This window comes from Setaria viridis, chromosome 9 (assembly GCF_005286985.2).
Source record: "Setaria viridis chromosome 9, Setaria_viridis_v4.0, whole genome shotgun sequence".
Classification (NCBI taxonomy): Eukaryota; Viridiplantae; Streptophyta; class Magnoliopsida; order Poales; family Poaceae; genus Setaria; species Setaria viridis.
In genome coordinates this window covers 46284954-46348919 of record NC_048271.2, presented here as the reverse complement: position 1 = coordinate 46348919, position 63966 = coordinate 46284954, and the positions used below count along the sequence as shown (strand labels likewise).

The following is a 63966-nucleotide window of genomic DNA, read 5'->3' as shown; positions in this document are numbered from 1 at the left end:
GCGGGTCCGCCGCTGCCCCCCTCCGCCTCCGCCCGCCTCAAGTCCTTCGAATCCAGCGTCGGGCTCAGCCGCAAGGCCTTCCGCCTCGGCAAGTTCGTGCAGTCCCTCAACGCCCTCCGCGCACACCCGCACCCGCCCCCGGCCCTCGCGGTCCTCGCCTGCGGCGGCGAGGGCGTCTACTACTTCGTCGAGCAGTTCGTCTGGCTCGCCAAGGCGGGGCTCCTGCCCGCGCACCTCCTCCCGCGCCTCCAGCTCCTCAGCGCCTGGGCCGAGCTGCTGGGCTACGTCGGCTCCATAGCGATTAAGCTGGAGGAGGTGGCCAAGATCGAATCGTCCATCAAGGAGCGCCTCGCCGAGGGCTGCGGGGAGGAGAGCGAGGCCGTGAGGACGATGCGGGGTAAGCTGCTGCTGAAGCGGATGTCGGTGGTGCAGGACGTGGCGGACGCGGTCATGGCGCTCGGAGATGTCACTGATGGGAAGGGTTGGCTCGGGAGCTCCACGCTGATGGCATCGGCAGGCCTGCTCTCGGCGTTGATCAGCACGCACAAGAACTGGAAATCTTGTTGAAGCATATGAAGGTATATATTTTATAGATAGCTCATCATATGATGAAAAATAAGCTCTGATCGGACATCTGAGCAACAACTAAGGACTGCTTCCGGAAATCTGGATGCTCCCAAAACTGATACTGGTGCTCTGCCCTCTGGGGCATGAATGATTCATTCCGGTACATCTGGTTGGACCTCAAAATTTCAGGGTTTTCAGCCATCGTGATCATTCAATTTTAGGCTTACGCTTCTTATGTGTGTATCTGCTGTGTATGATCGATTTCAGATAAGATGACCTTGTTTTTTTTCCATCTATCTTACTTTTAGCTGTATATAGTTCCCAAATCAGAACCATTGAGGTTGAGGAGCAGCTGCGCTGCTGAAACCTTGAGCTTTCTGTCAGGGAACAGATCTCCATGTCAAATTAACTTGCAGCACCAAGATTTATGTTTGCTCTCAAGATATCGAGTTAGTCATTATAATCAGCCTTTCATGCACAAAAGTAAAAAAAAAATGCACACATCAAAGACATGCATATACTTTCCCAGTCTGTTTTCTGTCTAGTTTTGTGTTAATAATACCAAAGCCTAAAGCAACAGTGGCCAATTTGGATGCCAACACTCTGGAGCTAATGTGATAAAGGCCTGAAACATCATGAAACAGAATGCTCATGTCTCCAACTCCCCAAGCATAAGTGAGGTATAAAAGGGATGAAGGAATACTGAATACTAAAGCTACGGCATAAACTTGACAATACCAGGAGGTCCAAAGTACATGAAAATGTCATTTAGTTATTGGCTCTTATTTTGCAGGCTGGATACAAATTAGATTTCATTTTTATGCTCGATCGTGCTTGCCAAATTCAATCAACCTGGAAAGATAGGTGAGTATCTGCATTTCTATATCTCAGAGCAAAATAGGACTTCTGAAGCTGTCTAATTGCAATGAATCAATGCACTGTCAAAAATTTTCATTACCTCTTGCACCGGACCTGTCTTTCATATTGCTAAAGAGGAAAGGTGCAAGTGATAGATGTGAATAGCTGAATAGCTCTCTTCTTATATTCATTAGCCATTGATTCATGTAATGCCATAAACTATGGTGGTGTCATCAAATTTTACCTGAATATATGTTTCATGCAGCCATGGTTGGCTGGCTAGCAATAGCGTTACATGAGAACCTAATATTATCATTCACTGTGAAATTTGCTCAATTTGACTTTTCTGTTAAGATGATCTGTTGATACTTGATAGGGACTTAAGTTGCTATGGTATTAACTAGGGGACTGTAAGTGCTTCAAGGTTCTGCTGTACGGTAACAAGGTTTACCATGTTAACTTTTCGAAAAAAAAAAGGTTTACCATGATTAGTAAGACAATGCTGCCGCCACGTTTCATAAGTCAGATTAGCGTGTTTCGTTTCCAGCAAGCTGTCTAAGTTCAGCTTAAGGCTATTCTTGGTATACTGTTACATTTTTGGGTGTGATTTGCATTAACATATTGCTTAAGACTTAATGCAAACCAAATAACTCACTTTTTATTAGAACACCAAACCAAATAATTAATAAATGAGACAAAAACAGGATGACTGCAATAGATTAAATTAGCAATGAACGTATTACTATTCTTGTTGAATTTGATTTGCGTTTACTATTTTCCAATTAAGACAGGGATATTTTTTATATATCTGCTTATAATGATGAGACTGTAGGGGAATTAATTTCTCCCATTATAACTTCGTTGTTCTACCGATTTAAACATGTCCATCACTCCAGCTGCATAAGTTTGAAAACTTAATAGTACTTTGTATTTACTGTTTGCCAGATGACACATGAATTATTTATGTGCTGCTTACATGGATGAGAATTAGGAGGATTAATTTGCCTGTGCTGTTGTACCTATTGAAACATGCCCAGCTGCATACATTTGACTAGTCGTGACTGCAGTTATATGTCCCGGTCACAAGTTGGATTACAGTTGGGGTTGAGATTATGAGCTGTTGTATCAGTTTTAACTAGAAAAGGAGCTTATTTATTCCTCACAAATACCATTCTTAAATATAAATGGAATGTATTGGTTCCTCTTAAAGTGTCGTGAAAACAAAATAATTTTTTATTTAATTGATGTAACCTCCCTTCCTTTTTTGAGAAAAGACTGCTTCTTGCCTTGGATCAGGTGTTGCAGCTCACATATGCTATTCTATTTCTATGACCAAACATGCCCATTTTGTGGTACTGGTAAATCAAACACATCTATGTTTGTACCATTCCTCTTTTTTTTGGACTGCTACCACATTCTTGGAGCCTCCCAAACTATCTCTGAACCTTTTAAACTGATGTCACATCGGCCCCAAGAAGTCGATCCGAGCCTCACATGCTCTGTTGAACTGTCATAACTACTCAGAACTCAGGGAAGGCGTATGCTATCATAAACCTGTTATCTGCAGCTCACATGGCGGCGGCGACAAGGCTATCATTGTTTTGTTTTTCAGACCTGGATCTGGTTGAGACTTGAGAGATCAAGAATTAAAGTTTACTCCCTGTCACGTCGAATATTTAGATACTAATTACGAGTATTAAATATAGGTTAATTACAAAACCAATTGCATAAGTGAAGGCTACGAGACAAATCTATTAAATATAGTTAATTACAAAACCAATTGTATAAATGGAGGCTAATTCGCGAGACAAATCTATTAATCTTAAAATTAGTCCATGATGTGACCATGTGGTGCTATAGTAAATATATGCTAATCATGGATTAATTAGGCTTGATAGATTCGTCTCGTCAATTAGCCACGGTTTATGCAATTAGTTTTATAATTAGTTCATGTTTAGTCCTTCTAATCGGTATCAAATATTTGATATGATCCGAATTGGTCTATGGATCCAAACAAGATCATGTACTGGAACACAAGGCTATGCTTTCATGGCTATCAGACCACCAGTTTCCTTTCGTTGGGTTAAAGCTCGGAGAACACAGGAAAGCTGCTCGGCTCGGGCCCGTGCTGTCCATTTCCAGCACGAGCGGCCGACTGGCCGACCCCCTGAAAAGAGTATAAACCCGGGTGCCGTCGGACAGCCAGCGGGCCACCGTGAGGAGATGGCAAATTCTCCTTTCCCTTCCCTCCACATCACACTTCCCTCGAGTCACGGACACGTAAGGCACCACTCCACCAGGGCACGCCACTGGGCCGACCGACCGGCTCAGCCGCGCGGCCACGCCTCGGCCGAACCCACGCACCCAGCCGCGGCCGCATCGGAATCGCCCGGTGGCCAAAGCGATGCGAGAAACGGCAGGGAATGGAATACCGCGGCGCGGCGGGCGGCGAGTCCATATCCCAAACGGTCCAGTCCAACCCAACGGCCAGCCACTCCCCCACCCGGCCACCCCACCGCGGTGACCGCACCGCACCCACCCCCCTCGCTACGCGTTTCGTCTCGTGAGCAGAAAGAGAGAGAGAGAGAGGGAGGGAGGGAGGGAGGGAGAGGGCGAGGCGATAAAACCACCGCGTCCGCACCGCACCCCCCCCACCCGCCCGTACGCGAACGCGGCGACGATGCTTCTCCCCAACCCCTCGTAGCCTCCACCCCACGGCCCCCATCCGCGGCCTCCCCTCCCGTTCCCCCCTTCCGTTTCCCTTCCTCCCGCTTCGCTTCCCGATTCAGCTCGCAACGCCGCCGCCTTCGCTGACCTCGCGCGGGCGCGGGCCGATTCAAGCCCGCCGCTACAGGGATTTCGGGAGAATTTTGGGGCTAGCGGGGGTGTGAACAGAGCCCGCGGCTCCGCCTTTTGTCGTCCACTGTTTCGCGTCAATTCTCGCTCGAAAAGGCAAGTTCCTGCTGATTTGGGCGGAATTCGCCGAGTCCCGGGTCGGGATCCGTCGATTTGGGTTCGGCTCGGGGGCGATTGAGTTCTGATTTCCCGGATTTGGTGTGCAGGCATGGGGACGGGGGAGGGGCCGCCGCCGGCGAGGCGAGAAATCAGCGCTAGGCGGCGGCGGTGGCTAGACGGGGACTACGACGACGACGAGGAGTATGTGCTGGAGGAGGAGGAAGAGGATTATGCGGAGGAGCTCTCCGCCTCGAGCGCCGGGGAGGAGGGGGAGGGTTCTGACGCGGAATACCAGCAGGACGAAGAGGAAGAGGAGGAGGAGATCGAGACGCCGCGGCCGAAGCGACCGGTAAAGGGCAGCGACCGCGGGCGGAAGGGGAAAGTGGATCCGGCTGCTGCGCGATCTCGGCGCCGGAAGTACGAGGAGGACGAGGACTACGAGGAGGAGGTCGAGGAAGATGAGGAAGTGGAGGAGTACCGCGATGAGCTGGAGGAGGTCGAGGAGGAGGAGGAGGCGCCGCCGCGGCCGAAGAGCCTTGCGAAATGTGGTGGCCGTAGCCGAAATGTGAAGCCACCTACTGCGGCGAATCGATCTCATCAGCGAAGGCACTTGGACGACGAGGATATGGACTTTGACCCTGAGTTGGATGACGAGGAGGATGAGTTAGATGAGGACATCGATTTCGATCCTGAAGCGGACGACGACGATGAGGATGAGTACCAAGATGAGGAGGAAGAGGAACTGTCTGCTATCCGTGCCAGAAAGGTTACTGTTAAGAATCTGGCGAAGCAAAAGTCTGTTTCAAAGCGGCGAACGCTGAAGAAGAAGAAGAAAAATAAGGGATCTAAGGCTTCTGGGAAGAAGTCAGCTTCAGCTAAAGCGAAGAAGTCTGCTCCTGTTAGACGGCGTAGAAAGCGTTCAATGATTGACGAATATGAGGAGGATGAGGATGAGGATGAGGATGATGATGACTTCATTGTGGAGGATGAACGCCCCAGGAAGAAGGCCAGGAAAAGGAATGGGAGGGAGGCAGAGTTGGACGCTGAAGTATCACCTGTTGAGGAAGAGACATGGCCAAACCTTGAGTCAGACACATCAGACTTTGAGTTTGCAACATCTGACGAGGAACATAACAATGTTGAGACACCGGTAGTTGAGCAGATTACCGTCAAAAAGGGGAGGAAGAAGAGGATATCTGGATCTGAGTCGTCTTCTGATTCTGAATTCGTTGTATCAGATAAGGAATTGGAGGATTTGAGGGAGACTGAGCTTCCAAAGCCTGTGCCAATAATGCTCCCTGCATCGATGAGAAGGATTTGTATTACAAGGCATGGAGAAGGCAAGGGTAAGGAGAAACAGGAACAAGAGGAGGCTGGGAAGCCAATATGCGGGATCTGCCTCTCGGAGGAACAGAGAGCTACTGTGCAGGGCGTCCTCAATTGTTGCTCACACTACTTTTGCTTCGGGTGCATCATGGAATGGTCTAGAGTTGAGTCAAGGTGCCCATTGTGTAAGCAGCGGTTCACTACAATCACCAAGTCGTCAAAGGTGGATCTTGGTCTTGGAGTGAGGAAAGCTGTAATCAAGGTCGAAGAGCGTGACCAGGTAAGGTTTTGTTTTGTTTCGGTTGTTACATGATTTCAGATATGACAACTTTTCTTACTTAATATTCTTACCCTTTTAGATGGAACGCCAATTCAAAACAGAATTCATGAATATGTTTACTGCCTTTTGGGTTAGAGGTTTCATTCATTCTTTATAAGACTGTAACCTATTATTTCATTGTTAACTTGCATGTCCATGATGTATCTGTTCGCCAGTAATCCAGTGCTATGTAAAAGAGATAAGTGTGACTAACAAAAAAGCAGGGTTAGGAGTAGGCAACAGTTTGAAGGTTTTTAGGAAGGTTTAATTATTAAAGGAGATGGATTTAGGGGCAAAGATGACCTCAGATACCGATTTAGACTCACTTTAATAGACTCATGCATGTATGGCCATTAGCCTTCCTTGTTCCTAATTTGTTAATTTTCTGGGTACTTCATTTCATAATTTGATAATTTTTTGTAAGCCTTCCTTGTTCCTACCCAATCATGTTGTTCACTGGGAAAATTCTATTCATGTCCTGTTTGGGCTTGCATCTTCATATTATGCATCAACAATAACAGCAAAAGCTGCTGTGCCAAGCAAGTTGGGTCAACTGGAGTTGAAACCCAACAATGGCCATATGAACCATAACAGATAGTAAGTTTAAAGAAGTGATATAGTAACAGTAGTAACAAAACCTGATTATTAACTCACAATTTTCTACCTTCCATGCACTTTTGTCTTGTATTAATTCATATAGACATAAGCACACTGTCACTAAAATGGATTTCATCACTGTTGCACTTATAATAAAGTTTTTTAAGAAAAAGATACTCGAACCTAGGAGGAACTAGGTCAAATGTACATTAAACTCGAGCTGAAGAACATATAACGTTCAAACTTCTGTTTTTCTATTTTAAGTTTGTAACACCTTGAGTTCTAACTTGTCATCTGTTGTCAGTTGGTAATTCTGACAATTCTCGAATATTGTAAGTTTGTTTGAGTGTTATATGCTCATCTTCTTGCTTATCGCACAGGTTTATCAGCCCACTGAAGAGGAAATAAGGCGTTGGTTAGATCCATATGAGAATGTCGTGTGTATAGAGTGCAATCAAGGTGGCGATGATAGTCTCATGCTACTATGCGACATTTGTGATTCCTCAGCGCATACTTATTGTGTTGGCTTGGGAAGGGAAGTGCCTGAAGGAAATTGGTACTGTGGAGGATGTAGACTTGGTGATGAGGGACCGTCCTATACCGGAATTCAGCGCACCGTGGCTTATGAAAGACAAAATTACAGAAATCATGTTGATAGTAGTTCTGTTAGTTTTGGCACAGCTGCACCTAGTGGCACATTGGAAAGGCCGCCATCAATCAACCCTCGCCGATCTTTTCAAGGGATTGATCTAAATCTATCCCCAAGAGAGTTTCCTGGGGAAACTCATCCTGCTGAATCACAAGTTTCAACTGATAGTGTATCAACTCCCACTGGTAGGCGTGCAACTCTTTCAGGAAGGCGTCAAATACATCGATATATTCGGATTTTGCTAACTAGACCAAGGCCACCGAGTAGACAAGACGCATACCATAATATTGCACAGCACAGTGGTGGTGTACCAAGAACTGAACCAAACCGTCGTAACTTCCCGTCTTCATCAGAAGAAAACACATCACACAGTATGCCTGATGGCATTCAGAACCATCACAATGGCCTTCCATTTGTTCAAGCTCACAACAATTTTGCTCCATGCATGTCCCTCGATGGTGATGAAGGTGTCAAGAGCAACCTCAGGAACATATAATACAAGCCCCCTTGTTAGGTAAAGTATTTTTTCCCAGAAAATTGTGCTATTTATACAAGTGATATCTTCGTTTGAAGTCCAGAGAAATTAGCCTTAACTGTAAAATATGGCGCACTGTTTAGGACTGTGTTTATTTTAGTCTTTGTAAAGTCTTTTACTCGAACTAACACATACTGTTGTTTCAGAATGCCATTCTACCGTGTGAAGCTTACTAAGGGAGCAACATGTGCCATTTTTATTGGCTTGTGGAATTGAACATAGCAAGCGTATGCCTGTTGCGTCACCTTAACACCCTCCCAGAATTTACACCCATGCTCCCATTTTAGCGATGCAGGCATTTCTCATTGGAAATGGCTGGTCGATGTGGTCCGGCTCGTTGTGGGAGATGTGGTCAATGACATAACATACATGCTTTTTCTCGGGGCCCTTTGTTTAAGTTTAGGCTTTTTTGTTGTTATTGCCATTCTCAATTCATTCGGTCATTAAACACAACATCGAAAGATCACACAGCAACAAAGGCTGGATAGCTTCATATTTATACACTGTAACATTCTGGGGACACCATTTTCATTAGGCTGATCATTCTTTCTCTGTCGAGACGTTCTTTTAAGAAAGGTTGCTAGCTGTTCCCAGCCTCCCTCTTCCGTACTAATCATGTACGTGGTGGTAAGCATTATCCAAAACTTTGACACTTCCAGGTACTAGCTTTCTGTTCTGTCAGTGCTGGTTTATTTTGGCTCATATTCTTCTTTCTGGAGGGCATGGTGCATCAACCGAGAAAAGTCGTTAACAATCTTAATCTGAATTCGACTTTTCCTTTTGAGTATCTTGTTGTCAAGCGTCAGTGAACGTACTGCGCATTTTTCGTGTGTTTTTCATAGTCTCAACTCGCAAGTTTGAATTCTCCCGTCATTTGACATCAGAGCATCTGTATTCACTCATGGAGACCTTCAGCCTCTCCCTTAGGTCGATTTTTCCCCCCTCGTGCACGCCAGTCTTGCTTTCCTGAACGTAGTATGCTGTATTGCTGTATGCCCCTATGTGCGCTTGTGGAGTTGTGGTTAGTTTGTCAGGCTGTATGAATAGCTTCATGGCCCAAATATTGTTGAAGCAGAAGCAGCTGGAATAGGTCTATAACCTGAACTGTTCTCAGTAAGGATGGTCCTCGGCTATGCTTGGTTCCTGCTAGACTGTCTGGTCCCAAACTCCCGATAGCTAGTGTTTTAAGGCATGGTGTTGTGTCTCGTGGATCTGCAGAGCCCTTCACGGCTACTGCCACATCAGGACGTCAGGTGCATGCTGAATGCTTAAAGGCCTTGCCTGATTGTTCCTCTTCGTCCGGGCTGCGATCTCTGCTGTCGATTCTTGCCGGTTTGAGCATGCCTGTCGCCCCTACAGGCTCCAGCTCTTTTGCTCCCGGCTGGCGAACCGGATGACGTGGACCTGGGACCCGCTTGACAGTTAGCGCTGAAATTTCACGTAGACTACAGCGACTGCACTTAATTTGACCTCGGCCATGTGCTAGGTCAGAGATGTGCTCGTTTCTTGTCAGTATTGGCACAGCTAATAATGCGCTCAGCTGAATAAATCAGAGTTGCTTGGCGAATGGCTCATAGAGTCATAGTTATGTGGTGGCAAGCTTCGGAGGATTCGTAATACAAACACGTTCAAAACCCGTATGTCAAACAGCGGGTACGGTAGAACGGGCGGCTACAACCCTGGGAGGTCCCCGTCCTCGTGCTGCCACACTTTCCACGGCGGGGAAGTTCAGAAATGAGCCCACATGCTGGAAGGCCATTATCATTTCATTTGCGTGCTTATCAGAAGGTCGCACGGCAGGGCGCGCACATGTAAACACTAAGACAACGTGTGAACTCTGCGAGGACGGAACGGAATCAGCCAGGTCACAGCCACAGCCACACAAGGGTCGCACATGGAAAGGAGGAACGAGGAAGGATCCCCTCCTTTCCCTGATCTAGTACTGATGCCACCCCCTTATTAACTGGTGATTGAGTGTCTCGAGGACCCCGAGCCGGTGGATTAGGTGATGATCGCCGATCTGGCTCCTGATGGTCAAAGTGGAAACCTGGTCCAACAAGCCAATCATCCAGATTCCAGGGCCCTGATGCAGTTTCGATACTTTGGCACTATGTGTATACCAGTTTATCAACTCCTTTCCTTTTTTTTCTTTTTTAGAGAGGAGTTATCATCAACTTACTATAACGTGTATAATGTACGTAGCGCTGATGTTGTGGTTGTTGGGAGCATAAAATCGTACTAGTGTAATTTGGTGGCACTAAACGGTGAAGAGTTGTATAGCTTTGCCATTGAGCATCACCTTCTTGCATTGTGCCTTTCGGGCTTCGGGGCATGCTTGGAGCACGGGAACCTCATTGAAATTATATTTTTTTCCAAATCTATTACTATCATTTTTTTTTGAAAATTCTAGTACTATCAATTCAATCGTGTAGGATTCAGGAAGGAAAATTCCCATTCAAAACATGACCTTTCTTGTGCTGTGAACCGAAAGGCAAGGAAAAAGCCACACCACAAAGGTGCATCCAGCTAGGCATAGGCGACTATTCACTATTGTTTGACTGCTGAATAGATAGCTGTACCCCCGTACTTTGCTCACCTCACCTCACCTCTGGTGCCAGACATACGCAAAGCTGCAGAAAGTGCCACGCCAGGGTCACGTCCCGTCTTACTCTGCCTAGAGGAGAGCAAAGAATACAATGCGTTGCGACTTGCGAGGACAGAGAACACCAACGCCTTCCCGTGACGTGGTTACTCGTAACGACCCGGCTAATTCCATCACCGTAATGCACCGTCACCGTGCAAAAGGAGGGGGGAGAAGCAAAGATTTTGTACTGGCAATAACCGCTGATGCGTGGCATGATGCATGATGCTGAGGTGATAAATCAATGGCCGCCGATGCAGCTTCCCATCACTGCTGAAGTGCTGATGCTATTGCCGTCTCCAGGCTAGCTGACCGATGAACTGCTTCCGGCTTGCTCTGTGGAAGTGGAAGCACATCGGAAAATGCCTTCGGGGTGTTTGGATCTTTAGTCGGGACTAAAATTTATATCACATCGAATATTCGGATGCTAATTAGGAGGACTGAGCATGAGCTAATTATAAAACTAATTACATAGATGGAGGCTAATTCGCGAGACGAATCTATTAAGCCTAATTAATCCATCATTAGCACATATTTACTGTAGCATCACATTATCAAATCATGGAGTAATTAGGCTTAATAGATTCGTCTCGCAAATTAGCCTCCACCTATGCAATTAATTTTATAGTTAGTCTATATTTAATAGACCTAATTAGTATCTAAACATTCGATATGATAGAAATTTTAGGAAACAAACACCCCTTCGTCTTGGTGCTCCCTCGGCGGCGTTGAATTTCCTGAGCGATCCATGGTCGGCAGGACCGGTGCTCCTCCTGCTTTCCTGTAGCCTCGTAGGCTTTATAGAGTGGGACAATGCTTTTTCCGGGGCTACGCTACGCTGGGTGGAGGCCGAGTCCGTTAGCCTCAAACTTTGCTCGTTCTGTACTCTGTTGGTTTCGGTGATCACTGCGCTCGGAAAGAGTCGTCATGTGGGTTTCGCTCTTGATGGAGCGACGCCGCGACGGAGTGCACTCGTTTGGTAGGTTTGGTCCATCGAAATAGCAAGTTCGGTGGCACAATTGTTCCGTTGAGACATGCCACTTGCGAATGCGAAGCCTTGGCATGTTGAAAGTCTAGCTTGTGGCTTGCAGCCTTGCAGGCTTGGTGCGTTCAGCTCATAAGTTGGAGCAAAGACCGAAAGGGCCTCACGTATGTTGCCGAAGAAGTGCTTTTCACGTGCCTTGGCTGCTTCTATCATCACTATATGTCTCTAGTTGGCATGGGAACGCGGGACACACGTAAACCCATCTTGCAACGTACTCCCTCCATTCCAAATTATAGACTGTTTAGATAAGGTTGTTTAGATATAAAGTATATATCTAAATGCATAACAAAGTCTATGAATCTCAAAAAATCAAAATAACCTATAATTTGGGACGAAGGGAGTAAAATTTACCATATACTCATAGTATAACATGTCAAGTGATTGTACCTGTTAGCGCTAAAGATCGGCCGATGATCCTCAGCGTCGGATACACGACCCGGGAGAATCTGCTTAACTCCTGTTCGGGTTATCGCCCTGGTGCGGTTCGCGCGGCGTGCCAGTCAATCTGACCTGTTGATTGACAAGGAAATAAGAGTATTAAATTCCAAGGGTTTCGATCGGCTAGAGTTCCGATTTATCTTCAACAGCGTGTCGGCGAATCGACCGATTTACTGTAGAGGTAACCAGCTATAAAACAGCCGATACCGCGTAGTGATTGTAAAGAAAAGCTACTAGAGCAAACTGAACAACGCTAGGAAAACAACACTTGGGACAGATCTAATCGGTTGTATGATAATCAAAGGAAGAAAGCAATAAAAGCCGACAGTTCGTATCTCAAGCTGGATAACTAGTGATAAAAACTAAAATAACAGGTAGAACCTACGATTCTAGTTGATATCGATAACTGGTGAATAAATCTAAACGAAACAACAGTGATGCGCCCAAAGTTAAAGCTTAGATATTACTCGATAAGCGGAACTTACACAATCGGCCGGAGATCGTGTCGATGCAGCCCTGCCAATCCGTACGAACTCGTGAAAGAAAAAGGTATGTTGGCGAAGTCGCCGACTTGAAAGTAAAGTACGAAGAAAAAATAGATTGGTTGTATTGATTGACTTTGTTTTTACAAATCTCCAGAGGCAGCTATTTATAGCATGTTACAACTGATTTCCTAACCAACTAGATTCTATCTCTAATTTTAAATGATAACAAATATTTACAAACACAACTCGTATCGGAGTTGGTTATCATATCCCCACGGGCCAATCTCTTTCTTCAGCTATCTTTTTCTATGGCCCACCTTAGGCCCATACTGGCCAAGCCGCTCCAGCTTCCAATCGGCCGACATTCACCGACCCTTTTTGGCAATCGGCCGAAACACTGTTACTTCAATCGGCCGATTCCCAACTGTAGCTTTTAGCTTGCCGCATCGGCCAGTCTTTTTCTTCCTTGACGCCGATTCAAAACACGTGTCAAAATCCGGCGTCAACAGTACCGTAATTGTAATATCATGACTTTAGAGTTGTAATTAACGGTTTCTTCTAAACCGTCTCATTTTTTACTCCACGACTAAAAGGTGAGACAATTACTATTTATTCATCATACATAGTGAATACTTGATCACGGGACATTTGAGCCGTTTTGAATAAAGTCATGGTTGAACACCTCTATATGACTTCATCTGTCTTACTAATTTTAAGGGACAAATACAATACTAGATGGGGCCAAAGCACCCCTTTCGGGCCTCCTGTGCAAATGTGATTTGGTGACGACAGGTCCGTATGTAATTTGCTTAATTGCTTTGTTACGTAAACATGAGAGGTGTCTACTTAAGTGTTTACATAATTGACAATAATGTCCAACGTACAAACTTTTTACAGACGGAAAATTGTCAAATACCATCTCTATATCTTGTTTGAAGTTTGAGGTTCTTCTCATAAGCCGTTTTATTGCAAAAGCTCACACTCTACTCTATTTTGTTGTAAAAATCACATAGTGGGCAAACGTCTAATCGGTTCTGTTCATTCCAAGGTACCGAGTTAAGCTTTATTCAAATGCTTGGATTAGGATTTTTCGTTAAGATGTATTATTTTTTTTTGCAAAGATCATAGCTTCTGTGTGACAACCGTTTAAGCTCCATCAACGATTCTTTCTGGTGTAATCTTCAAAATGTGTATAGGACTAATTTCTTGGAAGTGTACAGTTTCGATAAAGACTATTCTGGCTGCTCCAAATTGATGAAAATATACGGAGTCGAGTTAGCATGTGCACACTATGGTTTTTTCAACATAATATGGGTGGACATTTGCAATAAATAGTTTACAAGGAAATTATTGAACCCGAAGTGCGGAAGTGGCATACGAGGTGGTTTTTTAACAAGGTTGCTAATTGAGAACAGTTTTTTAACACTAAGAGAGTGAAAACGTGTCTCTCGACCTTTCCCCTTGCTACGATACAAGAGGGCGAAAGTGAGGCGACTCACCGTTCGGCGCCGCTTTTGCCGGCTCTCCATCACATCTGCCAGCCTTTTTGGAGTCGCCGCGTCGGAGGTGACGGAGAGCTGGGGATCTGATGACTAGTGTATATATATTCATGCTTTCGCTAGGACCTTGTTTAGCCCTTGTTTAGTTCACCCCCAACTCCCAACTTTAGCACTATGCAAAAAGAAGATTCCTCATCACATCAAACTTGCGGTACATGCATAGAGTACTAAATGTAGATAAAATTAAAAACTAATTGCACAGTTTTGTTGTACTTTGCGAGACGAATCTTTTGAGCCTAATTAGTCAATATTTGGACAATAATTCACAAATACAAACGAAACGCTACAGTGTGCTACAGTGCTGTAACAGTAATTTGACACCTCCAAACTTTGGTAACTAAACAAGGCCCCCAACTCCCAACTTTGATACTATGCAAAAAGAAGATTTCCCATCACATTAAACTTGCGGTACATGCATGGAGTACTAAATGTAGACGAAATTAAAAACTAATTGCACAGTTTTGTTGTACTTTGCGAGACTCTTTTGAGCCTAATTAGTCAATGTTTGGATAATAATTCACAAATACAAACGAAATGCTACAGTATACTACAGTGCTGTAATAGTAATTTGTCACCTCCAAACTTTGGCAAGGCTTAGGATTAGTTTCCCCTTCGAAGTCGGTGCTGGATCGGGGCTTTTGTCTCCTAAGCTTCGGGTCTGATGAGCGCTTGGATGGCTCCTACTCCCGCGGCTGCATGGTGTGCAGCTTTGGCGTCGTAGTGGGTGAGAGCTCCTCCAACATCGCTGCGAAGACAGAGTGAGTTTACTTCCCCATACTTGTTTGCGAAAGGTTGAAGGTCTTAATCCTGTTTGGTTCCTTTAAGTCCTGGACTAAAGTTTAGTCTCCTACCTGTTTAAATTCAGGAATTAAAATCTATTAATGCAGATGAACAAAGATGATATTATCTCTAATCAATGCACATGGGAGGGTTCGGGACGGGCGGGAATGGGTAATAAATGAGGGGCAGGAGTGTTTTCCAGTACTTTTAGTCTACTTTTAGTCTACTTTAATCCACCCCACTTGGACTAGAGGACTAAAGGGTTTAGTCCACATTTTAGTCCACATGTTTAGCACTTTAAGGACTAAAAGGGGCCAATATGGATGGACTAAAGTTTAATCCATAGTAACCAAACAACGCCTTATCGGTAATGGGGGACTGCTTTTCTGGTTGTCGATTCTTTCACCGACGCGCGGCGGATCGGAGCTACTCTTCTGCTTCCTGGCGTTGGGTGGCCGATGCTGGGGTTGTTTGGATACTCGGATCTAAACTTTAGTTCTTGTCACATCCGATGTTTCACACTAGGAGTATTAAATATAGTCTAATGATAAAACTAATTGCATAAATAAGGGCTAATTCACGAGATGAATCTTTAAGCCTAACTAGTCCATGATTAGCCCATGTGATGCTACAGTAAACGTGTGCTAATTATGAATTAATTAGGCTTAATAGATTCGTCTCGCGAATTAGCCCTCATTTATGTAATTAGTTTTATAATTAGTTTACGTTTAATCTTTAATCTTTCTAATTTGTATCAAACATTTGACGTGCTCCGAGTAAAAAACTAAAAATTAGTTTATATGGATCAAACAACCGATAGATGCGTCCTGACGTCCGGGCGCTAGCTCATGCGGCAATTCCAAGGCTTCGAGTCCTCCTGCATCATGGGGGAAGACGGAGCTTTCCTGGTGCCGGTGTGCGCCGTTAGCGGTCGGGATCGAGGATGACGGTGTGAAGCTACTGGAAGCTGGGGTTGTGTTTTGTAATTTTAAGTTTCTTCAACGTTTTGCAGTCCCACCCTAATCCAGTGATTAGGATAGTTTCTACTCCCTGGATAGTAGGATCAACTCCAAAATTGCAGAGATCAAGGAGTAATAATTACTGCGTGCTTCGTGTAACGTTGCTTCGTTCCCATCTCGGAATAATTGCATGAAACGTTGCTCCGTCCCTCGCCGTTAGACCGAGTCGCGCGCATTTTCTTCCGAGCCCGTGGTCTTTCCAGCTTCCATGCATGTAGCCGCGCGCATTTTTTCTTCCAGTCTTCACGCCTGCATGCAGATGCAAATCTTACCCGCGCGGCCCGCTAATTTTTTCGGCATGCATCTACGCCCGTGTTAATTTTTTAGCTGCTGGCGCTTAACTAATATGGCGCGTATGAAAAATATTTTGGCAAGTGGTGCCACTAATGGCTCATTTGTGCTCCTATAAATAGGCAATGCTTATGCACGGCTGACAGCACATTCCTTTCTGTAATCTTCCTTCTTTGTTTGAACACCATGTCTGGTTTAGATTTGAACGAGCCTATCAACTGGGATGAGATTGAGAAATTTGAGGGAGACGTACATGATTTGAGCTATGATTATGTTTGGGACTCCGGCAACGGAGGTAATCACTGAGAGTTTTCTTTTTCTATATATTTTCATTGTACGAGCTGTGTACTTAATGGCAATGATACAGCTGACGACAACGATGGCCAAGATGAAGGTGACCACAACACAGTTGATGGCGACGATGAAGCAGTCTATGGAGACGTCATGGTTGAACCTGAAGCGGGCAGCGGTGCACACATCTTGTAGCAAGTTGAAGGGGAATCCGTGCAGCAAGTTGAAGAAGCAGATGTCGTGCCTCAAGCAGACGCCGGAGATGAAGCTGATGCTGTGGCATTCGACTTAGGTACTCCATCGCAAACCATGTTCTATTTTTCAAATGAGTCGAAGCTTTCTGCATGCAAACCTTGAATGAACAGTCCCATGCAAACCATGTTTTTTTTCTTCTTTATGTAGGCACTCCTGCCAATATCAAGAGGAGGCGGTACTACCCTCGTGATATAAAAAGAATCATGTGTGCGATGTGCTTAGAAAGATCAGCTCCAGGCATGATGAAGGAGGGAGTGACGAAATCTGTTGCTAGTGATATGGGGGTGTCGTTAAGAGTTGTCCAGCGTGTATAGCTAGATGCAAAAACTGGTGGTGGAATTTCAACTTTTGATCCCAATAAGAAAAAAATTGTGACGGTAAAAAACTTCCATTTAACCCAGATGTCATCAAAGATGTGCTACTTAGACAGCGTCATACTATCCGTGACCTAGCCAGTGCCTTGCATATGTCAAGGAGCACATTGCATAGGCGTCTAAAAGAAGGAAAGTTTAGGTGCCATACAAATGCCATAAAGTTCACTTTAACTGAACAAAGTATGAAGGAACATGTGCAATTTTTCACACAAATGCTTGACAGCCATAGAATACCAGATGACCCAACATTCAAATCTTTGTACAATGTCATTTACATAGATGAGAAATGGTTTTATAGGACAAAGAAAACTAAATTTAGTACTTTGGTGCCGGGCGAACAGATCCCTCGAAGAGCCGTGAAGAGCAAAAATTTCATTGAGAAGGTGATGTTTCTCGGTGTGACAGCCCGCTCGGGTTTGAGAATGGTGTATGCACATTTGATGGTAAAATAGGAATTTTTCCCTTCACTAAATGGGAGCCGGCCAAGAAAAGAAGTCCCAATAGGCTGAGAGGTATGAAATTTAATTTTGTTTACTTAGGAGCAACTACCAGTACGTAGTACTGGTATAGCAACTCTACTAATCTTAGTTACTCTACTTGCATGGTTGAATATAGGAACCTTGGAGCTCAAGGCCGTGACATCGGTCATGAGGGAAACTATCCGTAAGTTTCTGATCGAAAAGGTCTTGCCTGCCATCAAAGAAAAATGGCTTGCTGAAGAACGAGGGCGCCCAATATTCATTCAACAAGAAAACGCGAAGACGCATATTGCAGTTGATGACCTGGATTTTTGCCGTGTTGCACAAGAAGATGGGTGGGATATAAGGTTGATGTGTGAGCCACCTAATTCTCCAGATCTTAATGTTTTGGATCTAGATTTTTTTACAGCCTTGCAGGCATTGTTTGAAAAATCATCTCTGTCAAACATCCAAGAAATTGAGGCTAATGTGATTAAAGCCTGTCTAGAACATCCGGTGGATGGACATGTCAAATCATGTGTTCCTTACACTACAAGCATGGATGAGGGAGATAATGCTTGCAAAATGAGGGCAACATTATGCAATTCTGCATTTGAAGAAGGGAACACTGGAGAGAATTGGTCAACTTTCAGTAAGGCTGCAAGTAGATAAGGAAATTTATGAAGATGCAGTGCATTTCATCACTGCATAGCTTACAGAATGTCCCTTTTTGTTTGATCTTCAACAAACTAAATTGCATGTAACCAATTATATCATGTGACCATTTAGATCATTCATGCAATTCAGGAAAACTAGGAAACCAAATTTTGTACATCATAGGACAGACGATTGCAAGGCCTTCTCATTTTTCCCTTTCTTTTTCTCTATCGGTAGCAACAGCTGCAGCAACGCTAGCTTCTTCCTCGACGTCCTCAAATGTTTCCGGAACACAGATGTCGCCGGCCAGTGAATCAGGGACGTACCAAATGCTATCAAAGTCGGCGCCATGATCGACATCGGTCTTGATCGCGAGTGGACGACCTCCAGATTCATCGTTGGCTTGCTACTGGATGGAGACGACATCTTCATAATTTTCCTTCGCCAGCTGCCGCGCGCGGATGGCACGGACACAAAACGCTCAAGCGCGGCAGAACTCTAGCTGCGCTTGCCGTTGCATGCATCGGGCGCGCATGCATCGGGCACTCACGACCTGCTGCTTCGCCGCCCGTCCTTGAGTCTTCTCCGGCGCGATTTCTTCCATCACCACCACATGCAAGGAAAGTGCGAGAGAGAGGTGAGGTGGTAGCCATGATAGATGCTTGCAAGGAAAGTACTACTCGGGGTGCATATGTACTCGGTTGACAGCCTGGCCGCAAGAGTAATGTCCCTATTCCAACGGAAGGCGAGTGCTACAATACGTCCAGCAATTAATCTGCACGCAGAGTGACGGTGCATGCGGAGCCTTAGGAAGTGTTTGGTTACTTGAATGACGTGGAACATGTATAGAATGGTTCACCTAGATAGGATGATCCTAAATGATATGATACAAGTTGGATGTTGGGTTGTCTGAATGGGATGGTAAATGGTTTTATTTGGTTGCTTGAATAGAATGATACAGGACGGTACAAGATCATGTTTGGTTGCCTGAATGAATCAGGGTTAGGTGTTGGAGGGGAGGCAGGTGGTGAAAAAATTCGCGCACCTTGGTCCTAGATGGGTTCGTTCGTTGGATTTTACTACACGAGATGATTTAGGATTGCATAAGAATATTCTTGGAATCTGGATGAGTCTATCCTGCACCGTTCGGTTCAATTCGATCAACCAAACGTGCTGACCGTTTCAGATTCAGCACAGACTCACATAAGTACCGGTTCATACAACGAACCAAACATTACCTTAGAGTCCAGCGCCTAGTATCCTGAGACAGTTCATAAAAGTGGTTACGCCTACTATCCTGAGACGGAGGGAGTATAACATTAAATAGCATGCCATGCAAGTAAAAGAGTGATGTTGCATGAGAGTTAATGGAGGGAGAGAAGGAAACTATTTCTCATGCAAGAAATCATGTCTACACACAAACCAAAAAATAGGGAAGGGGGATTGGAGAGGAAAGGAGAGAGAAGAGAGGAGATTGGTTGATATTTATTTGAAGAAATCATTTATTACCAATATAGTTTTATATCTAATATCTATATAACATGGTATGTATAGAAACTATGTGGTAAACTATGGCCCTGTTTGGAAGCAAGGTGCTAAAATTTAGCCTTGGACTAAATTTTAGCACCATCAAATGGGGTGCTAAACTTTAGCCCTGCAGGGTGTTTGGGAAGGAGGCTAAATTTTAGCACATGTGTTGACAAAAGACAGATTTGCTCCTGCTCTCTCTCTCTCTCCTTCACCCCTTCTCTTCCTGCTTGCATTCTCGACGGGCGGCGATGCCCTCACCGTCAGCATCTTCTCCACGGGCGGATCCTCCATCGCGGGCGGGGCCGGCGCGGGGCTGGGCGCGGGGGCGGGCGGGGCCGGCCGGAGGTCGCGGCGGCGGCGTCGAGGCGGAGGCGGCGGGCGAGGTGGAGGCGGTCGGGGCCGGTGGAGGCGAGGCGAGGCTGCGGGGGCGGTGGGGGCCGGCCGGCGGCGGCGCCGGTGGCGGCGAGGCGCCGGCGGTGGGCGAGGTGGAGGCGGCTGGGCGGAATCGAGCGGCGGCGGTGGCGGGATCGGGTGGAGAGAGAGACTGAGGGGAGGAGAGAGAGGGGAGGGGGGTAGGGGGGAAAGTGGTCCGACGGGACCACTTTTTAGTCCATTTTAGCTACCCCCAAGTGACTAAATGATTAGTGGGGGGCTAAAGTTTAGCCCACAAGATTTAGCCCACCTGTTTGGGAAGCTTGGGGGTTAAAATGGACTAAAGTGGGGGTGCTAAACTTTAGCACCCTCTCCCAAACACCCCCTCTATCTAATGTCTACAGTAGAACTACGTGGTATGTGGTGATGTCTTGGGTTCGAACATCATTTTAGGACCGATGGCAGTAAAAGCACCGCAGCCCTTAAAGCCATCAAAGCTTAATTAAACGGGGTTTGTTAATTAAAGCACAAAATCGGAACTCGCCCGCACCGCAAGTCACCAGACACTGCTACATCAACAGCGCCCAAGAAAAATCAAAACGGAAAAAACGGGCAGCGGCGTTCCCCTCTCTCTCTCTCTCCCCCCACCCGCAAGCGTCACGCCGCGACGAGACTCCCACGCAGTCTGCCCCGCGTCGTCTCGTCTCGCTCTCGCCTCGCGATGGCCGCCGCCGACTACGACCGCGCGTACCGCCCCTACGCGGCCCCGGCCCCCGCCCCCGCCCCCGCCGGCGAGTACGACCGCCCCTACCGCAACGAGGTCGTGCCCTACGGCGACCGCCGCCTCGACATCGTCGTCAAGCCGCCCGCCAGGTCGCCGCCGCCGCCGCTGCCGGCGTCCACCAGGAGCGGCGGCGGGGGCGGAGGGGTTGGGGGTTCGGCGTGGTGCTTCAGCGACCCGGAGATGAAGAGGCGGCGGCGGGTGGCGAGCTACAAGGCCTACTCGGTGGAGGGCAAGGTCAAGGCGTCGCTCCGCAGGGGGTTCCGCTGGATCAAGGCCAAGTGCTCCGAGCTCATCCATGGCTGGTACGGATCGCGCCTTCCTCTTCTTTTCCCTTTTCCCCGCTTCTCGGGTACTCCGCTCTCCTTCTCGATATTTTCAGACATGAAACGGCCTTTCTTTGGGTCCGAATCACGGGAGCTGTCCTTCAGTTGGGCAATGGATTCCGCTCAACAAGTTCAGTTCTTACAGAAAGTTTCAATCCTTCCTTTTCACTGTTTGTATGGAGTATTGGTACGATTCATTGCCATTGTCCTTGTGCCTCTCCTCATCATACATCGTTGCTTCCAAAAGTGGTTAGAGAACTCACTAGTACATAGGACAGATCTCTAGCAAATCACGAGCTCGTAAGCAAAATATGTCATCCTTTTTCCCTCCGTTTTAAGCAACCACATAGTGCTAGTTCATTCATCTGATGAAGTGATGATCTATGATTTCCTTTTCTCTCCTCTAATTTCACATTTGTTATTCTTCTTTTCCAGAGCCCGGGATCTCGTTGTAATTCTATTGGGATGGTGGAAAGATGCTGCAACAAAGTGCAAGGGGATGGGTGTTGGCCTGGGTGTATTTTGCTAATTCGCTCCCAAATGCGGAAGAAGATTTGTTCGTGAGATTGTGTAGGGAACTCATTCATGCTGCCCCTGGTTAAAAGTGGTTATAGGAAAGAATTCAAATGAGCTCTCCTGAGACTGCTTGTTACTGCCTGCTAATTAGCCCCCTAATTTGTTCAAAAATGTTTGAAGACCTGAATCCTGAAAAAGGAAATCCTCTGCATGACATGATACTAGTACAGTAGACCAGTATTACTACCTCTCTAATAATTCTTCCCTCATGCTCATGTGCAATTTGGTGGCTAGTCAAGAAAATACAGATCAGCGTGCTACAGCTGTTGCTTCCTTTCTTCCTGATAGGCAAATCCCAAGGACAGTAGCTGCTCTTGCAAATTGCCCAGCCGGCCTTTCATGCATTTATGTGGATGAGGAAAGGTCCAGTTTTTTTTTTTCAGCACCCTATGATAGAAACATGATCACCTGGATCATGGGAGGAAAAGAGACCCCGCATTGGCTTTCTTTTCCGTGGTCTGAATGGAAAAGACCCACCTATTACTGGTGCTTAGTTTCAGTCGTAGGCTGGGTAATCATGCGGACTCCAGCACAAGTGGACATGTTGCATATTCTTCGGTAAACTTGTTTGCTATTTCTGTCTTAACTCCCAGAGGTTGACAAATGACACTCGATCATGTTACCCCTGCGTGTCACCGTCGTGTTTGGAAGTTTAAAAAGTTCTCCAGCTAAATTTAGCTACCTGACGTGTTTAATCCAGTGTACCTGCCGAGACAACTTTGTGATATCACCTCATCTGAAGTCAGTGGAGTGCACACGCAAGGAACACTCTGCCGCAGTGCCGCACCCGCACCACGGCCTCCCACATGATTTCAGCAACACAGGTGGTGTTCCTGGCCGCGCGGGTCGGTGCATCATGAGGCGGCGAAAATTCAGCGTCCGGCCACGGTGGGCAGGCCTCAAACCCGCGTCCGCGCACGTCTGGAGTGAGCTGTCCGCCGCGGGACCTGGAGGCCGAGGTTCTCTCGGCGTTTTCCCGGGGTCGTGCCGTGACGCTGCCTGCTAGAAACCAGGTCAGGACCCAGCCGGAGATACGATGACTCTGTATACCGCAGCCGGTGCAGCAGCATGTGCCACACCCTCGTCGTCGCCTGCTCGCCTTGGCAGGACGGTTAGCAGGTTTCGGCCGACGGGCTCGGTTACAAACCCTCAGTTTTTCTGGGACATGGAAATTGATGATTGTACTCATATTTACTGCTATTGGTGCCTATGGGAAGATTTTATCTTTCCCGGATGAAGCTCACGAACTGTTGCCTGCGGAGGCCATATTATTCCGACGCACCTGACCTGATCTACTAAAAACGTACAAGTTTGCATTTGCATGCGTCCATCAAATTGGAGAAATTATGTTTTTTTAGACCAATTGGAGAAATTATGTTTTTTTAAGGGTACAACAAGGACGCACACAACCAACGCACTACACACTCATACTACACGCTCGTACACGTATGCGCATCCATACACACGCTTATAGAAGAGATTGGGAGGCCTAAACCTGCGGTGCACGAGAAACAACAGTACCACTTACGCGTACGCGTGTGTGTCTCCTAGCGAACTCAGGACTAATCCTAAGCGCAACTGGAGAAAAAACCTCGGTGAAGCACTTAGATCCGATTTCAGGGATCCAACCCGGGTGGGCTGGGCGAACACCCTCGCCAGCAGCCACCCAAGCTATATGCTCGGTTTTCAATTGGAGAAATTATGTGTTAAGGCACGTTTGGGACTGCTATGCTCCAACACCCGTGAAGGAATATTGGTCCAACATAGGCCCATGCAGGGATTCTCATCAAAAGAGAGCCACGACAGCCCCCAAAAAAGCCCAAGTGGAAGTGGAACAAAACAGATCGGCCTGTTTGCAGAAACTGTTCCAAAACGCCTGATTGCTTCATTCGGCCCACTCGTTCATCGTCGTCACACTGCTACTTTCTGGCGGGCGTGCTTCGTTCTCCCCGCCGCCGCTTCGCCTGGCCCAACCCTAGCCGCCGCCGCCGCCCGGCGTTCTGCAGGTGCTCCTCCCGCGGGCCACCGTACGCAGGAGCCCCCTGAAGCCACCCACGCGTGCCCGGCCTCCACGACCCAGGTCGGCGAACCCCTCCCGCCACTCTGCAGCAGCCAGCAGTCTCCCAACGACCGCCTCCCTCTTCATCTCTCTCGAGGCGCCTCACTCCCAGCCTAAGCGCAAGGTAAGCATTTGTACCACCATCTCCATCCTCACCTGTTGATCTATTGCCACGATCGTGCTCCGTTTTTGCAATGCTTGTGCTCTGTTGATCTGTTGCCTTGATTCTGGTCTCTAACCACATGGTTCGTGCTTGTGTGTTTGTTACTGTATAATAAAGTTGCTGCAGCTTGTGTTCGTGTATATACTGGTTTCCTGAACTCGTTCAGTTCAACTGTCAGGTAGTGCTTTCTTGATTCAGTATAAAAGTATAAATGGGATTTAGTGTTGTGATTGTACTTGCAGCCATGATTTTCATGATTTTAAATAGAGAATGTTTACATCTTACTGTTGAATGTTGACACAGGGTAAGGTAGATTAGTAGAAACTAATTCTATCGGATAGTGTTGGCAGAAATTTTACTAGCCATGCTTGCTTGCTGGTCAGAAAGGCACTTCAGTCCACTTGTTGATTGTTGTCTGTCACTCTGTCTTACTCATTGGATTAATCACTGCTAATAGTTAGGTTTGCCTCATTGTTTGTGAGACAGCAGATGGATGGTAGTCCTTTCGATAAAGCCAATTGGGACACCTTTCACAATAGAGTGTTCTGCGAGTTATGTCTCGCCATTTATTTGACTCATGGCCACCATCTAAGCAGTGACGCTATTTGTAATCCAAGCTGTAAACTGTCCAGGCAGTATGAGATGTACGCAATTTTCATTTTGACGTTGAACCAAAATGTTCAAGAATTAGGAATGAACATATGCCAACATTTAACAATTGAAATGAAATTAAATCTCTACCAATAAAAAGATATCAAGGGGGCGTCGACACCTGACCATGGTTCTGCCCCCCGCGTGGGTCTGCCTGCCCCTCTGTGCGTGCCTCTCTTGGTAGCAAGCCCACATCAGAGAGAGAAGAGGGGGGGGGGGGGGAGAGAAATCGTTGACAGACCTAGAGACGTGTGCTAACACGCGGTTCCACGCTCGAGCGGGCCCTACCAATGCATCTTCTCCGTGCTGAGCAGCCCAGCGGGAGGATGGAGAGAAGGGCGGGCGGAGCTCGGCTCGGGCCACGGACATCGGTGCAGCCGTGGGCGGAGCGGGGAGCGTAGGCGAGAATGCGGGTGAGCCTCGGCGCCGCCACGGCTGGGCGAGACGGGGTGGCCACCGCTGGTGTGGGTGGAGCCGGTCCTAAGCCTTGCGGCCTCGACCGCCGCCAGCTCGTGGGGAGGACAACGTGGTCGGAGCTCGGTTGCCACGCGGTGGGCTTCGCCACATGCCGCTTGAGCTCTGTCGTGCTGCGTGCTGATTTCGCCGCTCCACCGAGCCGTGCGGCGAGCAAGCATGGCTAGCGTGGCCTCGATCTGGAGCTCGTGTCTGCCTGCGCGGGACAGACCGGCGGCGGCATACGAATCAGCGCGACGACAAGACGTGCGGTTGAGCAACCCCAGGGCTGGAGTGAAGCAGACGCGAGGCCGGTGAGGCGCAACGGCGGGGCTGGAGCAGCAGAGATGAGGCGCAGCGGCGGGGCCATAGCAGCGGAGATGCGCGCGTGGAGGCGAGGCTAGAGCATCTCCTGGTGTAGAGAAGACAGTAGAGATGCGGAGCGGCGGTGGAGCAGTAGTTGAGGTGCAGCTGAAGCCCTGCAGTAGCGACGGAGCAACAGCACGAGCGGCGGTCGCGGAGCAATGGCGGCAGCTGCGTGGTGGAGAAGCCGTAGCACCCGTGGGCAGCAGCAAGAAATGAACGGATAAGGAAGAAAGGCTGGAAGAAAAAAAAGCAAAAAAGAAAGGAGAGAAATGCGTGTAAAAAACACAGTTATTGGGACCGGACCGGACCGGCGGTCCGACCAGTAAAAGACCGAACCAGAGCCTCGGCCGGTTCGGTCCGCCTGAAAGATCGGATAAGCAATCAAACCGGGAAAAACCGGTTGAACCGGTGGTTTTTAGCAAGAAACCGGTATAAAACCGGACAAGAAACCGTACAGACCGGAGAAAACCGAGCGCAAGGAGAAAAAACAGCGCGCAGGGAAGAAAATGGGAGGAAAAATGGCGTGGCCTGGGGTTCGAACCCCCACCCTTGCCTTCGGCAATGTGAATAGCAACCATCAGGCTGCAGCTGTGTTTGTGATTTTAGTTGATAAGTTACCATATTTGAACCGTGTTGAACCGGTGGTTCAACCGGTTGAACCAATCAAACCGCGAACCGAGAGCTTGACCGGTTCATTATCCGGTCCGGTCCTAATAACTATGGTAAAAAAGATGAAGGATCGGATGAGAAGAAAAGAAAGAGAAAACAAAAGATCGTGCGGGTGGCGGCTCACCTTGGCCGTCGGCCCTGGGGCCGCGCGGGTGGGGCAGCAGCACAACCTTACCCCTGCGTGTGTCACCCTTGCAGCATAATTTCGTTATGAGTTGTTTGTTGATTGTTGGATTAATAATTTTTACTGCCCGTTGCAACGCACAGGCCATTACCTAGTGAGCATTAAAATATTTAGAGGTACTTCAGAGATTGCTCAACAAAAAGGACAATCCGACCCTCCCACAATCTAGGATGCCAGCAGCCTCAGCTGAATACAATCCAGCTTCTAAAGATCTGCATTCTGGAAGCTGCCTTTTGTAATCGCAAGCTTAAACAAACAGGGTCTTAGTTATGTTGTCCGTCCCCTCCCTCTACTGGCATTCGATTGACTTGAACATTGGAGGTCCATCTTGTGCGCTCCTCTTTTGTTTGTATAAGGAACCCTAGATTTCCTGGGTGGATTTCCCCCCCTGTTTTAGAGTTACTTGTTCTTGGAGATCTCTTGCCCTGCTACGAGCAATCAAATTTCATTTTTATGTCTCTCGTCAGTTACGTACTGATGTTATCGATGCATAGTTGAGTGGCAAACCCATTCATGGTTCTGGTTCGGTTGTGTAGACAAGATCGACTGATCTCAGTTCACGCCATAGGACTTGGGACTTGAAGTGGGGATTCAGTTCAACTGAACCCGCATGTCCAGCACTAAGTCCATCCCTGCCGTATCAATTGATCTCCCATGGCTAACACCAGAAATTTTTGGAGCATGTTTCTCAATGTGTTCTGATTTGTGAGCCAATCACTTGATTTTTGGTGTTGTGCCGCTGTAGCTTCCTACCACAATTGCAAACTTAGATTTAAAAAAACACGTTGCTAAAACTCTTTTCCCTTTTAGAATCGAGTTAATGAAATTCTCTTAGCGTCGTCATGCTCTGTTTGATTCTTGAATTGCCCCTGCGCTTTGCTGGGATGGTTATCCTTTTTTTAAATGGTTAAAGTAAAATGTTTCAGAATATTTCAGTATTTAACTATATAAGGTGAACTTCTATGCTTATTTATTGTGATTTCTTTTAAAGGGTATTGATTATGTTTAATTGTTTATAGACTTCAAACTAAAGATTATATTTTGGCAATATAACATTATAAAGAATAAAGAGCAATGCTTTGTTATCCTCAGTTATGCATTGGGTTGTATCTTAGGATGTTGTGGCCTTGCCTGATCACCCTTTTCCGTTCCAATTTTTTTTCAGTTACCTTATGATGTTTCAAAATGTTGTAGCGGGATCACCATTTGCAAGTAGTTTAGTTTGATCCCTAGATGACGTGGGTATTTAGCTCCTTCTGTACTTCGTTCTATACTCAAATGGAAATCTAAAAATTCATGTGTATTTGATCCCCAATCCTGCACTTGATAACACTCTGTAGTGTTCTTTGCAAGAAGAAAAATATATAGAATGTCACAGCCATATAGAATCCCTTTTACACTTCAGTCCTCAGTTACTTGTACTATTCTAGATACAGCAGGTAGAATCAACACTTTGAAAGGTGTGAGTAGTGTGTTCCACAAATGTTAAAACTTTGGCACCTAGAATTTAAAGATAACGGTGGAGGATATTCTAGAACATCTCTGAAGTTGTGCTCAGCTTTAGTAGAAATTGTATATTAGCTTATCATTAGTTGCATTCAGTACTGTGGCCTTCTCTGTTTATATATTTTTTGAGGTGATATGTACTAGTAATACATCTTTCTGCCTTGCTTTTTGCATACCAGGTAACACAATGAAGGTCAAGATTCTTCAGTGGCATGCAGTCGCTTCTTGGACGTGGGATGCGCAAGATGAGACATGTGGCATATGCAGGATGGCATTTGACGGCTGCTGCCCTGACTGTAAGTTTCCTGGTGACGATTGCCCGCTCATCTGGGGTGCCTGCAACCATGCTTATCATCTTCACTGCATACTGAAGTGGGTCAATTCTCAAACATCTACACCCCTTTGCCCCATGTGCCGTAGAGAGTGGCAGTTTAAGGGCTAAGGCACAATGCCGCATCTGGAGCTGTATTATCACCAAGTGGCTTTCATTTCTCCTTGCCTCCTTGGAGAACGCTGTATTGTTTGCTGAAAAGTACAAATCCTGATTGCCAGCACCTGCTTAAGTATCCCTGTGTATGCTTCTGAGTTTGTGACCAAGCAAGTGAAGTGATAAATTTTCTAAAGGCTGAGGTCCCTTATCTTATCGCAGGTTTGTTTGTTCTTATTGTTTATCTTCTGTAGAATTCTAGGTGTCAAGTGCAAACCGCTGCTAAGCAGTTGGTTGAACTGTGTTCTGGTAGAGTAGCTTAGGTACTTCATAACAAGCAGGAAAGGATTCCACATGTAAACCAAAGCAAAGCAGTTGACTGAATGCTGTTCTGGTGGAGTAGTTTAGGTGCTACATAAGAGGTTAGCAACAAGCAGGAAACTGTATATAGCCTCTCATACTTTTATCTCTGTTTTGTACTTCCACCACAATAGCGATCCATCAATTAGAAGGTCTCAGTCATAATATCAACTTTAAGGAGTGCGTGCTAGATCATATTCTGGAAAAGGAGTATCTGAAACTGAAACATATTAGTAACAGTGCTTGCAAGTTTCTCCTATTGTGGTAGGTTGTACCATCTGTTCCTCAAATTGTGTTTGTTCTAGTTTGTTACATACTTCTGTTTTTTTCCCATACTAATGTAGCAATGGTGTAATATGCCAGTATGCCACTAATAAAAACTTAAGTGCATGCAGTTTCATGGATTGACTGTTAATTCTTACTGTACTAACATGTCAACATTGCTCACTATCTAGCTTTAATCTGGATAGATTGAATTGATAATTGAGTTATGTCTGGCCTTTTTACAGACGTTTTTACATGGTTTGGGTTCCTTGTGATTGGAATTCTAGTTGGTACAAGTGCATTTAGACTTGTTACATAAGCTTCCTAAAATTTGCTCACTTGTTCGTGGGAGCGGGAGTATGGCAACTCCACGCCCTGAGTTTTCCATTCTGGTTATCCAATTCTAGGCACAGTGCACCTCCAATAAAATAGTTGAACTCATTCTCTAGGCTCAATGCACCTCCAATAAAATAGTTGAACTCATTCTCTCATTCTGACATGATAACTTTTGTACTACTGTATGGCTGGTAGGTGCCTTCCTTAGGAATACATTTCTTGCCATCCGAAAGTAAATGTATAGTTTTTCTTTGCAGAATCTGCCCCGGAATTGTTTTCCTTTTCTAGTGAGCAAGCTGGCACAAAGTTTAAATTGTTAGGGAAAATGCTATTTCAGACACAATTTTAGACTCAATATTTTTTTGCATCAAGCAAGCCTTGCTTTTGCGTGCCAATGATCTGGGACATCCAGACTGGATCTTGACTTTTCCAAGGTCCTTTGACCTGAATCTATTTCGTGTAGATGCGCTGCAGCGTGCTGTGCTGTCCCAGTTTGTTGGGTGTGTGCAGGGCAACCCTCTCCTTCCATTGCGTGGCCGCTACTTCTTTTGATGCTAAGCCGTCGATGCTTGTCGGGCTGATGGCACGTTAGCAACTGAGAAATACTGCTATATTATCTCCAAATGATTGTTGACAGCAGTGGCCTTAATTCTAAGTACCAGGGTTACCGTTAGCCTGTATTATTGCTCCTTTTGCAGATTTGCTTTGTTACAACGCTCCAAAGTTCAGGTGAAGTGTACTTTAGTTGAGCCCTTGAGCCTTAGCACAAAAGCAACCTGGGTGTTTCTGAATGTGACAACAAGGTGTGTTTGTGAGGAGCAGTTTGGTAGTATGTGCATGACAGCACTCCTTGGGTCGACTATATGTTTTCCAGCTTGTGACTACTGTTTCTGTCTGTCAGCCTGGGGATACCATGTGAGGGTTTGGCCCCAGAGATCAGAGGCGTATAAGATATTTGTTCCTTCCCGGTGTTCATGCTTACCTGAAATTTCTTGGGAAGCTTCCTGCTAAGCCTCGTTTTGTAATTATTTGCTAAGCATGTTCATGTTCGTAATTTTATGCAACACTGTCGAGTGTCTTCCATAGTTTAACTTTGTAATTTCTATGCAATGTTGTCGCCATTTCCAGACGGGAATACACATTTCACATGTACTGATAGTCTGATACAGTTTGAATGGAACCTTCTTTTTGGTATTATTAGATCTTGGGACCTTGAACTTGAATCATCGAAGCGCTAAACAACGCTGTTTCCGTTCTGCTCGGCACACAGGATTGCTGGAGGCTGCAGCTGTTGGCCTGCGCTGCATATCATAGGTTGCCTGCTGCTGCTTGTGCTAGACTGCAATGTTGTTGTCCTTCGTGGTCCTGAAGCAGCTATCCGCCGCGGAAATTACGCTGGTTGTTGACATCGCAGGTCTTCGTACGCGGTTCACGTCTCAATAAAGAAACCACGTAGGCACGTAGTACCTGTCCCCCCGAAATGAGCAGGCGAGCAGCTGACCACCAGGATGGGGGTCGCGAAAAAACTTGAGGATCTGGAGAAAGGGTGAATGTGCATTTCATCCTCCAAAAATATTAGGACACGTTTGACGACGGGATCGCGTATGTGAATACGTGATCTTCCCGCCATACTGCAGCTCAGGAAGAAAACCGTGAGTGAAATCATATCAGCTCGCAAAGTCGCAACACGCCGGTCGTCTGACTTTGCACCGCAGCTCAGAATTGGCTGTGAACGAAGTACTGGAACTGGTTACCAGGCACGTTACAGTGAAGCAAGCGCGAAGCAGCCCGGTAGGACCTTAGGAGTTAGTGGGTAGGAGCAATGCACTGGGCCGATCTCTGATCAGTGTCGATCGTCGATCTGAATCGTGTGTGCAGCCCGGATGTACGGCGCGCGCGAAACGAGACAAAACGATCAAACGAAGGACGCGGACGGGCGGTCACCCCGGACGAAAACCGTGTGGGGAAAACGAAAACGACTGCGACCTCAGGAGGAAAACCCAGGATCAGCAGCCGATCAGGAATCCGCTCGCCGGATCGAGCGCGCTGCGCGCGGCCGCGGGGCGCCGACCGGCTGAGGAAGAGGCCACGACAGGGACGCGCGGACCCCACGTTCGCAGGCACGAGCCGCGACGCGCTGCCGCACTCCGTCCGATCCCGTCCGCCGATCAAGCGGCGGACACTGCCCCCAGTCCCCAATCACGCACTCCATCTTGTTCCGGTTTTCCGGCCGCCGCATCCCGAAGGCGTGAGGTGTGAACCTCGTCCGCCTCCCCGGCCTGGCGCCCGGGCCCCACACGCCACGCCCGCCCAATCATGCCCGCACTGCCTCCAGCTTACGCCAACTGCCAAGCAGGCACGCAGGCAGCTGCTAAACGCGTTCGCTTCCCCCTCCCGCGCTCCTCAGCAAACGCAAGCAAGCGCGCCCCCGGGCTCCTATTTAAGCTCGCCCCGCCTCTGCCTGCCCCACTCATCTCAGCATCTCACCATCGCTTCAAGCCAAGCAATCACCTGATCAAAAGCAACGATCCAGGAGCAAGCATCATCACCCCGCAGTAAACTCTGCGCAATGGCGGCAGGGAAGGCGGCGCCGATGAAGAAGCCGTCGTTCGGGACGCGGGCGTGGCGGCTGCTGCGCCTGGCGGTGCTCTGGGCGCGGCGGGGCGGCGCGGCGCACAGCCTGCGCCTGCTCCGGACGCTCCGGCGCCACGGGCACGGCCTCGGCCTCGGCGGCGGCGGGGCCCGCGGCGACCGCCTCCGGCACGGGGAGCGCGAGTTCTCCATCGACGAGACGCCGGCGTTCCGGTTCCGCACCCCGTCCGCGCGCGTGCTCCGCCTCATCCCCTGCATCGCCCCCGAGACCCCGGGCCTCTACGGCGACGACCGCTACTTCTTCCGCGACGCCGCGGCGCGCGCGCTGGAGGAGGACGACGCCGAGGCGTACGGCAGCAGCTACGGCGCCGACCAGCTGGGTAGCGAGCGCGCCGGCGGCGACGAGGAGGAGGAGGAGGAGGAGCTGAGCTGCTACTGCGCCTACGGCGGCGGCGACGACGAGCAGCTGCTGGAGCGCGCGGTCGCGGAGTCGTGCCGCGCGAGCACGGCCGCGGAGGAGGACGCCGGGGTGGACGTGAAGGCGGACGAGTTCATCGCCAGGTTCTACGCGCAGATGAAGCTGCAGCGCCAGATCTCGTGGCTGCAGTACAACGAGATGATGCAGAGGAGCGTCAGCTAGATCGATTGCTCTGTTGATCCTTGATTACTAGCAGTAGCAGTTGAGCTTTGGTTCTTTCGTTCGACACATATGCATGCACAGCACCTGTACACAGAGTTGCAGAATTATTACAGAATACAATTTTTTTCATTGAATCCGTGCCTGAGTTGGTTTATTTCCTTGTTAGCCGCTGCACGTTTGTTTGTGCATTTGAGGCAATATGATAAGGCGGCCACTAGATTGCTTGCTTGATTGATTCCAGCGTGTTGGCTCCTGGTTGTACAGGTGTTCGTGCTTTACATTAGCCGATGAATGACGTGTCCTTGTATCAGTTTTTGTCGTTAGTGTCCACATACTAGTTAAATACTTGAGACGTACACCTGAACCATGATTAGTGCTAATGACGATGGGACTGTATACGTGTTGGTGTTGATACAGCAATAGCTTCGTTTCAATAAGCCTTGTGGCCCTGGCCCGTGCTTCCTGTACACGTACGACTACACTACTTCAGCAATTTTCATTTGTTGACATGTTATGCATCTTTTTTTTTTGTGAGGAGACTTGTTATGCATCTAGTTGGCGAAAGTAACGAAATTAACATAAAATTAACGGGGAAAAGGAGAAAGAACAGAGGCACAGAGACACAGAATCATTGCTGTCCAGTCCAGATATTCAAGGCCGTTGCTGATTCAGTTCAGGTGGTGTCCTGTGGCCCTGCCTATCGTTGCCCATGTATCACGTCTGCCGCATGAGTCATGACAGAGTGGATGCTAGCAAGTAGCAACCCACGCCCGACGTGCTGGCAGTGGCAGGAACACATGCTGGCAGCGTGGATCGTAGAATGAGCAGCATGACCTTATACGAGGCCTCTTGATTTGCACGGTGGGACTGGGACCTGAGGTTTATGGGAACACATATTGACTGATTGACATGTCTACCGTCTGGGTTGCTGCTGTTTCTTTAACCACGGAAAGCTTCGAAAACAAGGTCGTACTTGCCTTTGTTGTATAAAGCCCCTCCTGCAATGTGTATCATCAGTGGTCTGCGCGCAGTACGTCATCAGAATGGAGGAGCTCAGGCAGTGCGGTTGGTCTTCGGCGTCCTCCCTGTAAAGTTGCAAAAGTTTTCACTTCTTTCGAACTGATGATACGGTGGTTGGGCTTTTTATGGGATTGTATGGCAAATGGGCTGGCCTATCTCTACCACTTTCCAGCCTATATTCTGTCCATGGCCTTGTTCCGGTGTGCACGGACCGTACCTGATACCTTGTTGATTCTTCGGCTTCGAAACCCAAGCCCAGTGCTACAATGCTCAGGGCTTATCAACACGCCTGACCGAATCTTAAGAAAAGTGCCCAAACCAGTGCTAAACACTTCACCCGTCTTATTCAATGCCAAAATGAGCTTAATCACCCCCAAAAACCTACTGGATGTTGCAATAAACCAAACCATAACTTAAAGTCACAGATCCTGGCAATCAGTACCACTGAATTTGAAACCAAGCTCCTCGCAAAAAAAAAAAATGATCAAACCTAGCAAACACTCGAGTTGTCGGGCTAACATCGAGATCATCCAGGGAGATGGGGCCTTCTAGTGTTTGGCGCGCGCCCCTGCGCAAGTAGCGCTGCACGATTACATACTGTTGCAGTAATATTTTTGAATATATATCAAACTTCTGAAGGCAGCAAATATCGGATCTATGTCAGTATGCTTGAAAACTGGTGGAGTATCATGTAAAGAGTAAGTTTCTCATATCAAACTGGAAGCGCACCAAGGTTCATACACTTCTTTGTATGCCCCTTATTTTGTCAGCATACATGTCTGGTGCTAAGATTGATGTATAAATTATTGATAATATAGATGTAGGAACGGTGTAGAACTGTCCACACGGATATGTTCAGTACCACGATAAGCCAGTGGCAAGACATGAAGACAGAAACGATCGCTTGCTTCTATTTCCTTCACTGTTCTCACTGATCCTTGTTAATTATATACCGCAACTATCAATTTAGCAATCTGTATAGGAAAATAAGTAGGTGTTATAAATATAACAATTCAGCGATATAAATATGGTCTCAGAAATCTATCAAACATGACCAAATATTGTCAGGTGAAACCATCAATATATGTATTGGAAAGAAGATATTAGAACCATAATTGCTAACCTGTTTTGGTAGAACATTTGTAGCAAAATGAAAAACTAAAAGGAGTGGTGTTTAAAGAAGATAAACTGATGAAGGCCACATATCTTTTATTAGAAGCTGCATTAGTGAAATATATATCTTGGAGCCTAATCCAAACCCTACTCTTTTTTTTCTACTCTCATCTCAACTCTCAAGTTATAGTAACTTGTAACGGCAGTGCATTGCTAGATTCTTAAGTTTTAGGAACCACCATGTCTAGAAATATACACTGATTTGTAATTCAAATGTAACCAGCCAAATGTGTCAAAAAGTTCAGGTTCCAATAATAACATGCTAATAAGTAATGGAACTGGTAATTTGAGGCCACCAAGCATGATTCATTCAGGCCTGCCGTCTGAACAGGCTATGTGCATGCATGCGATGGACTGATGGCACTGAGCATCAGAGATCAATGGTAGGGACATGCAATGCGCTCACCTCGACAATATGCAAAATGCATGATCTGGGTGATGGTCTAGACTTATTTCTGCACTGCAGCTGCAGCTCCCCCTCACTGTCTCCATTCTCCATCCATCGCGCTAGCCTCTCTGCTAAGGTGGCATTTAACTCTTTACCGTAGACTGTAGTATTAACATATTTTATTCAAATATAGAAACAAATCAACAGAAATGAACCACCAGGGAGACAAGCAGCTTCCTGCTTAAATCTAATTTTGTAATATATATATCCAAAAAGGAAAAATTCTCAAACAAACACATTCCTTGAATCTACCTAAAATGAGTATGGATGTGAATAAATTGGATAGATTTGAAGCCCATAATCACAAACAGCAGCAATTTGTCAATGAAAAAAAGAGCTGAGCTTACTGCAAACTGAGCAACTATTTGGTGCTCAAATTACAAAATGAGATTTAAGCAGGAGTGCTGCACCATGTACTGCTTTGTTTCTGCTTTAATTTTATTTAAAAATGGGGGGAACAGAAAGTGAGGAGTTTACCTGCCAATGCATTTCTAAAATGATAATCAGAGAACCTCGTGCTTGCAACCTTGATTTTTGGCGTGAACTGAACAAATATCTGAGAATCTGAATAGCAACGGGCAAAACTGAGTGAGGTTAGTGACAAAATACAATGAACAGGTGATAGTAAATCAACAATCTTATAGCTATAGGAAACCCTGATCGATTTTTTTCTCTTTCTTTTAATTAGATTTAGGAATGACAAAACAGCTAGATACTATGTAAATATGGTTGAAACTCTAGCCTTCATTTGAGTAAACTTTCAATTCTCTAATACCTTCACTTCTTGTCAGTTATCCAAAATTTCTAGGGATCTTTATTTCGCTACTATTTTGAGCCTTTGGAGACAAAGGAGAAATGATTAGAATCCCAACTTTGCCATGTAGCCTTCTCATTCTTTTCTCTTATTCTTTGAAGATTCTTGAAAGGGCAATGTCAGACCATGGATGGTTTACTGCTGATGAAACTGAAGAGTCCTGCAAATCCTAACTTGATTCATAGTAAAAACACATGTTTGTGGTGACTGACCTGAAGTCATGGGTTCAGATGTCGAGATCCCCTGTTCCAGGGTTCCCTACTTAATCAAGATGAATGGGTCCCCATGTACTCGCATTCTTACTGTTACAGGCACAGTTGAAGCTGCCCAAACTGGAGCTGACAACTTTGTGCTGTCCATCGACCAAATTGAAACCACATTACAGTTTTTGCTTAGGTGATCAAGATTTGATGGGTTCAAGTGAACACTACTTGAATAGTGGTGCATTTTAAGTCCAATATTCTATCTTGGAGTAAAGGAAAATGGTACAGACTCCACACTACTTGAACGAAGAACGCTAAAATTTTTTACGAAGCTTGAATCCCATTTCCTACTTTTAAGCTTCATATGCAGCTCAAGTGGTCAGTGCTATGTAGGTCAAGGTAATGCTTAGCCATGTCTCAAAATGAATAAATCAAATACTGTGACATATGTTACAGCTCAAATTGTTAAAATGGAACATATACGCACCTCTCTGGTTTAAGGAAAAACATAGAGGAAATCTTTATAGTAACTGATGCGGTACAAATGTAGTGCTGAGTATTGAACTTTGAATGCAACAAACATACCTCCAAGGTAACCCCAATTTGACATCGATGTTTTGGTAGGGTTCCTCGGCATACTGTCAGAATTCATCAGTGAATTTAGAAATTTGAGCAACAATAGAACACATTTTCAGAACAGTCAATTGATGTCAATTTGGCAGAGAATATCCTTTTCTGTTCTACACCCTAAGACCGACAATTTTATTTTTTTAATAAAAAACAAAACTGAACTAATTTAGGCAACGTTCATACAACTTATGTTTGATTGTTCCTTCTTATACCCGTTGAAAGTGCTAATGGTATTAGTTTATATAAATATTACTGTAACTCAATAAAAGCCTATTTGATGCTCACCTGAAGTCGATCCATCTCATGGGACATTGTTTGGTCCTTATGTTTCCATTAGTGCTTGATTCTGCTTGTCCAATGTGAGTAATAATTATCACTCCAGGGATAATTAAGTGATTCACAAGAAAATAAACTCTTAACAAAGTAAGGTTGTGCTTAAAATAGCATATCAGATATGGTTGGCATAAAAAGTCAGGGAAAATCGGAAGGCATCCTAAAGAGTGATATATGGATTGATCATTGACTTCGAAACTTCTAATACTATGCCCTAGTTGGTGAAACCAAACACGTCGTCATCCTTCACATGTCACCTGGGCTGCTGGGCAGTGGCACACCAAACTACCTTGCTGATGCAAACCACATTTGTGATGCATTGATAGATGGTAAGTTCTGCAGCTCAGGCGAGGATGAATGCTGGTGATAGCCAAGCACAGCCCCAAGGGAGGTCCCTGATGAGAGGAGAATAGCGTTACAGCAATTTTAATTGCAAGCAAAAGAAAATACCTTCTCGCATCATTTAGTAAGGCTAAATAAAAGGATTTATACAGCATGCAAATAACCACCCGTCAGAAGCCTCTCAAGTACTTTTCTCTGTCCCAAACCAGAAAAAAACATCCAATATACTAATAGAGATAGCAAAGAGACATTGTGGAGATATTTGGGAAAATAGGTGCACTTCCATTGTATTATTTCATCAGACCTATAAGAGCTCTAAACATATATGACTATTCTGGTCAATTTTCTGGTCTTCTTTCACCTCCTCCAGCTGCTATGCATTTGGCAAATACTGCTGCTAGGAAGGCAGCAGTTGTTCCATCTAATCTGAAAAGTGGGAATAAGAACATGTACAGTTATTCCAAAGATAGTTCCTCTATTAAAGCATGTTACTTCTGACTGATCTCTTTAACATTTAGTATCTTTGCTTATGTTCTTTTTTCTCAACTATGACTTTCTCTTATAGTTATGCTTCAAAATTGTAGTAGGAAATATGCTACATCTTATTGTGGAAGCCTGTATAGCCTGGAACTTATTTTTCTCTGGTTCATATATCACTTTCACCTTGTCATAGCAGGAAACAACTTTGTTTTTGTCTCTAGAAGGCAATGCAGGGGACATTGGTTTTGCAACAGCTGCAATTGCGTCTCCACAGGTCACCACTTTGCACACCGCTGATCTAGTTGCAGTCACTTGTTCTACCTTACATTACTGCTCTTATGCATCAAGCATAGATAAATTGCTGAACTCAAGTGAACTTTGCAAACGCAGAAAATATCGGTACCGGAATTTGCTTAACACAAAAAAAGCAATTAAAACAAGAAATAGGTAGTCAATCTTTTGTTCAGGCAATACAACAAGCAACTGGTGTGCATCAGAGCTGAAGCAGAAGGGCATGGACCTGTGAGCTTTCTCCATGGTAGGCTCATCCTGATGCCCTTAATTCACCGATAAATCTCGTTGTCCCAGGATAAACTTGACGAATCAGCTTTCTCATCACCAAATCAAGCACCTACAATGACCAAATCGAAACAAAACAAACCAAAACGGAATACATATTCACAAAATCGAACTGCAGATCAACCAAATCAATCTATGGATGCATCAAATTGAGGGGGCTGCGATAACCTGGAAGGGAGGGCTCTGGGAGGTGAGGATGCCGGAAGGTGCGGCCCATGGATGTGAGGAGATGCTGCAGTCGCGCCGCATCTCGCCCTTGCGCTGCCATCTCCCTCGCTGGGAGCACTGAGAAGAGCACCGTAGAGGACGCACGCGAGGGAGAGACGGTAGGGCGGCGCTGCTATGGGAGGAGAGGCGGCAGCGAAGCAGCGCTTGGGCGACAGGAGCGGAGATTCGAGACAGAGACGGCGACGGGAGAAGAAAGTTCGGGAGAGGGAGATTTTTCTTTTCCTTGGAGCAATCATGTGTTGACACGTGGGCTGCACAATTAAGCCAAGCTAGCCCATCCTAAACGCCGTAAATCAGCGATCGAAGGATGTAAATTTTTTTTACTTACGTGGATGCTGCGATTACCCGCCTAGAGGTTGCCCCGATTCATATCTACCAGTTTGTTCACTCGATTTGCCCCCTTCAACGTCTTGGATTCAGATTCAAATCTCGCTGGTGGCAATGGCTGGTGCGGATGCAATGCAACGAGCGTGGCGCGGGCCCCACAGGCACATCACATGCCAAGCAAACCAACCAGCGAACCAGCTCTCCTCTCCCCAACGGCTCAGCGCAGGCAGGCCCCACCTGTCATAACGCCACCCCCCGTACGTACCCGCAGCACAATCATTTTCAAACTCCTCGGGCCCGCCACCCAGATGTCTTTGACCTCGGATCTCATCATCTCGCTCCCGCACACAGCACAGCGCCCCCGTCGACTCTCCAGCCCGTCGTCCAGTCGCAGGGCGCCACGTCAGCAACACAGTGTTTTGTGTTCGGCACCGTGGAGCGACAGGCTTTCTCGTACCGAGACACCCCAACCACTCCGGCATAGGAAACCCACCGGCGGCACGCATCTCCTCCGTCCATCTCACGTCAAGATCCGCGCGGCGTGTGCGATCCCCACCCCCCGCCTCGGGCCGAATTTGAAATGCTGCCGCTTAAAAAGAGCCGTTGCCCCCTTTCATCGTTTTCCCCACCCACCACGCACGGGACGCGCTCCGCCCACCGCCAGGTGGGCCCCGTGCCCGCTCCTGCCCCACGCGCCAGCCACCCCTCCGGCGGATATCAACGGGCAGAGGCGGGGCCCACGGCCGCCCCGAATTCGAAAACCCCATTTCTGGCCAGCGTTTTTAATACCACTCTCGGATCGACTCTCCCAGCCAGCAGCATAAATGCCAGGCCTTTAGCGGCCTCTCCGATCTGATGCTCCCGGCCGCCGCCGCCTCTCCTCGCCGCTGCCGCCGCCGCTGGTAGCCTCCGCGTTGTCCGTGCTGCGCGGCCGCTGGTATCCTCCGCGTCGTCCGCGCTGCGCGGCCGCCTCGAGGTCGAGGCCACTTCGGTAAGCACGGAGGCGCCCGCCGTTCTCTCCCCACTCGATTCGCTTCGCGAGTAGACAGATGCTTTTATTAGGGGATGCCGTGATTTATCTTAAGATTCGTAAGGTGATGGTCTGTTCCGCTCAGATAGATTTGTTGGTTGACCAGGCTGTATCGGCGATTTCTGTTTCCCGCGGGGATTGCCGCGGATCGGATGCTGAGCTGAGGAGAGGACTTTTCATTTTGTGTCGAGAGTTTTAGGATCGATGGCGTCGGAGAAGGGTGGAGCGAAGGTTATTGGCGGCGGCGGAGGTGCTGGTGGGATCTTCAACCTGTTCGACTGGAAGCGCAAGTCACGCAAGAAGCTGTTCTCCAACTCGCCAGGTAGGTGTTTGTAAGAATGCCTCCCTTACTGCTTCCCAGCTGGCGGCAGAGCTGTTATCTCTCTCCGATTTATGGTTTCTTATCTTGTTCTTGTGATCTGTTCACAGAGGGCGCCAAGCTTGTCAAGAGGAGTGAAGAAACCTTGCCGTCCGGGCGTCTCCACTTGGTGAGTGATCTTTCTGAGGCTTGCTCCTCGCAACTATTCGAAGATGTTGTGCTGGTGCAGGGGCATGTATTCACTCTTGTTTGTTGGATGAATTTGTAGGTTGATGAAGACGAGGGGATTGGCGTGCCAAGCTTCAAGGGGAGCAGCGACTACAGCTGTGCTTCTTCAGTGACAGATGAGGAAGGACGTGAGATGAAGGCACCAGGTGTGGTGGCCAGGCTCATGGGCTTGGACGCCCTGCCCACCTCAGGTGTTCCAGAACCATACTGCACACCATTCCGGGACACAAGATCGTTTAGGGACAGCCAAAGCCTCAAGAGGAGTCCTGAGTACTCAATGAATGATCAGTTCAGTCATGTTCCTCGAAGAGTTGATGGTTATATGAGAAAGCCATTGGATCTCAGAGCACAGAAGATGCCAAGCAGCCCGATTGAAAGGTTCCAGATAGAAGCATTGCCACCAAGGTCCGCAAAGCCCCTACCAATGTCTCATCACAGACTTTTGTCCCCCATCAAGAATCCAGGTTTCAGTTCAGCGAGAAATGCTGCTCAGATCATGGAGGAAGCAGCCAAGATTCTTCAGCCAAGGACGCAATCCAGTTCCAGGGAGAAAATCTGCTCATTCAGCCCAGCACGAATTCCTTTGAGGGTTTCGGAGCCAAGAGAAAGCATACCTGCTTCTCAGAGGACTGTATCTCAGAGAGCACAGTCAACAAGGACCACTCCTGAGCTGCCAGATGTGAGGTTCTCCAGAGGTCAGCAGATGAACCGGAGCTGGAACAGTGAGGAAGATATTGTCATATTCAGACCATCAATCGATTCTTATGAAATTAACAATCCTAGTTGTTCGAAGAACAACAAGGGAAAGTCTATTTCTTTGGCAGTCCAAGCAAAGAATAATGTGCAGAAGAGGGAGGGTGTAAGTTCTGGGAGGAATTCAGGACTACAGAAAGAGCATGATGACCACAGAACAAACCAACCTTTTAGAAGTCAGTCTAATCACCAGAGAAACAAGCAGCAGAAGAAGCCATCATCATCTGGCACTTCATCCCCTGTCCTTCGGCAAAATAATCAGAAACAGAACTCTCTAGTGACCAGAGGCAAGGTGGCACCGAACAAATCTGTCTCAACTCAGCAAGGCAGAAAGGCGATGGCAGGAGATTCATCTTCTGGGAAGATCAAGAGTGGAAGCAAGGTATCTAAAGTTGGTGGCAGAAAAGACATTGTGGAAAGCATAAGTGGCGATAGGGAGGGATCATCGTCAAACAACAAGGACTTCCCACAAAAGAAACGTTTGATAGAGAGGAACTCCACCAATGAGAAGGGTACATTCGTGCCTGAAAAACCAGTGGGTAAACTTCAGAAGCAGGTTCAACCTAATGTTGTTATGGATGAGCACATTAAGTGGGACAAGGAAAGTAAAGACACTACAGATGTTGTGTCATTTACCTTCACCTCACCGTTGGTCAAACCATCAGCAGGACCCTCCAGATTGGCGGGTAAATGGGACTCAAGAAGCAATTTCAATCTGGATGCAGGATGTGATAAAGATGATTCAGATGGTAAGGCTGAAGGGCTATCGTCAGTGGGTCTGAACTTTGTAAACGGTGATGCCTTGAGCCTTCTCCTAGAAAAGAAGCTGAAGGAGCTAACATCAAAAATTGATCCATCCATCACCTTCACAAGGGGTGATACATTTGTGCCTGCTACTTTTACCTTGGAGGAACCACCAACCTCTTCCTGCAGCAATTGGGGCTCAGAAAGCGGAGTATTTGACTGTAGCCCTTCTGAAGCCAAACCTTCTCAATATGATTATTGCCCATCAGCCCAGTCATCTACAAAGGGCCAAATTTTCCGTGGCAGTAAATTAAAGGTAAAAATCAGTTTGAGTTACCCAATATCTTTTGCAAATAACTTGATAGCACAACAACTTCACATTTTGCACCCATTATTTATTTCTGTACTGGAGCTTGAAAAGGATTACATGTCATATTAGAATAGTATGTACCTCATGTACTTGGCCACTGCACATTATGTTTATGGCCAAATGTTTTTACTAAAACCTTCTTGTGAAACGAGTAAAGGCATATCTATAGCTTTTCTCAGTGGGGCTACTCTAGCGTCAACTTCATGATCTGGAATAGGATTTCATCAATATGTTGTGTTTGACATAATCATGACATGACACCAAGCTTCGGCATGAATTTTAAGTGCCTACTGAACTTTCCGCAATGTTGCCCTTTCTGGTGGTTAGTATAATAAAATTTTCTTGCGAAGGTTACTTTTTAGCTTCAGTCAAGAATGCCTATAATAAAATGCATGAGATGCTCTCTGTTGATTCCATTTCCAGCAATGAGGAAGAAATAATGTTTGAAATAACAAAAATGGCAGGGGCTCATCAGTTTACTTTCTTTTATGATCGGATGTGTTAAAGGTTTTCTTAGTAGCATGGACTTTATTGTGTGACTCATCAGTTTTGGCATCAGTTTATTGCAGTTCTAATACAGATTTCACTTTGATTCAGGTGGAGGAACCAGAAGAATGCAGTAGTATCAGTAATGCAAGGAAGGAACAGGAGTATGAAGATCTAAGTCCCCTCTCTGTGCTTGAACCCACCTTTCTAAGCGAGAGTTGCTGGTCTTCTGAGTGTTCAGGAAGCAGTGATGGTAATTCACCCAGCATGAAATTCTGCAATTTCTACTTGAACTGTTGACATTTCTTTACATCTGAAGAGTATTCATTTTTTGTAACAGGGAGTAAGGCGGCGTATTCATCTTCTTCTGAAGTTAAAACTATCACAGGGAATTTCTTGATGAATCCACCACCAGTTGACATTGAGGCAAAGACTACAGACTCTGCCTCTTCCGCATCAGTAGATGCTTCAGATATCTCAGATGTCACCCAATGTTCGAAGAAATCAAGACACACAGAGCTGGAGTACATTGAAGATGTGCTAAGCAACGTCACCTTGACAACAGATGAACTAGGGTCACTCTTTGTCAATCAGGATGGATCAGCTTTGGACCCGCTCCTCTTCGAGAAATTGGAGAATATGCATGTATATGCACAAGGGAAAGAGCCTCTGGGCCGTCGTGGCTACCGGCGGCTGTTGTTTGACTGCATAAATGAATGCCTGGAGACGAGACGCAGCACCTACTTCCGGGCAGGATATGCAGCATGGAGCAAAGGGGTGGCCGCGCTGAGCAGGGGTGTAGAGGCCGAAGTCTGCAATGAGATCACCAGCTGGAAGAGCATGGGGGAATGGGTGGAGGATGAGCTTGTCGACAAGGACATGAGCAGCGGGCTGGGCACATGGGTCGATTTCCGGGTGGAGGCGTTCGAGGCCGGCGAGGAGGTGGAGAGCGAGATACTAAACTCCCTGCTCGACGAGGTGATCCGCGACATGGTCGTGAGACGACGGCAGGAGTGTAAATTTGTAATTTGAGATGAATGCTGTAGTTTTTGCTCTGTAATTTTGTTTCATTTTGCTGTTACATATCCCCGATTTATTCTGTCAACCCAGACCTGTTGTTCAAATCAGTTTTAAAATGTTACAATGTACCCTGTGGGATAAATCAGATCCGTATTCAGCTACTATTGCTGAATGTGCTTGCCCTGCATGACATGGCTTCTGAATATTTTACCTCTGTCATAAGCAACCCCATGACCATTTCTACTGTGCTACTCCGTAGTTCGATGCAAAACTTTACCTGCGCATGCTGCAACCCTGCATTTACAAGTTTAGGAGGGCATTGCGCCTCCAACGCTGTGGTGCACTGCGAAGGACCTGTAATTGTCAGAATATTGTGGCCTGCATAAAATCGGCGTTGCATAATAGCGCGTCGATCAGATCTTTCATGGGCTCGCCGACAGGTCAAGCTGGACGTGTTCGAGTGAGGCCGGGTCTACGGGTCTAGTAGGCGCTAGAAGCCATCATATATCGCCCTGCATTATTTGCTCATACCATCAGGACCCGGTCGCGTGGTGTCACCTTCGTACATGATACGAGTGTTCTTGATTAAGTGATATTACAGTGCGCCTTACTATTGCCAGAAAATATTAACTTACATGTCCTGAACCTGTGGAGCTGTGTATACCGTCGACGTGTACTGCCCCAAACCATGAGGACGTGCGTCTTATAGGAATATAGGTAGTAGAGTAACTGTTCCCGAGTCAGAGTGTAATGGAAACACGTTGGTTTCTCTGTTGAGCTGGCATCGTAGTAGTGTGCAAGTAGAAGGCCAGGCCGGCATGATTGTTCTACGAACAGGGATCCCGGTTCTACGGGGGCGGCACCAATTTGGTTGGTCCGTGGGATGGGGATGATCGACCCAACTTCTCGGCGCATTGCCAATCTGTACCATCAACCCCAGTCCCCTGCCGCACTATGTTATCCCTGTCCAAATTGCTTTGCACATGATCGACCCAACTTCTCATGCATCGCGCTTGCGCCAGATGCAGGGCCTGTTTGGTTTAAGTTGCTTATTTTTAGTCTAGCTGTTTGGATACCCTTGCTTATGAGCATTGAATGAGGTGGATATTGTCATATTTGCCCCTTGTGTTGCTACCCCTCCTCTTTGCCTCCCCACGCCGAATAAACCACACCACCGCCCCCCGACCCCCTTCTTCCCCCATGGTCATTTCGTCCCCACCCCGACCCCCAGATCTGCTCCGCCGCCACCGACACCTCCTCCTCCCCTTCCTCCGGCGAGCTCCTCGCCGGAGCAGGGCCACCACCACCACTCCCAACCCCCCCCCCCCCCCCCCCGCCCAGATCCGCCTATAACCCAAACTCGAAGCCCCCATCCAGATCCAAGGGCAGGTGATGGCATGTCTCGTCGCCGTCGCGGCGGTAGCGGCGCTGCTCTGCGCGCTACCGGGCGCTCAGGGATTCTACCTCTCGGGGAGCTACCCGCACAAGTACAACCCCGGTGGGGTGGGAGCGGCGGGCGGAGGGGCGTCCATCGGCGCGGAGGTCGGCAACAGCGGCGGGGCGGGAGCAGCAGGCGGCGGCCGGCGGCGGCCGGGAGCGGCAGCGGGTGGCACGGATCTGTGGGCGGAGGCCGGCGGCGACCGGCGCGGAGGAAGGGGAGGGACCGACGGCGGCGGGGATGGAGCGGGCAATGAGGGAGGGAGAGAGGAGCTGGCGACGGGGGAGGAGGGGGGAGAGGAGTAAAGTGCATTGAATGAAAGCAGGAGGTGTAACGTGCACCTTTTAGTCCCATAAGCAACCCTTATGTTGCTTATGTGCTAAAAATAAGCAGCTCCATAAGCAACTCAATAAGTAAGGGTGATTGATTTCATAAGCAAATAAGTTGCTTATTTTAAGTTGCTTATGCATAAGCAACTCAAATAAATAGGCACTAAATCTCCGAATCGGATGTACAGCACAACTGTTCCATTTGTGCTTGTGCACCTTCCCAAAGTTACCTACCGAGTGGTGAGATTTCAGACACTTCTTTTGGGCATTTCAGACTCTTCCAACATGGGAAGTACAGAGCGAACTGCCTGGCCATTCCGTCTGAAATGTCGCACTGGTATTTCCGTTGCAACAGCTCCTACAGCAAGGCACACAGCCCAAGCAGATGTAATTCCCTGCAGTAAATAAACCCAATCCGGCCAAGCCGCTTGGCCGAGTCGCGGACCCCGTCCCATCGCCACGCCCCCAAACCATCGGTGTGCCGTGCACCGGACAGTTACCGCCGCTGCACCGCCCCCTCCATTTATAACCTCTCCTCCTCTCCTCTCCTCCCCTCTCCTCTCTCCAGCCTTCTTCCCCTTCCCACCACCTCCACCGCCACTTCACTCTACAACCAGGTCAACCCGGGCGCAAGGAGCGCGAACCACCCAGCGTCGCGGGCGCAGGCGCAGGCGCCATGGACGACGACATCGACAGCACCTGCTCCACCCCGTTCGCCAGCGCGCCGTCCAGCCCGGGCCGTTCCCCCGCCATCGGAGGCTTCGGCGGCGGCGGCGGCGGGTACTTCTTCAGCGCGCCGGCCAGCCCCATCCACCACCTCCTCTTCTCCACGTCATCCTCGGCCTCCGCGGCCTCCGGTCCCGGCGGGCGCGGGTGCGCGGGCGACGCGGAGTTCGAGTTCGGCGGGCCCGGAGGGCCCATGATCTCCGCCGACGAGCTCTTCCACAACGGCCAGATCCGGCCGCTCACCCTGCCCCCGCTCCCGGATCTCGACCCCGGCAGCGACGACGACGAGGACAGCGGCCGCGCCCCGGCGCGGGGCCGCGACCTCACGCCCCGCAGCGCGTCCGTGCACCGCCGCGCGCGGTCCATGTCCCCGCTCCGCAGCGCGTCCCCGCGGCTCAAGCTGATCAATGCGCTCGTCCCCGCCCCCGACGCGTCCGGCGGAGCGCGGGACGAGGCCGCGCCGCCTGTCACCGCCTCGTCGCGCTCCTCCTCGTCCTCCTCCACGTCCTCGTCCTCGTCGGCCGCGTCATCGGCCCGCGGGTCCCGGCGGTGGGTCTTCATCAAGGACATGCTCCTCCACCGCAGCAGGAGCGAGCCCGGCAACAGCGCCCACGCGCACGACGGCCCCACGACCGCATCCGCCGGTGCCACCAAACCCGAGCGAGCGTGGCCGTTCTCGCCCTCCTGGGCGGCCAGGGACAGGCTCGCCGCCAGGCTCCGCCCCTCTCGCGCACCACCAGCAACGGAGGCCGCTGGCGGTCAAGGCGGCGAGGACGCCCGTCCGCGGGGTCAGGGCAGGGGGCGCAGGCGGCGCTCAACGACGGTGGCGGCGGCGCACGAGAGGCTCTACGCGGCGCCGAACCGTGCGCAGGCGGAGGAGATGCGGCGGCGCACGTTCCTCCCCTACCGGCAGGGCCTCCTGGGCTGCCTGGGCTTCAGCTCCCGCGGCTACGGCGCGCTCCACGGGCTCACCAAAACCCTGAACCCCGTCTTCTCCCGGTGAAGAAAAGTTCGCCGTCAAAAAGCCTCCCCGGAAAAGGCGAAATGGAACGAAATCAAGAGCTGGAGAGAAGTTATTTGATTAGTTCCTGTTCGTCATGTATGCGAGCAATTTTTTCTTTTCAGCTTTTTTGCGTGCGTTTTGTATAGGCCTATAGGCGGCGTGGTCTAGCAATGTAGTGAGTTCTCCTCCCTCGTTTCGTTCGGAGAGGATGGTAGTTTGCCGATGGTCACATCAAGCGGAGCCCGAGAGATATAAGGGGAGCGAGGGAGGGAGAGTGATGAGATTTTAGGGTTCTTGAGCTAAAATTTAGTCCATATCACATCGAATATATTCAGAAGCTAATTAGGAGGACTAAATTTAATTAATTGTACAGATGGAGGCTAAACGATAAGATTAACCTATTAAGCTTAATTAATCTATCATTAACAAATGGTTACTGTAGTAGCACATTGTCAAATCATGGACTAATTAAGTTTAATAGATTTGTCTTGTCGTTTAGCCTCCATTTATGCAATGGATTTTGTAAATAGCCTATGTTTAATATTTCTGATTAGTATTTAAACATAGTTAAAGTTTAGCCTTGTGAACCAATCGGCCCCTTAGTCGATAAATATGGCTCGAAAATAGAATAGTCGATGGCGCCTTCTGTGTGCAAGATAGTGTATCCAAGTATAAAGCCCCGCGGCATCGTGATCGTGAAAGCAACCTCACTCACTGCCGCGAATTTGTACTCTAATAGTACGTGTCACGTGACGCACGTCACGTCTTCAGCGCGGAGTTTGCATTACTGCATGCAGCACGTAGCAAGCAGCTGATATTGCTGGTGCGATACGCGGGCCGTAAGCTACGCGTATCCCTACAGGCGTTGCATACGGTGTACAGTATTAGTAGCGATGTTTTGACTCCCGGCGGTACGCTGGCTACGCAGGGTTTTTACTGCTGGGCGGCTGGGCGCAGAGAGATTTGCTTCCCGAGAGGCGTACGAGGCCTGCAACCGCCTTTGCACCTCCTTTACGCGGCGCCCGCTTTTCTGCTGCGGTACGAAAAGAAGAGATCCGCACACGTAGGCGACGTCCTCCTTCCTCCACAATAATGAAACCACGGCAATCGCAAGGCACAGCAAGATCAGGCGTGCAACGCATGGCCGTCCGTCTCACGACTCGCGTCATGCATGTCCGTTCCCATCCATGGAGGAGGAGGAGGCGATCTGCCGTCGCCGTCGCCGGCCGGGCCGGGGCGGATTGGACGCCTCGCATCCCATGCGCTGCAGCATCGGCATGGCGCCGCCGCCGCCGGTGCGGCGAGCGGGGCATGTATGGCCCGTGCGTAAATAAATGCGGGGGCACATGGGCGGAGGCCGGAGGAGCAGAGGAGGCCCTCGCGCGCGCACGTGCCGTGTCGGGCTCGTGGGGTGACCGCCCTCGCCCTCCGCCCGCTGCCGCCGCATCATTGGGGTGGCGTTTCGAGATCCGGGACGCGCGTGCGGACAAAACGGACACGCCCCCACCCGCGGGGCTCGGCACGCCCCCAGCGTTACAACCAGCGTTATCTGCTCGCTCCCAGTCGCGGCAGCGTGTGGACGTATTGCCAGTACGGCAACGAGAGGCACCGATCGAGATCCGAGCTCTGAGCAAGTGAGCATGATTGCAGGTGTACACACTGGCTAACATCGACCTATCACCTCTGGACTCTGGACTAGTATAATGGATCGTAACCTTTTTAGCCACAATCAGTGTTGCACTGGGGTTTTGTTGTTTGGCTACTACTAAATTATAAGGACGATCTTTTTATGTTGTCCTTGTACCATAAGCTAAGTAATATAATCTGGGAGAGAAATACACATACCCTAAATCAAGGTAGTTAGAATAGAGTGACTTTGAACAAACTTAACCATAAATTTAAGTACTCTTTACAAGATTAAACATGCTCGCATACACCATTACATGCTACTACTAGGTAGTACATCATTTTTCTATGTTACACGGTTCCACCACGCGAAGAAGCCCTGGAAGTTTTTTGTTCTAACGAGTTGACAAATTCCATTGACCAATAGGCACGGTGAGATTTTTTACCAACAAAATCATGGACACAATCTTTCAATCTTAGTGGACACAGGCCATGATCGGGGATCAAAATTCCTAAGATTTAGTATACACTTGAATCAAATCATAAAATTTTCCTAAAACAATCTTCTTCTACCCAATTGGGACTTTTGACTCAACAATTTTTCGGACAATCCATTTTTAATCAATAACAAATAGTAGAGTAGCTACTTCCTCCTGTCGGCAATATACGACGTTTCAGACAGCAAGAATGATGAGTGCTACATACAAATCTATACGTTTTTGTTCCAAACGTCACCTTTAATGGCAGGAGGCTGTAGTATATCAACAGGAAACTATGAACAATTTTTTGCTCACCCTGTACTTGCTATCTATCTTGCACACACTTGTGAATGTGCAAGTGGTACCTCGGGTTCCATTGGTTGGCGAGATATCTCGCGCCACATCAGCATTGGATGTTCATTCAACCTCGAAGCCTCAATCAACTTCTATTCTGAGAAACACGTAACAACCATAGGCAATGTGGTCATGGAGGTCCTTGTGATGGTAGTTTGGATGATGATGGTTGGCGAGCACACGTCCCATACTAAATGATCGTGGAAAACCAGTTGAATGTGTGATTGTATTTTGAGCATGGAAAAAACTGCGATAAGTGTTTTAGAAATCGTTAGGTACGTGTTAGACTGGTGTGGTCTTCCCCTAGCTCCCTCTGTAGATGATTGTACATATTTCTAGTCAGAACACGCGTAACACTTTCATGATATTATCATCTATCCGTGAGTCCAATGGAATACCTTGGCGACATGACATCTAGAACCGCCTTCTGATATATGGCCCATGGTAAGTTTCAAAAAAATATATATATGGCCCATGGTGAGCGAGAGGAGGGTGTTAGGGAGGGGAGGCTCATAGAAATTGTCTGTTGGAGATTTTCGTTGGAATGAAAAGGGTAGTAAAACTTATATAAATCAAATTTCAATTCAAGATCTTAGAATTTGAATGTCTTCCCGGTTTCTTTCTTTTTTGATGTCTCTTCGGCGCACACATACACACGTGTCCCAATTAACATCTCGAGCAAACATATATAGAAGTATCATTCATTTCAACGGCTTGCATAGCATGCAGTCTCTAGCTAACAGCTTGGTTTTTGTCCGTGCTACGCCCGCATGCAATGCACCGGAGAGTACCAACACCAAGCTAAGCCGAAACGCTAGTCCCCTGGAACAGCATCTTGATGAGTTCGCCGCTATTCGCGTTGCCATCGCTCGCCAAACTGACAAATTTTCATCATGACATTCCACAGCCCCGGCCGGTGAGCGATCCAGTTCGATCGTCCGTCGGCATCAGATGCCCCAATAATAATTCTCTCTCAGCACGAACACAAAAACACCTATTAGCAAGCGACATAACCGAAGCCGCCGCTGGTACATCATCACCGATTCTATCATGACCGTCCATGAAAAGCATTGCACGGAACGGAAGAGCTCTTGGTCGAAGCGAAAATGGTGAGACGTCATGGGTTAGGGGACGGGTGGTCATGTGGAAGCATGTGATCGTTGGCCGCAAGCTGACAAGCGCGTGGTGGCACTGGCACTGCTGCTGCTGCTGCAGCGGCGATCGGTCCCGGCTCTCGTACGCGCGCGCAATTATTTGGTCATTGGAAGATGCAATTAACAGCGGCCAGTACTTCCCTGCATCTTGGCTGGATCGATCGATGGCAAAATAATTGCCAAGGGGGACGGCGGACACATGGACGGCGAGAAAAAGCAGCGGCAGGCAACAAACCTTAGCCTCAGCGAACTCATCGTCTCCCTTTCGGCCTTTCCACACTTTCAACTTTTGATCGAGCCGGTTCGGACGATTCAGACACGGTTCCTGCTTTTCTTAGTAGCCTAGGCAAGGAAGAGAATGCACCGTGGCAAATCGATTGACAGACGCAGATCATGGCAAGTGTCCGTGGAGCACGTTCTAGGGCGACGAGGATGCATCGATCTGCAGTGCGAGACACGAGTAAACAACAGCGACAGGTTGCCACCCGTTTATGAACAAAATCAGAGGAATCCGACGCCGGGAACACCCTGACCAAGACGTCCCGATCGGGGAACCCGGAGGGAAAGCCAGCCCACACAAGCCTCAATCGCGTGACCGGACGGCCGATCGGCCTGCCCCCCCGGCCGTGCCGGGCACGCGGCGACTGTTGCCGCGCCTGCCGCGGATACCGACCGGCCACCGAACGCCGGAGTACAAACCAGTCGTGCTGGATCGGCACAGTGCGCGGGCACTGGTGGTGGGCAGTGCAGGGCGAGACCTGACGGGACGGGCGAACGTGCTCGGCCGGAGCCCGGAGCCGCCATAGTTTTTCGGGTGTGCCCCTGCGATCCGGGACAGCTCGTTCGGCTGACCCTCTCGTGTGTTCCGTGCTGCTTGCGCTGCGTGCCTGGGCGGCTAGTTCCCGTGCTTGATCGTCAGGGCACTAGCGAGTCGTGGGGTCTCTGCTGGATTTCGTGGTGGCGGTTGACTATTTACAGTTACAACAGGTGCTCGGTGAATGGTTACCCACGTCGACAGACGACAGCCACGAGCAGCGTTGGCGAGATGAGCTGTGACGACACGGCGGGACCTGTGTGTAATCTGTCAGAATAGAAGGATTTGATGCGAGGGGCAATTCGATGCGAGGAAGAGATAGACGCTGGCATTACAGGGCCGGTAATGTTTGTTTCCAACATCCGATCTGACAACACTGGAGGTTACTTCTTATCAGTATGGGGAAGATCTGATGACGAGGGACAAATCCGCTGAATTTATCCGATGGTACACGCGCGCACGGTACCAGACTGACCTGCTCCTGCTCCAACCTTTTTACGCATCGACACGGAACCATGTGAGATCGATCACTGCAGGGCCACAGCCACGAGCTGTTCACTGCGGCCTACACGCAGTTAATGCCCGTGTCCAACACGAGTGCTCGTGCTGTGCAATTGCTTGCTGTCGGCTACCACTTCCTACTGAATCCAATGAAGTTGGGTTCTATCCACGGCTGATTCAGCTTCAAACAGCTAAAAAGATGCTCACTCATTCTGTAACAGAGTCTTCACGTACAGCTTCCATACCAGAAGGATCATTTTTCTCCCTGTTCACAAAGCCAAAGTCTTCACTGGGAGACGGGGAGCTGAACGGCACTACCCTTACACGCCATGTCGCCATGCAATGCAAATGCGATGCAACCCCTCTACGCTACGGTCTACAGGTTGACCTTAAGCAAGTCCATTCCATGCACGAAACAGCACACCTAGCTACAACTACAAGCTAAACTTCACAAAAGCCTGTACACTGGAGCACCAAGCTGCCTTGGTCACATTCCATGAACACCTGCCTGACGCCCTGACCTGATCAGTTTGGTGACGGAACGAGCTCTCAGAACGAGTCCGACAGGAGCCAGGTCGCGAACGATTCCAGCTCGTCCTCCTGGTGCTCGTTGCAGCCCGCAGCGGCCTGCGGCCCATCGGGCTGGAGCAGCGTGCTCTGGTCGTCGTCGTTCTGCTGCTGGACCTGGGCGGTAGGATGATCTCCCCATATATGGGCCGCGAAGCCGTCCCAGTCCATGTCAAGGAGGTCGTCCACCTGGCCCGCCTCACCCACCGCGTCAACAAACCCCGTAAGCGGATCGGGCCCAGCCTCGACACCGCCGCTCGACAGCAGCAGCTCCATCTCGCTCTCGGCCTCCCAGAGGCCCCCAAACTCCATCGGGTCCAGCGCCGCCAGCGGCCCGGTCGTGTCCTCGCTGCAGGGCCCCTCCGGCGTGCTGCCGCCGCCGGCGCCGCTGCTGCTGTCGGGCTGGTTCTGGTCCGGGTCCACCACGGCGCTCCGCGCCCCGTCGCTGTGCCGCGGGCTCGACGCCGCCGAGGCCGCGGCGGCAACCGGGCCGGAGGCGACTTTCGCCTCGCCGGACTCCGGCTCAGGCTTCTTACTATCAGGGTCCGGCAGCTCCTTGCTCTTGGCCTTGTTACTGCCGCCGCCGCTGCTGGTGGTGGCTCTCTTCGGCGACCGTCCTGGGGTCCGGCCTCCGCGGCGCTTCTCGGCGCTGTGCAGCTTGCTGATGTCGATGGTTATGGTGGTGTCCGGGCCGGCGGTGTAGGTCCGGCGGTATGTGTGGATCTGCCGGCTGAGGTGCGAGTTCCAGTAGTTCTTGATCTCGTTGTCTGTTCGGCCGGGCAGATGGCTGGCGATCAGGGACCACCTGCAGGGACAGGAGCACGTACAAGTGTCAGTAAAATCTAAACCACCTCAGCACATGCTCGTCGAGATATTTACACGCCGCAGCCCACAGCTGCACAGCATGAAATTAAAGGGCAAAACAGAAACCATCAAAGTGCACGGGAGCTGAAGGTGACGTTTCACTGGCCGGCCAAAGCGACACGCACCACCTTTTTCCTCGACCTAACGGTTCATGCGGCACGTTGGCAGTTGGGTGCAGCTAACCGCGCGCTCATGATGCCCCGTAACAGTCATGCATGTGTCTGTGTCTAGCTACGAGGCAGCTCTCTGGCAGTCAGGCTGATGCATATCGCTCGCAGAGAGTGAGGGCTATGGGCGCAGCCTGAAAGCAACGGAAAGCTCGCTCCGCCCGTATACTGTGTCCAAACAGAGGCCGCCAATGGAGCGGCCCCGGGACCTCTCGCTCGCCGTGTCTCACCTGCGCGCCGCTCTGGCAGTATTGTCAACGTAAAGGGCCGGAAGGAATCATTACCGGGGCGTGGCGGGGGGGCCACGCCATTAATCCCACGGTGGCCCACCGACAGCTACCCGTACGAGCGCGCCATTAGATGAAGGTAACAGCCAGCCAAAGTGCGCTTTGCACAGCGCCCCGGCCCGCGGCGACGGGGATCTGCGACTGCGAGCGCGAGAGAACGGACGCGACGAGATGGAGACGGAAAGGCCCGCCCAGTGGGCAGGCACAGTGCGCGCGTCCGCCCTCGAGAAGACCGTGACCGGTCGGCACGGGACGGCAGGTGTAGCATGGCGCCATGGCCGCATGGCCTCCGGCCCCCTGCCAGTGCGCTGTCAGGAGTTAAAGAGTGTTGGCCCGGCTTAATTGCCGTCTCGTGGTCCTCCGCCCTCCGGCCCGATCGCTCTCGACCCGGCCGCTAATCGAAGCTCTCTGTCGCCAAGGTTTTTTCCTGCGTCCGTAGTATGCTGGCTCCACAGGGAAATCGAACGTGTCCTGTTATGGCACCAGTCTATGTGACGTTAGCAGGAGGAGCGTGTAGGGACGAAACGATCGGTGTGCCGCTACAGTGCCATGACATCGGACCGATGAATTGATTATTCGTGTACTTCGATCGCACTAGAAAAACGATCGTGTAGGACTCGTAGATCCAGACGGGGATTAATTCCTCCCTGTAGTGTGCTGATGGGATAGCTGATCTTGAGAGAGCTCGTACTTTCTACAGCGTTTTCTTGTTCTTTAGTTTTGTTATTTCCCCTCCTTTTGCACGTCAGATGTTCGCGTACTCCACGTGTACTACAGTTAAAACTACCGCACGGATTCTCCTAATAATGAAGTAATGCGTGCTTTTTCACGCCCCTTTGCATAACAAACGCTGACCGCACCAGGATTTTTTAACTGGATGGATTATATTATGTGTTAAAAAATAAGTGATGAGGAGTAATTGAGATGTTGGATACATGCTTGCTCTACTATCAGAAAAATCTAGTTATATTATATATACGCATGAATCTCTGCAGGTGCCTACGAGTTCAAGAGGTGCACATGCATGCGTTCAGGAGGTGAGTGTGTAAACAAGAATATGAGTTCTGTGATTGTAATGTGCTTAAAAAATGATGCTATCTAATCGTAGTCTTGTTCGCTTTAATCTCCTTTTGTCTTTGGACACGAGAAAGACCACCATAGACCGAACTTTCCTCGTGTTTCGGCTTTTCGTTTGATAGATAAGTATATGCAAGAACAAGGTAACCGATCAGATAATAAGTTAAAGTTTGTGTCATGCTAATTTACGAACGAACGAGCTCTGGCGCGGTATCTGGCGAGGCACGCCATGCATGCATGAACGTGGCCTCGAGATTTACATGCAACTGTCTGTTCGGTAAATTGCACACGCAGCACGCCCTTCTGCCACAGATACGGCCGGGCAGCTCCAGGAACACATGCAGCTGTGACAGTGACCGAACCGACCGCCAGAACTAAATGCACTCGCAGTAGACCGAGCGTGCGTAGAGCCCACGTGTACATGAACAGTGCTGTAAACACACATGCACCAGGCGCTGTGTCGGACTAGAAAAGTTACGTTGTTAAGAGGGATGGTCGTGTTGTTTTCAGCCATGCAGTCCTGCCCAGCAGGCTACTATAGTATACCCCTATTCCAGCAGTGTACCTAGATTATCTACTGTCTGCTAGCGACCGATGTCTCAACTTTCAACCGATCGGAGCAGTCATCAAATCAAGCTCCAGGAACAATACGTTCGATCACCTACTATAGTTGTTGCTAGATGTACTAAAGGTAGTCTAAGAGATTTCGTCGGAGTAGCCCGTGTTGACTCTTCTGCCAGCACATGTGGCAGTGACTCCTGTGAACGAAGGCACGCTGAGCTGCTGTGAATTTTATAGTCGGATGTACACTCACTCTCAGCGGGTCGTGGTAGTGTGTTGATTAGGGCGTTACCTGTTCCCAAGGGTGGCGTGGAGCTTGATGATGACGTCTTCTTCCTCCTTGGAGATGTTCCCCCTCTTCACGTCCGCCCGGAGGTAGTTGATCCACCGCAGCCGGCAGCTCTTGCCGCAGCGAAGCAGCCCTGCGTCGGGCATAGACGAACAAGAGACGAGATTAGTCACACACAAGATGCTACTAGCTATATGGTGTAGCGCCTAGCTAGTTATTATGTTGCTTAATCATGTCTTCAAGTTAAACGACGAACAAGATGAGGAATTGTGTAGAGCTGCTAGCTGCTGATGCATACGAAACATGCAATACATACATATATGCACATACGCACTCTGGCAACCGAATGTGTATCGAGAACATGTATGCACGAAGAGTGAGTGAGTCTAATGGGTGCGTCGTGGATCGGTATGGCCTGGTTACCTGCATTCTTGGGCAGCGACCTCCAGGACCCCTCTCCGTGCTTGGCAATGTAGTTGGCGAGTATCTCGTCCTCCTCCGCCGTCCACCTCCCCCGCTTCAACCCCACCTTCTCGCAGCACGGCGCCCTCCCCATCGCTCTCGCCGGCTACCAACTAGCTCTCGCAAGCCTAGCTGCCGGCGGGTGGTTTCCCGCTGGCGATCACACCCCGCGCGCCGCCGCGCCGGCACTCACACTGCGCTCAGTTCGCTCGCGTGCGTCCAAGGGAAGTTGGTGCGCGTGCGGCCGGCCGCTGGGACAACCGCGCGCGCTGGCCGGGCTCTCAGCTCGCTCGCTCCCCTCACTACCGCACACGGGCCCGACGGAACGCGCCCTCGTTGTGTGCTGGTTAGCACGGCCACGCCACACGGCAGCGCGCGGGGGCGGCGCCATAATATAGCAGCGGCGCGCGCCGGGGGGCACACCGCGCACGGGCACTTACCCCCTGTGACCGGCCGGGTCGTTACGTGGGGAATGGTAAGTGGGGGGGCCGCGGCTACCGGGCGCGCGGCCGTGTGGCTGGTGGCGCGGGCACGTGGGCGAGTTGGTGCCGTGGCGTGAGGCCTCACCACCGTCCACTCACGCGGCCGCGCGAGCGACCACGTTGTCGGCGACGCCCGCGCGCGCGTTGTATTTCCGAGCTACTGGCCGTCTGGCCGGCCGGGGTACGTGCGCGAAGTAAATGTACTGTACCAGTTTGCAGTAGCAACGTACTCGCTAGTCGCCACTACTGTGTCTAGCTGATCGAACGGTCGCTGATACGGGGCCCGGCCGGCTGACTAGCAAGTAGCAGCAGGATCATGCCCCCGTTAACACTGGAATGCTGATGAATGAATATGTGAAGTGAAGATGCGTGATGATGATGCCACTGTCACACTGTGTGGTTGATAGCTACATTCGATGTGATGGGTGCTAAAAATAAGTTAGTAGAAGAAAACGGGACCTAAGCTTTGCTGTGCGCGGAGTAAATGATGAGCCAGCTGCCCCCGCTAGCTGCTGCAGGACGGCTGATCTCATATGATATCTCCAGCCAGGGGCCAGGGCATTATTCGTTCATCAGCTCCTCTCTTCTCGAGGCTCGACCGGATCAACGGGCAGAGATGCACGTCGCCGCCGTACGCTATTGTCCGAGTACCGACCGGCGATGGCATCTGCCCACCTACAAAGCGCTGTTGGGCCGTGATGGCTGCACAGTGAGGCGCGGCAGCGGCACTCTCCAGGTCCCCGGGGTCGAGAGAGTTGAAGGCCAGTCACGGCGGGGGAGCACTGTGTAAAATCAAGCGTAAAATCGTCGAGGGCCGAGGGGGTATCATCACTCATCAGTTCAGTGAGCCGGTGTGCGTTCACCCCGTGCACACAGCATGCACACACTACGTGTGCGAAGGCTGATCCGATCCACTCTCTATATGCAAAATTGTTTGCATACACATAGAGTGCAACAAAGCGCCAAGATGGTGAAATTATTGGAATGCATAGTTGCGGTTTACTCATTCCGTTTCAAATTATAGGTCGTTTTGAGTTTTTCTAGATTCATAGATATTATTATACATTTAGACATACACTGTATCTAAGTGCATAGCAAAAATTATACCCCTAGAAAAGTCAAAACGATATACAATTTGGAACAGAGGTAGTACTTATCTAGGAAACTAGTAGTTTAATATAGTAATGCGTTCTATTGGATAGAAAGGTGCTCCTGATGAGTTGCTCTTCCTGTAATAAATTGCAAATGTGATGTTCGATCTAATGTACATCACATGAGACTAAGGGGTATTTACACATGCATAAGGATGTGTTCTCTACTCATATATATCATTAAGATCTACACACACTTTTCACGCGCACGGGTTCTCGGTAAGGGGTTATTGAAGATCTTGTGCAGATGATGTGTGGTGCGAAGCGTGTTTTTTTACTGTCAGCGAGGCAGAAGCTACTGGCATCCAAAAATAACAAACAAAGACATTATGTCCTTAAATTAGCCCATGCATCGTAAATTCGCAATCTAAAAGGGCGCACCATGAATAAGGGTAACTATTACATGAACCTATTAGATTTGACCATTTTACGAAATGGCACACCATGTTGATTTTAGTAAAAGGGCAGGATAAAATCATTAAAACTTTCCATTATTCCACTATACGTAGAGATGCCAGTTATGGCATAACAGGGGCATATACGCACTGAATAGGGGTGATACCCAATGCGCAAAGTAATGCATCCATTAGCTAAGGAAGGCAAAAAAATTGTATTGTTTCTGAAAAAGGGTGAAGGCAGACCTTGGTAAAACCCTCCATTTGTGGCCCGGAGGTCCTAGGTTTGTTTGAACCAGCCTCTTTGTAGAATTTTAAAAGAATTTTGCAAGGGTAAGGCTGTCTAGAAATTCTCTTCCCCAGACCCCACCTTGTGTGGAAGTTTTCGCACTGGGTACGCCTTTTTTTTATGAAAAACGGGTGTTTCACTTCATATATTTACTTTATGAGCATGTAGTAACATGTGCAACTTGTGGTATTTTGTTAAGTAAAGGAGGGATTACACTTTAGTACCCACCATGCTCTGATAATGATGGACAATAGAAATACATAATATGTAACTGAACTATTTACATTCTGGTCATATAAATAATACTTGAACTTATGTGGATTTTACGATATAGATCCTCATTGTCTACTAGATGTGATATGTTGTTTTCCGTAAAGAGTTAAATCGTCAATAAGAACAATCAATTTCCGACATAATAAATAGCGCTGAACGAGAGCGATGAAAGTGATACATAGCGTTTGTTCCACTACTAGTTGTTCGTTTGTTCGTAAATAATGGAATATGACACTTTAGGCGTATCTATTTATGTGTCCTGCTTATTAACCAAACCAACAAAGCATTTGCTTAATTCTATCATGTGTTCCATTTTAATAATTACGGGCTTATATAGCTCAGAAATATGATATGTTGCAACTGAGCTCCATAATTCTGGTATTATGATTTTTATTTCTCCATCCATAAAAGAAAGCCACTCTAGAAAAATCAGGCAAATTAGCAAAAGTGTAAAATGCCTTGTTTGCTCCCTATTTATTAGCCATATTAGGTGCTAATTGGCGATTCTTTTTATAATAGAGTAACAATGAAAATAATTATGAGACAAATTTTGAATCACATAATGACTTACTTTTAGAGACGGATGGTGTATGGATGTAATAATGCAAAATATTTTTCAAAATTTTTAATAACATTTAAGACACAAAAAAAGAGGAGGAGGAACAAACATTTTCCTAGCTTTTGGAAAACATGTTAGATATTCTCTTTAGAATTTTTCTTAGCTATACTTAACAGGCTGACTATATACATATGCATGTTTCATGGCAACGAATTACAGCCAGGTACAAGAATAAAGTCCGATAGATATAACGTGGTGATCATACATGCCAATGGTAATTACAAATTAAAAGCCATATCGCCACATTTTCACTGCCATTTTAATTCATCCATCCAATGAACGCGAAAAATATAGGATCAAAGTAAATCAGGAGCCAAAATCCAAATGGATGTGCAGTATATGAAATTAATCGATCCTGTCAAAGTTGGAATTTCCTAGCACCAGGGCATATCATGATTGTCCAAGCACCAGAAGACCTTTTTTCCCTGGTCCATCCAAGTGCAACTCCTGTTTAACCAACACAGTTAATTCTGCTTATACGTACCTGATGAGCTAGCAACTGATGATGCGTATCGGAAAAGCGGTCTCTGCGAGCATGATTGGCGGACCCTGATGGGTGTCCTACCATATGCTCTCCTGGAAATGGCATATCTCCCCTTTTTTGGCTGTCTCAATTGAACGCCAGACAGAGAGGCCTGCAAATGACGTGATAATGGTCCAATGTTTGTTTCGTTATTATGATCTTTGGACAGGCAGCAATACAATTAAAAGCGAGCACAACTTGCCACGAGACTTCATTTCCATAAAACGTAAGTGACTTTGCGACAAGTAGTTTGCTAATATGTGTTCGATCCTGAGCCGTGTGTTCTTCAGGTTAGCAGGTGTGTAAAGAATATGCGTACGCCGAATAGGCTTCGCAAACCCGGCCACCCGGGGGGGTTGTTGTGGTGGCGCTTTAATTAATTACGTCCACCTTGTCGCGGGCATCTCGACGGGGACGGCACCGGGGAATTCTCTAGCTTCGCCTTGAGATGTCTCTAAGGAAGATTTATACCCATCTCGTCGTCTCACCAGCTAATAATAATCATAGACGAACGCTCGCACGCCACGGGAGCCGAGTTTACGCGACGCCGAGGCGAGCACGTAGGCGTTTGGGATCGGAGCTGGGGTTTATAAAAGTTTTCCAGGGTTTTTTTTGTCGCGGAGCGGGCGGAATCAACGCAACCTCGCCGCACTGGCCACCGGAGCCGGGCATTGAAAAGGGTGTCGACCAGCGGGAGAGCAACTTTTCAGAGATCTCCGGGCCGTGATACGACGACGACGGCGCTGACGCGATGCGCCACCGTACCCTATCATTTGGTCCCGGCGCGCACACGTACAGCGAAGTGAACGATCATTCGATCGGCCGCGCCGCGCCCTGCTCTGACGGGCAAGCGTCCGCCGGGGGGGGGGGGGGGGGGGGGGGGGGGGGGGGGGGGATGGGTTTACCTGGTTGGTGCTTTCACCACATGGCCCGGCTACGCGCGTGTACCTAGGACGCGGGGAATGATTGAGTCGCCGTGGTAAATAGATGTGTCGCTTCCGTTGTTCTCGAGCGAACGACTAGGGTTAGCATCAGAGGATGCAACTGGCTTGTGAATGATGTGATGTTGATGATGATGGGCATTTGCATGCGCTCGAGACGAAGCGGAAATAATTGGGGCGCACGGTTTTGCTCCGGTTGCTTGCACGGGGGATGGAACGGATCGGAGCCAGTGCACACGAGCATGACAAAACGAGGAATTTGTCCGCATGCTGACGCAGCGAAGACAGGGTCGTGGTCTCGGCGCGGCGGGAGGCAAGATCCAGCCCGACGGTGCAAGAAACAAAGAAACCAGCGGAACCATCAAACAGTACCGCAGTACCAAATGTTAGCAACCAGCGGAACCATCAAACAGTGCCGCAGTACCAAATGTTAGAATGTGTTTGATAGAGGATTGTGTGTTTGATAGAGGATTGAGGTGGGTTGGGATAGATTTGACCCACTAGGATTCATGTTTGTTCACAAATGAAGTGGGTTGGATCCATCCTTACAGAAAATATTCCCCACAAATTCGGGTCGAGTCGTCGTGCTCCGTCCGCTCTTGGATTGCACGGCATAGGCAAGGGAGGCGAGCGTGAGCACAAGCGCTTCGCGGCGCAAAATCGTGGGGAGGCGCAGGGGAGATGAATGGTGGGGGTGGCAGGCGGAGGCCGGCGCGGGGGAGGGAGAAGCAGGGCGGCGGCTAGTGCAGGCGAGAGGGAGGGAGGGGTGGCAGGCGAAGGTCGATGCATGGGAGGGAGAAGCAAGGCGGCGGGCGGCGGATGGCGCAAGAGAGAGAGGGAGGGGTGGCGGCAGAGGTTGGCGCTTGGGAGGGAGAAGCAAGGTGGCGGGCGGCGCAGAGGAGAGGGAGGGGCGGCGCTCAGGTGGAGCTTGAGCTTCTCCAGGGTGACCTTGTGAGGAAGAAGATAAGATGCAAGGGGAAAAATAAAAAAGAAGAGGAGGATGACAGATGGGTCCTATAATGACATATGGGGTCCACATACAACTTTTTCTAACGGTGTTAAAATGACATCCATTCTACCCCTCTTAACCCGTACAACCAAATAAAAAACTGAAACCGACCCATCCCTTTCAATCAAACATGAAATGGATCCAATCCAACCCAAAAAATAGGGATGGAACCAATCTATTCCCCTGTCATCGAATGCTTAGAACCAAACACACATGCTTAGGTACGACCTCGACCGTACTCCGGGATCCCTGTTTCCTGCGAAATTCCCGTGTTAGCCCTCCTGCTTAATCAGACTACCACTTGACCATTCGTCGCAGACCAACAGCAAATCCGCGTGGCGCCTCGAGCAAATTTCTCTGCACCTGGAAAAGGACCAAACACAACCACCGACTGTAGCACATTCACTCTGACTAATCCCGATCGCCAGGGACCCCACATGTACGTGTTCCTACGGCGCCTGCAGAAGCTTGTGGGTGCATGGGCAGGGGCGGCCAGTGATGAGGTCCCCGCGCGCCTCCGGCGATGTGTTCATTGTGTTGCCACGGAGCGCCCCATCTTCCCCCGGGCGCGGACGAGTGGACCGGAGGGGCGCCGCATCGCCGCTGTTCCGGCCGATCACGCGCAGCGAAAGATCACCGGGCCGGGGGATGCAGAAGAAGAGAGCTTCCGGCCGGCCAGCATGTTAATCCTGATCGCTGTCGTCGGAAAGCGCGCCGCGCCCTTCCTGAGAGGGCATGATGTCCCGCTGATGGCGAAGGCCTTTAAACCGCCACAGGCTCATCGCCGATTAAGGCGTGATGCTGCCGGTGGCTGGCTGCCTGCTGATGGCACCCGCAAGTTGCCGGACACTTTGGCAGGTAGCTGGCGACCGCGTAATGTCGCTCACCCAGCGAGATCCTCGGAGGCGGGATGGAATCTGCAGATCCCGTTTGCATCTCTGTCAACCGTTTTGCTTTCTCATCATGCATGGTTTAGATGAGTCGTCAATTTTACTAGTACACTATTTTGGGTCGTAGTAAATTTTTGGATCGTTGTAGGATCCTTCCACCACCGATCACCACCGTACCTCTCCGGCCCTCCGCTCTAGTTTACGTGTCTCTATATTAAAATACAGGAAATACTTATCCATTATTGGCATCGAAGTACTTGCTACACCAAGTATTTTGATTTGATCATGATGTAACAATATTTTAGATTATGTAATCTAACAAAATTATTGTCATCAAAGTGTGAGGTCACTTCATCAGAAAAAAGGAAGTGCGAGATCAGTTACCTATGTCAAAGGTACTAAATACTTTTACTTCACATGGTTTATATGGCATGGATTTTGCACAGGGTAAGATACTTCCTCCTGTCACAAACTCACAATATATAGGGTGCCACTTGGACATGGATGCCTCCAAACACAACTCTAACTAATTTATTTATACTTCCTCCGTTTAAAAAATAATGTAACACATTATGCAAGCGCACGCAGATAAGTACTGCCTTTAATTAATTGTATACGTAGAATTTCAAGGAAACCACAATCAAGTCAAGTGGACGCATAATGCCAAATTTCAAGAAAACCACCTCAATTATGTGGTCATCATTCCGAATATTAGCTAGTAGTCCAAAGGCTAGGGGTATTCTTTATAGGATATATTTTGAATCATAGATTCTATTTTTTTTATTGGGACGGAGGGAGTACAAACCAGAGCAAAA

General features: G+C 48.6%; 8 protein-coding genes and 1 pseudogene across 27 annotated transcripts in view; 7 read left to right on the top strand and 2 right to left on the bottom strand.

Annotated features, from left to right (window-relative positions):
* Positions 1–1008, top strand: part of LOC117835590 (peroxisomal membrane protein 11-3) — a 1334-nt gene extending 326 nt beyond the window's left edge. The window contains exon 1 of the mRNA XM_034714947.2: positions 1–1008. This exon is cut by the window's left edge and continues 326 nt beyond it. Within this exon, the coding sequence (XP_034570838.1) occupies positions 1–567 (567 nt within the window). The 3' untranslated portion in view covers positions 568–1008.
* Positions 1009–4075: 3067 nt separating this feature from the next.
* On the top strand, positions 4076–8358 carry LOC117837616 (uncharacterized). 2 transcript variants are annotated; one of them, XM_034717336.2, is made up of 4 exons: positions 4076–4377; positions 4488–5986; positions 7003–7785; positions 7953–8358. In XM_034717336.2, exons 2-3 carry the CDS (start codon positions 4490–4492, stop codon positions 7765–7767), a joined length of 2262 nt encoding a protein of 753 aa, XP_034573227.1. In that variant the 5' UTR covers positions 4076–4377; positions 4488–4489; the 3' UTR covers positions 7768–7785; positions 7953–8358. The 2 variants fall into 2 exon arrangements, with proteins under 2 accessions (XP_034573227.1, XP_072146479.1); XM_072290378.1 differs by having other exon boundaries at positions 4076–5986.
* A 12236-nt stretch (positions 8359–20594) lies between these two features.
* Positions 20595–21957, top strand: LOC117836500 (uncharacterized). The gene is made up of 2 exons (XM_034715939.2): positions 20595–21087; positions 21544–21957. Coding segments are annotated over exons 1-2 (366 nt in total). The 5' UTR covers positions 20595–20722; the 3' UTR covers positions 21545–21957.
* Positions 21958–23583: 1626 nt separating this feature from the next.
* On the top strand, positions 23584–28378 carry LOC140221314 (anaphase-promoting complex subunit 11). Its single transcript, XM_072290776.1, has 2 exons — positions 23584–23867; positions 27915–28378. Exon 2 carries the CDS (start codon positions 27923–27925, stop codon positions 28175–28177), a length of 255 nt encoding a protein of 84 aa, XP_072146877.1. The 5' UTR covers positions 23584–23867; positions 27915–27922; the 3' UTR covers positions 28178–28378.
* Positions 28379–31573: 3195 nt separating this feature from the next.
* LOC117838663 (uncharacterized) lies at positions 31574–32488 on the top strand. The gene has a single exon (XM_034718778.2). The coding sequence runs from the start codon at positions 31692–31694 to the stop codon at positions 32352–32354; it is 663 nt and encodes a 220-aa protein (XP_034574669.1). The 5' UTR covers positions 31574–31691; the 3' UTR covers positions 32355–32488.
* A 1571-nt stretch (positions 32489–34059) lies between these two features.
* Positions 34060–39420, bottom strand: LOC117838664 (uncharacterized). Of its 19 annotated transcripts, XM_034718785.2 has the most exons (9): positions 38545–39152; positions 38318–38428; positions 37622–37743; positions 37265–37370; positions 36928–36988; positions 36598–36650; positions 35473–35559; positions 34954–35096; positions 34060–34348 (listed from the first exon to the last, which is right to left on the bottom strand). In XM_034718785.2, the coding sequence occupies exons 4-9, from the start codon at positions 37293–37295 to the stop codon at positions 34316–34318; spliced, it is 408 nt and encodes a 135-aa protein (XP_034574676.1). In that variant the 5' UTR covers positions 37296–37370; positions 37622–37743; positions 38318–38428; positions 38545–39152; the 3' UTR covers positions 34060–34315. The 19 variants fall into 19 exon arrangements, 6 of the variants coding, with proteins under 6 accessions (XP_034574676.1, XP_034574673.1, XP_034574671.1 ...); XR_004636674.2 differs by having other exon boundaries at positions 34954–35063; positions 35473–36161; positions 37265–37743; positions 38545–39110; XR_004636673.2 differs by having other exon boundaries at positions 34954–35063; positions 35473–36161; positions 37233–37743; positions 38545–39104.
* A 315-nt stretch (positions 39421–39735) lies between these two features.
* Positions 39736–45903, top strand: LOC117838661 (uncharacterized; annotated as a pseudogene).
* Positions 45904–46052: 149 nt separating this feature from the next.
* On the top strand, positions 46053–47733 carry LOC117838662 (uncharacterized). The gene has a single exon (XM_034718777.2). The coding sequence runs from the start codon at positions 46325–46327 to the stop codon at positions 47375–47377; it is 1053 nt and encodes a 350-aa protein (XP_034574668.1). The 5' UTR covers positions 46053–46324; the 3' UTR covers positions 47378–47733.
* A 4758-nt stretch (positions 47734–52491) lies between these two features.
* Positions 52492–56927, bottom strand: LOC117836615 (transcription factor Y1). Its single transcript, XM_034716082.2, has 3 exons — positions 56541–56927; positions 56121–56250; positions 52492–53677 (listed from the first exon to the last, which is right to left on the bottom strand). Exons 1-3 carry the CDS (start codon positions 56671–56673, stop codon positions 52855–52857), a joined length of 1086 nt encoding a protein of 361 aa, XP_034571973.1. The 5' UTR covers positions 56674–56927; the 3' UTR covers positions 52492–52854.
* Between the last annotated feature and the right edge of the window lie 7039 nt (positions 56928–63966).

Coding starts and splice junctions, on each gene's coding strand:
- LOC117837616 (XM_034717336.2), top strand. CDS start 4,490: ATGGGGACGGGGGAGGGGCCGCCGCCGGCGAGGCGAGAAATCAGCGCT. Junction 5,987..7,002: donor AGGTCGAAGAGCGTGACCAG/GTAAGGTTTTGT, acceptor CTTATCGCACAG/GTTTATCAGCCCACTGAAGA.
- LOC117836500 (XM_034715939.2), top strand. CDS start 20,723: ATGGCCGCCGCCGACTACGACCGCGCGTACCGCCCCTACGCGGCCCCG.
- LOC140221314 (XM_072290776.1), top strand. CDS start 27,923: ATGAAGGTCAAGATTCTTCAGTGGCATGCAGTCGCTTCTTGGACGTGG.
- LOC117838663 (XM_034718778.2), top strand. CDS start 31,692: ATGGCGGCAGGGAAGGCGGCGCCGATGAAGAAGCCGTCGTTCGGGACG.
- LOC117838664 (XM_034718780.2), bottom strand. CDS start 37,472: ATGCTGTATAAATCCTTTTATTTAGCCTTACTAAATGATGCGAGAAGG. Junction 36,989..37,264: donor ATGTGGTTTGCATCAGCAAG/GTAGTTTGGTGT, acceptor TTGGACAAGCAG/AATCAAGCACTAATGGAAAC. Junction 35,560..36,597: donor AAATTGGGGTTACCTTGGAG/GTATGTTTGTTG, acceptor GTTGCTATTCAG/ATTCTCAGATATTTGTTCAG.
- LOC117838662 (XM_034718777.2), top strand. CDS start 46,325: ATGGACGACGACATCGACAGCACCTGCTCCACCCCGTTCGCCAGCGCG.
- LOC117836615 (XM_034716082.2), bottom strand. CDS start 56,673: ATGGGGAGGGCGCCGTGCTGCGAGAAGGTGGGGTTGAAGCGGGGGAGG. Junction 56,251..56,540: donor GTCGCTGCCCAAGAATGCAG/GTAACCAGGCCA, acceptor TGCCCGACGCAG/GGCTGCTTCGCTGCGGCAAG. Junction 53,678..56,120: donor CACGCCACCCTTGGGAACAG/GTAACGCCCTAA, acceptor CTGTCCCTGCAG/GTGGTCCCTGATCGCCAGCC.